General features: G+C 36.3%; 2 protein-coding genes across 5 annotated transcripts; both read right to left on the reverse strand.

The window, feature by feature from the left end:
* Positions 1-9,971: 9,971 nt before the first annotated feature.
* On the reverse strand, positions 9,972-28,199 carry rbm6 (RNA binding motif protein 6). Of its 4 annotated transcripts, none has more exons than XM_059329220.1 (23): positions 28,069-28,199; positions 26,594-26,661; positions 24,200-25,739; positions 24,006-24,095; positions 23,805-23,874; positions 22,899-22,972; positions 19,531-19,605; positions 18,119-18,410; positions 17,292-17,449; positions 17,055-17,155; positions 16,904-16,973; positions 16,178-16,271; positions 16,018-16,073; positions 15,810-15,930; positions 14,976-15,073; positions 13,498-13,845; positions 12,976-13,125; positions 12,268-12,333; positions 11,857-12,081; positions 11,698-11,772; positions 11,513-11,607; positions 10,655-10,706; positions 9,972-10,553 (listed from the first exon to the last, which is right to left on the reverse strand). In XM_059329220.1, the coding sequence occupies exons 2-23, from the start codon at positions 26,638-26,640 to the stop codon at positions 10,461-10,463; spliced, it is 3,990 nt and encodes a 1,329-aa protein (XP_059185203.1). In that variant the 5' UTR covers positions 26,641-26,661; positions 28,069-28,199; the 3' UTR covers positions 9,972-10,460. The 4 variants fall into 4 exon arrangements, with proteins under 4 accessions (XP_059185203.1, XP_059185201.1, XP_059185202.1 ...); XM_059329218.1 differs by having other exon boundaries at positions 16,178-16,274; XM_059329219.1 differs by having other exon boundaries at positions 9,972-10,550; positions 16,178-16,277.
* An 859-nt stretch (positions 28,200-29,058) lies between these two features.
* LOC131969032 (caM kinase-like vesicle-associated protein) lies at positions 29,059-55,177 on the reverse strand. Its single transcript, XM_059330148.1, has 11 exons — positions 55,030-55,177; positions 40,930-41,070; positions 40,122-40,253; positions 37,002-37,076; positions 36,718-36,856; positions 35,038-35,158; positions 33,792-33,867; positions 33,558-33,688; positions 32,331-32,409; positions 32,148-32,235; positions 29,059-30,516 (listed from the first exon to the last, which is right to left on the reverse strand). The coding sequence occupies exons 2-11, from the start codon at positions 41,022-41,024 to the stop codon at positions 30,205-30,207; spliced, it is 1,248 nt and encodes a 415-aa protein (XP_059186131.1). The 5' UTR covers positions 41,025-41,070; positions 55,030-55,177; the 3' UTR covers positions 29,059-30,204.
* Positions 55,178-72,089: the final 16,912 nt, after the last annotated feature.

The raw sequence follows: 72,089 nt of genomic DNA on the forward strand, positions 1-72,089 counted from the left end.
CCTTATTACAGAAACCCCCTCCTGCTAATATTGACTCAGTATATTATTGTTTCTTCCCTCAGCCTTTAGCTCACTCAACCATATATGACATTAAAAATTAAACAGGCCATTCATAATATACAAGGATGAGTGCTTGAACTACGTGGTCATGAGAAATCATATTAGCCGGACAGAACCTGATTCTGAGAAAAAGTTGCATAATCCATTTAATCAATTACTTTGGCAAGTTGTTACTTTTTATGGGTGAAGTAAGGTTTGTAAATTTCTCCTCAACAGCAAATTACCACAGCAAGGTAATTACCGGTATACACTTGTTGGTCCTGGTAGATGCAGCCTTCATCATCCTGGCATGTGAATCTTATCTTTCATGCTGCTGCCTTCAGGAAAATGTCATGCTTCCTTCCCCCAATACAATTGCATAAATACACTACTGGTCAAAAGTTTTAGAACACCCCAACTTTTCCAGAATTTTGTTGCAAATGATGCAGTTTAATGTCTCAGTGTACTCTGAAATTAATGCATATAACAAATAAACAATTGAAGTTAAAAAGGAAATCAGTGAATCAATTTAGAAAGGAAACTGTTGACTCATTGAAGTATCCACCTTAACAGATAGAACAGCTGAACACACTCAATGGAAATCGTATATTCTTCAGAAAGTTCTTCCCAACTCTGTTGCAGAAGTTCCCTTAAGTGTGGAGCAACTTGTAGGTTGTAAGTGATCAAGAAAAGTTGGGACACCTTTAGGAATTGGTAGCAACTTAGCAACTTTCAAGGCTTGATCAACCTCCGTTGCTGCAGAACTGCTTTAAGTTTTTAACCCATTTCTTGTTCCCTGAAAAAGGCCTTTTTGTATAATTCTGAAATGTACATTATTTTTCAGTTTTGGTTAACCTTACCTTTTTTATTTACCTCTGGCAGTTCACCACTTACCTTTGTACCCTTTCTAGCTGTTCATTGAACTTGAAATTGTGGTGTTCTAAAACTTTTGACCGGTAGTGTACACGTTCTAAAATATTTGCGGCATCTGATAGGCTCATACATAGGCCATAAGTATAGCCTACAAACAAAATACTCACATAATTATTTTTTCATGTTTTCAATCTAATATGTCATTGTAGCTACATTCACCACCTCTGTGTTTTAATCTCAGGTGGGAATAGCTCCAGCCCCCCACCACCTGAGTTCGGCAAAACTGTTGAATGTTTTTTTTATGTTTATGTCCACCAGACTCGTCATATCCTCAGATCACACGAGAATCTTGGGATAACAAACAATCTGGCAGCATCAGGTCTGAGGTGTCTTTGCACAAAAATCTGACATTCAAATCGGTCAAACTAGATCAGCTGTGTCAAAACTTTGAAAACAAATCAAAACCTTAAACCTTAAAAGTAAACCTTAAACCTCCAGGGCACAGCACACACACCTGTTATTGGTATTGTGTGTTTTATTGTGTGTGCAATTAGTCTACAATAGTCAGAGTAGTTCAGATGTGCTCCACAAAGCTCTGAAAGCTTTCCAACCTGGTCTCACTGGAATCTGTGAAATAGCCACGGATTTGCTTAACTCAAAATCCGTGGAATAGCCACGGAATCACTCAAATGTCCGTGAAACTGACACGGATTTCGCTACAATGCAAGTTAATGACAGTCATATCCCGTGGCTATTCCAACATACAAAGTGATTATGTACATTCACTGAGTGAATATTTAGAAAATAAAACATATATTTCTCACTAGAAATGTGATCAAAATCCATTTTTATGCAGAAACTAAGTCAAAATATTGATTTTTTCACAAAAAAATGAGAGAACTGTCCGCCATTTTTTTTTCTTCTGACCGCCGGGACCTTGAAAGTCACGTGACTTGGAACAAACCAATAGGAAAAAATATTAACTTGCATTGTAGCGAAATCTGTGTCAGTTTCACGGAAATTTGGGTGATTCCGTGGCTATTCCACGGATTTTGAGTTAAGCGAATCCGTGGCTATTTCACGGATTCCTGTGAGACCAGGTTCAAGCTTTCATACGGAGTGGTTTTTCACAGGGTTTTGCACTGCAATATGTACACTGTTAGTGTTGTTTCGCTGTGAATAGATAGATAGATAGATAGATAGATAGATAGATAGATAGATAGATAGATAGATAGATAGATAGATAGATAGATAGATAGATAGATAGATAGATAGATAGATAGATAGATAGATAGATAGATAGATAGATAGATAGATAGATAGATAGATAGATAGATAGGTAGATAGATAGATAGATAGATAGATAGATTACTATATTCATCCCCGAAGGGAAATTCGGTTGTCACAGCAGTCCGGTATTCAAGTACAATAAAATACAATAGAATAGAATAAAAGAAAAAGAATCATAACTATACCAAAATCATCTGAGTGGTAATTAAATGAGACAATTGTAAATCATACAAAGCTACAGGGATTTTTTTTTTCAGTTTGAGGGAATAGTAGGGAAATATTCTAGCCGTCTGTTTTCTGTATTGATATATGACTATCGCTGCTGTCATTTCTCCATCAGTGCTGGAGTGCAGAGCCATGACATCATTTCCAAATGTTTGAATGTATATAATGTTCTCAGTGACAGTCTGCCAGTGGAATTGGTTCTGCTACGAGCAACGGTCCAAACTCAACGTAAGCTGTGCTCTGAAGTACGTCCCACGCCTGACAATCACAAGGACATTTTCAAGATGATGTTATAGATTAGCAATCAATAACAGACATCATTTTTCAACTTACACTTGAAAGGATAAGCCAGATGGTGAAATTTCTCAGACAAGCATGATTTTCCTACGAGCCTGTGATGGTAAAGTCGCTCTTGTTTGCATGGGGTGACCACAACCACATGCTACTCCTTAGAGGAGTCTTTTTACATGGGATGTGTTTTTTTGATCATTTGTCATAACGGACAAAGAAGAGATTTGTTATAACCACACAACCATCCAACATGTACACACATTGTAAAATAATCCATTTCATCTTTAATGCTACGTGGATTTAATTTCATACGGATAAAAGCTTTGTTACGGGGCTTCTTTGAAAAAAAAAAAAAAAAACTCTGGAAAAACCACACTGTAAAAAAAAGACTTTTGTTTTTATGGTAAAAAAAACCGGCAGCTGTGGTTGCCAGAACTTTACCGTAATAAATACGGTCCAACTTTTTGTAACATTACGGCACTGTTGATTTCCCGTTTAAGATTGCCATTTTATTCCATATTTTACCGTATAAATAGTTTAAAAAATATAAAAAGTTTTTCCATCAAAATTGTTCTGCCATGTAACTGACAAGAAAATACTATATAAATGCTGCATGAATTAAAGATGTTACCATTAAATATTACAGTTTATTTTTGTTGGAGATATGGTGTTTAGTACATTTAACAGAGAGAAAAAATATTTTTACAAAAAATTAATGCAAAAATGATGGTTTGTACTTCATATTTTTTGCTACAAACACGGTGCCAGTGTATTTAGCAGTGGAGTAATGTATTTAAAAAATAAATAAAAATTAAAAAAATAATGTTTTGGCTGATATATACATTCACGGAGTTTCATTGTTACTGAAACTGAATTAACCCGTTTATCATTTTATGGTCTTTTACTGTCATGGTTTAGCAGTTTTTCACCGTAAAAGCTAAAGATATTTTTTGCAGTGCAGCTGGTGTCTGGTGATGTGGCTGGATGTTTAAAAAAAACCCGAAATATATACAGGTCTAATAAGATTTTTGACATATAGAGCATCTTTGTCCATCAGTTTGGTGTCAGACCTCCATTAAAAGCAATTAAATGATGCTTCCTGCTCTTCTTGCCTCTGTGGACTGACAGCACATCTAAACAGACTGTCTTCTTCTGTCTCGTCCCCAGACTGCTGCTAAGAGCCGTCCAGCTAGGATAATTGGCCCCCCTGTCCACCTTTTTCTGACATTGACGCTGGCTGTAAGCTCTCCCTCACACATGCAGGGGATACTAAGACAGCAGCTCTCCATGCCCTGCCTCTCTGTTTGGCCTCTCATCCTCACAGACTAACTGCACATTAATTTTCATTCCATTGACTGTTAGGACTGGGTAATGACGACATCTGTCACTGGGAGCCGGGGCTGTCTTTGGGGTCTTGTGACAGAATGGAGAAAAGAGAAATGGAAATTAGTGACCATTAAATGACAGAAAATAGGCAGAGATATTCATACTGAAATGCAGAGGTGGGTAGCAACGCGCTACATTTACTCCGTTACAAATACTTGAGTAACTTTTTGGATAAATTGTAATTTTAGGAGTAGTTTTTTTGGACCATACTTTTACTTTTACTTGAGTATATATTTGAAGAAGGAACGGTACTTTTACGCCGTTCTATTTGGCTACGTGATGGTAGTTACTTTTTTTTTTTTAAACCTTTTTTTTTTTATTACATGCGAGATCTATTTCTACGTCTTCAGCTTTCAACCAATAAAAAACATAAGAAAATGATCTTGCCAATCAAATGCAGCTACTTGGGTCAGATGACAAGTGTTGTCATGTTGGTCGTAGCAATAGCAACAGTGAACGCGCACTTTTTAACGGCCCGTCACCTGCCTTGACTCACATATGAACTAAAGTGACATCCCATTCTTAATCCATAGGGTTTAATATGATGTCGGTCCACCCTTTGCAACTTATGGCAATATATTGTATCTTTAGTTTGAAGATTGCTGTTTTATATGTTGTTTGCTACTATTTTATACCGTTTGTGTTGCTTTCAAAAATAAATCCGGAGAAAACGCAGTACTTGTCCTCTTGAGTACTTGAGTAGTCTTTTCACTGCATACTTTTTAACTCTTACTTGAGTAATTATTTTTATGAGTACTTTTACTTTTACTTGAGTAATTATAATCTTAAGTAACAGTACTTTTACTTGAGTACATTTTTTGGCTAATCTGCCCACCTCTGCTGAAATGCCCCCCTTCTGCCATTTGTGAGGGAAAAAAATGCCAGCTAGTCCCTCACCTGTGATTTTATTTGAGATGTCTGCTGATATTGTTTCCACTGTGTCACACAATTGCATTTTAAAGGATCTGGATGGTACACTAACCTTAGTACCTGCAAAGACTTTTCATTATCTAATATCAGCCTGTGCTCTCCCCAAGACTGTAATCTGAAATGTGTATGTCTTTCTTCTGTATGATCAAACAGTTTATTTAACTGGAAGTCTAGGTCATGAAATGCAATGTCAATAAAGTACATGAAACCTAAGTCCATGTGAATCATGGTAATAAATACTCTATTTATATGCAAATACACAGCAAGCGTGCCTAAATCTGTTGCTCTGAAAAATGTATTCATTTGATTGATGTCATAGGATATACTGGGCTACATGGAATTTAAATATGTGAACATTTCAACCCACCAGCAGGATACACAAAGGGAGAAAGAAATACTGCAATATGGAACTAATTTAAAAGACCTCACAACATCTAAAGATGTGATCAAACCTTGGATTTTTAGCAGATGTGCAAGCAGTCCATTATGTCAAGGACACATGGAAATACAAAGATCCCCAAAATTTTAAAGACAAATAAAAGGAATAATGGTTTTCCTTTTTTATGGCAGTGGTCCCTCTTATTATATCAGTGCAAAACCTGCACAGTTTTTTAAATATTAACTGAGAAGACTTTTTGGTAACACTTTACAATAACCAACTAAATAATGTTTACAGATGGTTTATAAACCAATTATTAACCATTTACAAAGTGCTTTACATATTTAATCTTTAAATGTTTTCAACCAATTTCTTAAAAGGTATATGAATCATTTTAAAATCATTAACATACTTAATATGGTGTTAAAAATGTTAAAATGAGTGCAACTAAAACTATTGATAAACGATCAATTATAATGTATTGGTTTGTTAATGGTAAAGTAACTATAAACTTACATTAATATACCATCTATTTGTCATTTATGAATGATTAAGTTAGTTAAACATGAATAAATTATGTATTTACCATTCTAAATGGTCTATATACGGTTTATAAATGCTGATTAAACATTAATAAACTATCTGTTCACCATTTATAAATGATGGTTATTGTAAAGTGTTACCGACTTTTTATTTATTTATTACTTATTAAAAGGTAGCATTTGCTTATTCGGTGTAACCTGTTTAGTCTGAAGCATTTAACTGAGCCAACAAATTCTAAAGTTAATAATATGTGGGAAAGGTTGTTGGGAATGTTAATGACTTATTTTTATACTCGTCATATTTCATAATAGTAGGAATTAAGATATAACATTAAATTGACCAAAAAAAAGTTGATGTCTCTAAGGAGTACAGACAAACAGTATAAAGTTAAGATAAACAGAACAAGTTTAAACTCAATACAACATAATGTTTCTCCTCCTTAGGGGAAAGGTGTGATGCAGAGTTGGCAAACAAAGAATGTGATCTAGATACAGAGAGATTAAAACACATACTTGTTCATTTAAAATACAGGTTACTAAGATACTTTTTACAACTGGAAAGCAAAAGGAACGGCAAGTTCATGTGCGAGGGTTTCACTGCACATCTGAACCTGCAGATAATCACTGTGGTTTTGTTTATTGTGCCTCTGTTTAGTTGCCAAGCCACAGAACAAGGTTTACACACAGTTGTGAAGCTTTGTTAGCCTGTTGAACTGTATCCTCAGACAGAGAGACTCTCTATGTTTGTCTATAATGTTTTCTGAACGGGAGGGAGGGTATAAGCTAAGGGCACACGCACAACCAAAAAGAGCTTTTGTATCAGCATTTACGGAGTTAAATTGTGGAATAAGTTAAGTGTGGAAGTACAGAAAAGCCAAAACATAAGACAGTTTAAAAACAAATATAAAGACATCATCTTCACAAAGTACAGACATTTAGAAAAGCCTCTGTAACCTGGACATATGTAGACTGTAATTTTGTAATATGCATGGTAATTGTATTTATGTTTATAATATTTATATATATATAGTAATTTACAATATACATGTATAGGTATTCACAATGTAATATAAATTGTTTATAGTACATGTATACAGTACAGGCCAAAAGTTTGGACACACCTTCTCATTCAATGCGTTTTCTTTATTTTCATGACTATTGACATTGTAAATTCATCAAAACTATGAATGAACACATATGGAATTATGTACTTAACAAAAAAAGTGTGAAATAACTGAAAACATGTCTTGTATTTTAGATTCCTCAAAGTACCCACCCTTTGCTTACTTGCTCACTTTTTTGTTAAGTACATAATTCCACATGTGTTCATTAATACTTTTGATGAATCTACAATGTAAATAGTCATGAAAATAAAGGAAACACATTGAATGAGAAGGCGTGTCCAAACTTTTGGCCTGTACTGTATATATATATAATTATTTATAATATTTGTATGTGACTATATTGATTATTCATATATGTATACTGACCCGTTAAGGGGTAGGACTAGATATGTTTTTTTACTTCTTCCTACCCCCTTTCGAGCTTGCAGAAAGTGTCTTTTTTTTCATTTTTTTTGCTTTTTTGTTTTGTTTTTTATTTATTCATCTATTAATATTTAAACTTTATGTTTACTAAACGTTTTTTTTATTGCCTGGATGTTCGAAATAAAGACAATCAATCAATATACTGTCTGACACTCTCACCAAAATCATGATGCAGAAAGTGTCTGTTTTTTTTTCAATTTTTTTGCTTTTTTGTTTTGTTTTTTATTTATTCATCTATTAATATTTAAACTAGTTTTTTTTTTTTATTGCCTGCATGTTCGAAATAAAGACAATCAATCAATATACTGTCTGTCACTCTCACAAAAATCATGATTCACCTTTTATCCTCTGCTGGTTGGAGAAAGACCCGGTCCTGGATGAGAGGGGGCATGAAAAGCAAAACCAGCTATCTGTTAGTTGCAACCTGGTCTCACAGAAATCCGTGAAATAGCCACGGATTTCGCTTAACTCAAAATCCGTGGAATAGCCACGGAATCACTCAAATTTCCGTGAAACTGACACGGATTTCGCTACAATGCAAGTTAATGACAGTCATATCCCGTGGCTATTGGTTTGTTCCAAGTCACGTGACTTTCAAGGTCCCGGCGGTCAGAACAAAAACATGGCGGACAGTTCTCTCATTTTTAGTGAAAAAAAATCAATATTTTGACTTAGTTTCTGCATAAAAATGGATTTTGATCACATTTGTAGCGAGAAATATATGTTTTATTTTCTAAATATTCACTCAGTGAATGTACATAATCACTTTGTATGTTGGAATAGCCACGGGATATGACTGTCATTAACTTACATTGTAGCGAAATCCGTGTCAGTTTCACGGAAATTTGAGCGAATCCGTGGCTATTCCACGGATTTTGAGTTAAGCGAAATCCACGGATTTCTGTGAGATCATGTTGGTTAGTTGACACATTAAGCCTGAATTTCCTCATTGCCAACGCACAATAGCAGGCATGATTGCTCTTGCACAGATGAAAAGATGTTGGCTCCATGTTTTCCAGTGTCTGCTGTTTGTCATTGACTGCAGCTCCTCAACCTCCCCAGTGTTCTTGTTACTGCTCTCAGAGGAGCTGCTATGTCAGCAGTCTAAACCCACGCAATCCTCTACATTCACTGAACCACAGCCATAGGGAGGGCTGGCTGCTTCCTTCATATCAGTAAAAGGTCAGAGGGGAGGCTTCATGTTCTAACTCCTGCAGTGCACAACTTGCTAACATTAAAGCTGCACCTACTAAGAAGTGAAATCATAACTTTCTGTGCTAGAAAATGTATTCTCTTAAACTGGATAACAGATAAAGCTCCCTCTAGAACACAATGGCATGATGTTATAATAGAATATACATCTCTTGACTATCTGACATGTATGCTGCGTGATAAAGATGACATCTTTCATAGAATATGGCACCCTTTTATGTTATACATAGGTATGAATATTTCAACCATATTTACACGAGGATTTACATAGGACTGGAACATGTGGGGTGCTTAACTGTCATTTATTTTTGTATCTATATAATTTCTGAATCATCTGTCGATGTATATTTTTTTTTCTCTGTCTGTGAGCCGAGTTGTAGTGTAGTATAGCCAAGTGTGAATCTTTTTATTTTATTTTTATATATTCTATTTTATTTGTTTGATTGTTCTTTGTGTTTGTTTGTTTTCCACTGTGTGCTGTGAAAACCAATAAACATATTGTTTAAAAAAAGAAGTGAAATCATGTTAAAGGCAGCAGATGAACAAAAGAAAGTGGGCAAGACCGGTCTTGACTGGAATCTGTGGGGGAAAAATCTCCATCCGCTCATGTATTTTTCTTTAACTTGGTAAATACTAATATTAAATACTAATACTGATGATTTGATTCAGCAGTCTAGCTTTGACTTTCACACAAAACAGAAGATGGTCCCTTGCTGCCACCAAATGGACACGAGGTGCACATACAGGAGAGGCAGGCTCTTGCTAAACATATTCTTAAATAACTGAAAACCCTTTAATATCGCAATGTTAACAAAAGTGGGAAGTAATTTGTGTATCTCAACTTGAAAGTGTAATGGGTTTTTCCTTGGCCCATGCAAGAGCCATCTACCAGGTTTTATAAAAATCATGCACTCACTTTCTCTGTGAGGCTTCAAAAAGCCAAATTTGAGGAAATCTGGGAGAAGTGGAGATTGTACATCGCCCCGAAACGCCCTTCTTTTGTTTAATATTGTGTAACTTTTAAAAAAAAAAAAAGTTTTAATCTGTTTTTTACTACTTACTGTAGATGGAAACACCCCCAAGTTCTGTTCGTTTGTTTATAAAAATCTGAAAATATGGATCACAGTGTCTATTATCAAAACGGTGATGACTGTTGTAATGTGATATTGAAATGTGATTCTAAATAAAGACAAAATGTAAAAAAAAAAAAAATCATGCAGACAAACAGAGGGTAATAAACGCTTGAGAAGCTAAAAGATAAGTCCCATCATATTTTTTTTATTTAAAAAAGTGTGCATACAATAGCATTTCCGACACATGAAAATGAAAATGTAAAAATTGTTCAGTTTTAAAACACAATTTAACTGTGGCCAGTGTGACAAAAAATAAACAAAAAAACTACATGGACACATTTGACAATCCTACTTACAGGCCACACATAGAACATGGGCAAAATACTTAAATCAACAGCATTAATAAACATGTTCCATACATCATCCATTGTTGAAGATGTCAAATAAATCTAGTTTTTAACTGGTTTAGCTCCACTGAAGCCGTGTGAGGAAATTTATACACCACATTATTTTTCACCTCGTTTCAGTGTGAATATCTGTGGTTCTATAGTGTAATAATGTCCAAGAATGCAGAGAAACAGTAAAGACAGTCAAACAGATTTCTCATGCTAAGGTGGACGAGCATGTCATATTAATAATACACATGAAAGAGTGAGGATGTGTTCAGATGAGATCACTCGAGTTCCTTAAACCGTGCAAACATGGCCTTGCGTACCGCTTGTTTGTAGGAGTTATTGTCCCAAACGACAAACTCTTTCTTTTTCTTCTGTCAGAAACAAAAGTGCAATGAAAGTTTTAAAAAAAAAACACATTTAAAAAAAGACATTCAGCAATTCAATTTTCAATAAAATAAAGCTTCACACCTACCTGGACAGGTTCAGTTCCTAAACCAGGTCTGTCACTGACTTTATTATTATCCCTGAACAAGACCAACAGATTAGTCAGAAAAAAAAGCATTCAAGAAATTATATTCATATGATATTAACATGAACATCTTCTAGATTGTTTACACAAGTCTTGTTGAAAGTGTTTAACTTAATATGTGTACATGGTAGGTCAGCTGGGATGCTAATAACAAAACTGGATCACAATACAAATAAAATAAAAGACTTATATTGTATGTAAATGCTAATATTTTGGATCTACTCATCCTCCCTTTATATACCATTTAAACTCCCCCTTTTTGTAATGCATGTGTATTTTGTATAGAACCTTCTTCTGCATTATCTGGTGGAAATTTAAATGTGATATTTACACCAAATTTTATATGGTAAAATTGTAGTTGCCATGAACGACTGTTTTTGTTTTTGTTTACTTTTGAGGCATAATCAATCAAGCACAGAGTAAAGCTGATGAGGGAAAGTAGAAAATGCATAACTTTCTCTTTGTTTGCAATGCAATATATTAACCCATTGAAGCCTGGAAAGCGGATACGTCGTTTTGTAGTATTTGTATAAGCTCTCAAATACTTTTTGAATTTCATTTCTACCTGCTACAGAGGCTGAAAAATCTATTATTTAGTAGAAGCGTTGACACTTCTGTTGAATTTCCAGAAAAACTTCAGGTTTTAGGGGGTTATTTTAAAATCGCCCAGAGGGTTTACAGGCGTTTTAGGCGTCAATGGGTTAATAGCATTAATAAATAATTGATTAAAGTATCATGGTGTGTGAGCTCTATCTGCTTTGTTTTCCATTTTAATCACAGAGTTGGTTGAAGCGCACCTACCTGGAGCTTCCAGCCCAGCTGTTATGATGCTGCTGCTGTTGGTGGTGTTTTCTTCTTTTGGGTTCTGGTGACCTGGTTGGTTCTCTAGAACTCAGCTGTGAACAACAAATTCCAGCTTAAGTAAACAATTTACCAGCTGATAATTTCCTTCTCATATTTTCCCCAATCTGTTTAGTTTCACTTACTTGCTTTTCCTGGTTCTCTAGTGCCTCTAGCTCCTTCTTTGACCTTTTGATCTTAAGATGGATCTCCATATTTTGCTGTTGAGACAATACATTGTGTATTAGAAACTTTATTAATAATCCCATCAGCTGTATGTTCATACAGAGGCTAACAGGTCATACTTTGTGCAAGTCAGAGAGCTGCTGGTGGCGGATCAGAGCGTCCTTGTTGGGAAACTGTCTCCTGCACAGCAGGCAGGCCATCTTCTTCCAGTCTGTCAGCTTATCCTTGTCTTCAGCCTGGCCACCCTGGCTGCTTTTAGCTGCCTCCTCTTTATCTTCTTCCACCTCTTCGTCACTTCCAGCTGCATAGTCTGATGCCAGCAGACCCAGGGAGCCCATTGGACGCTGGAGAAGCAAAGCAAACAAACGTTAAAAACAACAGTAGCAATTTCTCAATCTGGAAGACACCCACACACAAAAATAAAAAGAATACTGGTCTATTCAGTTCTTCAATTTTGAAATGGTGATCTGATTGAAGTAATTAAAGGTACAATATGAGGTAAAACAAATGGGCTGAATGAGGATTCTTACCTTTGACTTTTCATCTTTCTTAGGAGGGGCAAGGGGCTTCTTAAAAAGATCATCTGCACCCGATATCTACGGACATAGACGAAAAATAGGGACAATAAATAACTACAAGACATAATCAAATATAGTAAAAAAAAAAACACATTCATTGTTAACCCATAAGAACCCACGGTGACACCCATGTAACAAACACTTTAAATATTCCAGAACAGGGGTCTCAAACTCAAATTACCTGGGGGCCGCTGGAGGCAGTATCAAAATGACCAAAAAATCTAAATTACTTTAAAAAGACAAAAAAAAGACGGACAAAATGACTTAAAAAGACACAAAATGACCAAAAAAAGACACAAAATTACAACAACAAAAAAAGAGGACACAAAATGACAGAAAAAAACTAAATTACTTAAAAAAGACACAAAAAAGACACAAAATTACTAAAAAAAGAGACACAAAATGACCAAAAAAGGACACAAAATGACAGAAAAAAACTAAATTACTTTAAAAAAAGACACAAAAAAACCACAAAATTACAAAAAAAAAAAAGACACAGAATGACCAAAAAAAAAACCACATCATAAATATGTTCTGCGTGGTTCACTTGGTCTGTGATATATCCCCCATAACTTTCCTTTATGGATAACTGGGTCTGGGTTCTTATGGGTTAAAATCAGTGCATAGAAGAGATGTGGTTGTTGGACAAGAGTCTCTAACCTTCCTCTCAAAGATGGCAAAACCAGCGTCAGCCGACTTGGATTGCCTCCGATCATCGTCCATTCCAGTCTTCAGCACCGGTGATGCAGAACGGACACATTCCTTTTGACGATTTTGAATCTTTGCCCAGCGCTCCATATCTTTCATGATCTGCAAACAGCAACAAATCTGTTAATGATCTCCCCTTTGCACAACTGTTTTCACATTTTGTGCATGAGAGTTACAACTTAAGTGCTACCTTTTTTTTTTTTTTTTAAAAGAAGAAACAAAGAAAAGAACAGTGGATTACTTATTAGGAGCTACAATATGAAAACAAAACACTAAAACACAATTCTAGACAACAAAGACTCAGGAACATATTTACAAATTAGACACTGTACACACAAATAACATACAAAGAATAATATAAAGGATAACCACAACAACAAAAGATGAAAACAACGATACACCAGTACAAAGCCACACGGCGAAAACAGACAGACGACATAAAATAAATAATAATAATAATAAAAAAAGTGCTACCTTGACAGCAGCAAGACTTCTTGGCTTGTCACCATCCTTCTCTTTGTCCTTTTTAGAGTCGTCCTCGTCTTTCTTCTCAGGACCGGCTGAAGAAGAGCCAGGATCTGGAGCAGAGCCGGTGTCAGGAATGGGCACTAATGCTGGAGCTGCTCCGTTGTTGGGAGGCATTAATGCTTTCTTCATTTCCAGAGGAGCATCTGCTGCTGGGTTGGATAGAATGGCCTGGTCTTCAGCGGTCATGGTCAGAGGTTGGCTGGTTGCTGCAGGGTTCCCTCCTGGGACTGGGATGTAGGCCTTTGACGTAGCATCCCAGTACAGGTACTCTTGGGTTTGTGCATTGTAGAAATACTGTACACGAAACATTGAGGGACGAATAGGACAAATGTAATCACAATCAAAACATGATTTTCTAACACTTTGTCTCATTTATTTATTCACCTATATTTCTATTTTATTTATTATTATTACTATTATTATCGTATGTTCTTGAAATGTACCTATTGTGACATTTGATACACTTAAGTGGACATTCGACACTGACATTATATTGTGTATACTTTGTTTTGATAGGTCATAGTCTGTGTCTAATTTTTATTTATTTGCCTTTTATTATTATCTTTATTATTTGTGTATGTATGTTATTTGTCACTCTGAAAATTGACAATAAAAATATTTTGGAAAAAAACAAAACAATTTATGACACCAAGTAATTGATGACACAATTATGGCTAGAGGCTGACCAAACATGCAATTAACTAATTAGTACATACGCAACTTTAACTGCAGTCAGTGTCTGTTTATTTAGAAATCACACACATGCATACAAACACATAGTCTAGACCAGGGGAGGGCAACCTTTACTAACTAAAGAGCCACTGTTGGCCCAAAAAAAAAATAGAAAATTGCGTAATGGAGCCGCAAACCTTTATATTGAGCCTAAAATGAAAATTAACAGCCTTATAAGTCTAAATTAGCCTACCAACATTATTAATAGTCATATTGAGTATTTATTAATATGATTTTCAAAACTAGTCTATCTCAGGGAACTCAAAACTAAACTCAAAGTTGGCAAAACTTAAAGGTTAAGGTGCCGGCCCGGAGACTTTCATAAGCTATGAAGCACATTTTAGTTGACTTAAATGTCAAAACTTTTTTAACATGCTGTAAAAAGGCTATACAATTTTACAATTGAGGAATACAAATAGCTTTTGGTCTACACCATTGATAAATGAACATTTTAATGTAAAAATATGTATATAATTTTTTTTGTCTCAGCCTAGGGGAGCCCCTGCAGGCGGCCTAAAGAGCCACATGAGGCTCTGGAGCCACAGGTTGGCCACCCCTGCTCTAGACTCTTGACATTCGTAAATCTTGGCTAATTGATATACAACATTACAAACGGTTTATGCATAGCTACTCGTTTGCCCACTCATAGGCCTAAAAAAGCAGCGGATCACTGTGTTGACTTGAGTTCTCACCCTAGAGTTGGGGTCGTAGTACAGTGTTGTCTCCGGATCGTAGTAGAAGCCTGATGTGGAATCGTACAGATAGTTGGTCATGTCTGGTATCTCAGAGCCTGGAGAGATTGGAACAAACAGATATAACATATACAGACACTTTTTACTTTGAGGCAATATAAAAACACTGCCACACTGATTTACTACAATGTTGGAACAACACATACAAAAGATTTTTTATTTTTTATTTTATTTAACCTTTATTTAACCAGGGAATATCCCATTGAGATTAAGAACCTCTTTTTCAAGGGAGCCCTGGCCAAAAGGCAGCAAACACAGAATACAGTTACATATTTACATAACATTCAGACCTTAAACAAGTCATGAGAAACAAGTGCATGTTATGGAATTGGCCTCAATAACTCTTAGTTTGGATTTAAAAGTGCTCAAAGAAACAAATTCAGTTAATTTCCATTCTTTCTGGCGCATATTCCATGCATAAGGTGCAGAGTAAACAAATGCCCTTTTACCCAACTCCGTACGAGCAGAAGGGGCAGAAAGCAACAATTGATCTTGTGAACGAAGAGAATAAGATCCTGCATTTGTCACAGTAATAAAGCTGCAAATGTACGAAGGCAGCAGTCCCAATATTGCCTTATAAATGAAAGTATACCAATGACTAGCCCTTCGAGTGGCCAGAGCAGGCCATCCTACCAGAGAGTATAATTCACAATGGTGAGTGGACATCTTGCAGTTAGTAATGAACCTCAAAGAAGCATGATAAACAGTATCAATCATTCTAAGACATTTAGCAGATGAGATTTCTGGATTTGAACGCATTAGTTCATTTCTTACCATAGATGTATGGCTGTGATCCGTCTGTCGGAACTGTCATGCCAGCTGTTTCTGTAGGCACATGGGCTCCACCAGCCTGGTACGATGGGTCCACAGGTGGAGTCTCACTGTAGCCAACTCCCTATGAGCGGAAAAGAAGACGTGCTGTTTACTGCAGCTGTGAGACGAGATATCTTAAAAAGGCTTTGCTTTTTGCTTTGAAACCTACCTGTCCAATGCTGGGGTCTGATGACAGAGCAGGATTGATGCCAGTAGACAAATTACCTGGTGACAGAAATAAAAGGCTAGTTAGGACATTTTAGTTTTTTACTTTAGTAATAATAAATAGTGCCTAGGGTCCAATAAATGACAATGTGAGCCTGTCCCACCTTGCATTCCAGCCGGGACACCAGCAGGTGGCTGCAGAGGCTGCAAGAACTGTGGAGCTGGTGGGTACTGCTGCTGCGGCGGCGGCTGCTGCTGCTGCTGTTGTTGGAAAAGTGCCAGAGGCAAAAAATACAGGTGACTTCCTTGTTTTTTAACCAAATAACACAACAGTTTAATTAAGGCCACAACCAACATGGTCTCACAGAAATCCGTGAAATAGCCACCGATTTCGCTTAACTCAAAATGTGTGGAATAGCCACGGAATCGCTCAAATTTCCGTGAAACTGACACGGATTTCGCTACAATGCAAGTTAATGACGGCCATATCCCGTGGCTATTCCAACATACAAAGTGATTATGTACATTCACTGAGTTAAGATTTAGAAAATAAAACATATATTTCTCGCTAGAAATGTGATCAAAATCCATTTTTATGCAGAAACAAAGTCAAAATATAGATTTTTTCACTAAAAATGAGAGAACTGTCCGGCATGTTTTTTGTTCTGACCGCTGGGACCTTCAAAGTCACGTGACTTGGAACAAACCAATAGGAACAAATATCCATGGAATAGCCACGGGATATGACCGTCATTAACTTGCATTGTAGCGAAATCCGTGTCAGTTTCACGGAAATTTGAGCAATTCCGTGGCTATTCCATGGATTTTGAGTTAAGTGAAATCCGTGGCTATTTCACGGATTTCTGTGAGACCAGGTTGCCACAACTTACCCCCATCATGCTGGGCTCAGGTGGATACCCAAGGATGGAACTGTTTGGTTTATCAAAGTCTCTTCTGAAACTGAAACGGATAGAAACCCCATCAGAAACAAAAGAGATGGGATTTCTCAATTGATATGGCTAATAAATCCTGGTGACTTACTTTTGGTTCTTTAGAGGTTTTGCAACCTCAGCATAAACTCTGACACCATCAATATAAAGGGGTCTGGGTTTAGTGAGGAGCTCAACCAGACGTGTCACTTGCTACAGAAGAAGAAGAAGAAACAGTTGTAAGTGCTGGGAAATCAAAAGCAAACAGTGGACAACGACAGCAAATACAAACTTCTATAACATAAATTAATAATAAACAGCAAACTGTGTGCATTCATATATTAGGTACCTCATGGGAGTCCATGTCAACAAAGCAGAAGCATTTGGCTCCTGGTGGCTTGGCCTTGACTAGACGAACATTTCTTTCATCCAAATATGCAAAGGGGTCCAAGGCTTTCAGGATAGTTTCGACTGTGGTGGTGGGCTTCACATTTTTTATGATCATGGCTGTATAGTGACACAAGGGAAAGTGGACAGGATTATAAATTACAACAGCACATAACAAACTAGGGGTGTGCCATATCGTATCGTTCGCAATAATATCGGTATATTTTTTTTATGGTTAAAAAAAATGCATATCATGATATTGGCAACATTCCTACTTCTTGATGTAGTGGTTAAAGTTGTTTTAATCACACAAAGCTACTTACTCTCTGTTGCTAAACACATGCAGTTTTCAAAATAAGAGCACTGTGTGTTAACAGAATCCACCACAGAACTTACAAGAAGACTGTCAAAATAAGATGCCTTAAATGAAACATACAAGAACTTTTATTCAACTTTACAAAATGTCATTAAAATATGCCCCCCGAAACCCCTAAATGGTTATTTTTATTAATTGCTCATACTCAGATACTTGTATTTGGCAACTGTTGAAATTTGCACTTCACACTACATTTTAGATTTTTATTTATTTATACAGACTAAAAAAAAAAATCATATTTTCTATATCTTTTTAAGTATTTCGTAATAATCAAGATTATCGTTATCGCAAAAATAGCCTGAAATATTGTGATATTCTTTTAGGGCCATATCGCCCAGCCCTATAACAAACATGTCCATGCATTGCCAGTGTTCACGACTACAAGCTATAAAAGACGGAGGACTTCAACATACTTTTACTGTCTTTGAAGACAGAGTCTGATTGGTGTGAAGGGTGATGATGAGGGTTGCGGTTGCCCCAGGACTCTGCCTGCTGCTCTGCTTCTTGCTGTTGGAGCTGTTGGTCGATCTGCTGCTGCCAGGCCTCGGGAGTTAAGTCAGAGCTACGCTGCCACTGGCTGTGGGATGATGGCTCCAAGGGGCCTTTTGGTTTGGACCCATTCAGGTCGGTCTTCGTGTCCTCTAAACGCTCATCTGGTTTGGGCAACTGGGGCTCCTGGAGTTGAGGTACTTTGTGATCTGATTCCTAATTCGCAGAGACCAGAAGAAGTGTCACTTTTAATTACTTTTGAACTGTGACATTGTAAACATTCTGAAATGATACTGTACACTAGCGGTGTGCCATATCGTATCGTTCTCTGTTGCTAAACACATGCAGTTTTCAAAATAAGAGCACTGTGTGTTAACAGAATCCACCACAGAACTTACAAGAAGACTGTCAAAATAAGATGCCTTAAATAAAACATACGAGAACCTTTATTGTCCTTTACAAAATGTCATTAAAATATGCCCCCGGAATCCCTAAATGTTTTTTTAGTCAAGAGTAAATGTTTTTGTATTTGGCAACTGTTGAGATTTGCACTTCACACTACATTTTAGATTTTTAATTATTTATACAGACTAAAAAAAATCATATTTTCTATATCTTTTTAAGTATTGCCTAATATCGTCAAGAATATCGTTATCGCAAAAATAGCCTGCAATATCGTGATATTCACCATAAACTGCTGTTTGCAGAATGTTATTATAGTTTATTGTTGTTATTGTTAAAACGATCCCCATTAGCTGTCACCAAAAGTGGGAGGAGCTAGTCTTCCTGGGGTCCACAAGACAAAACAAAAATCGCTTAACAATTAAACATTGTAGACATCATTATGTACGTCATCAGAAATCATTCCGAATAAGGTATTACATTCATATCTATTACATTAATTCTCACTTTCATACAGTAAATATGTTAATTCACTACTCACAAATTTAAATAGTGCATTCTCAAGTAATAATTAAAAGATACTTTACTATTCAGTTCACGTATATTCAGTGGGCAATTATTCCAATAACTGATTTTGGACATGGTGACATCATCTGACCACCATTAGCTGACCTTGTCACATAAGAATGAACCTGATCACATCTGACAATTTGGTTATATAAGAAAACAGGTTGAAAAGAATAAACAGTGTTTCTAAAAAAATTTGTTGACTAAGCTGTTATGATGCAATAATACTATGGAAGTTTAGAAAAAATACAGGTAATTCAATCTCATAGTGCCTTTGCTCGTAACCCAACTGTTATTTAAATACTGATTTTTGTTTATGGATTTATGATCAACTATAACAGATCGTCATTTCTCTCCCTCCACTCACATGAACACGTCTTTCACACTCGTCCGGCTGAATGTACTTCATGGATGTTGTTCTAGTGCCAACCTTTAGGGATCCCTGAAAGAAGAACAGAATAAAATAAAATGAGCATCATACGACAAAGGTGACTCATCTTAAATTATACCAATGACACCCAACATGCACTGTGGCAGGTTTAGCCCTCCTCGTCTCTGCTGAGGATAAAACGGGCAAACACTTATGGTGGTGAGCAAAGCCCAGATCGAGGAGCATGCATCACACAGGCAGTTTGCCCCCACACTACACTAAATTGTTTAAAAGGGAACTAAAAATTAGCTGTGGCTAAATTATTTTCAATATCGACTAATCTGCTGAGTATAATTATGAATAATCGAGTGATCATTTGGTCAAAAGAAATTTCAGAACAAGGTGAAAGCCCATCACAATTTTCTAAGGCCGAGGGTAACATCTTCAGATTGCTCGTTTTGTCCAAACGGAACACAAAGATATGCAGTTAACGACCAACAAATACAAACAAAAGCAAGAAACCCGCACAACTGGAAAGCAGGACCCTTGACTAAAACAATCAATTAATAAAATATGAGCTGAGAGTTGTCCACAGCGTAATCCAAACGAAAACAGCAGAACTTCATAGTACTCCATGGGAACCATGCTCAGTAGGTGAAGTGTATAAACCAAACTATGCCAACATAGATATGCTTGTGTCTAGATTGTAACCCTAAATTTGTGCAACTCTGGCAAGGTGGTTGAGGTTAGACATCGACTTTGAAAGGTAACAGTCAAGACAGGTCCTCTAGTAGCGGTTCTTGTGAGTTTTCCCAAATCTAGGGTTTTCAGACACAAACTGAGATTACTCCATTTCCAAAACTAGACTGCTTTAGATTGAGAAATGAGCGGTTTCAAACGGAGGCTCGCGGCAGATCTTAATCAACCTTAAAAGATAATCTGGGGTACTGTGCTAACCAGACATATTTCTTGAGTATCTCAAGCTGAATTTAAATCCAGTGTCTAATTCAAGGGAGTACCTCATTTGCACAATGATATGCCAGACCATAAAGCACACGGCAACACCCATGACCCCTCATGATAGCTTTTAATTGATTTGAATCGTTGACATTAAAATTACCGACCATGCAACTACCCGCATCATCTACTTTTTTCTTCTGAGCTATGACCAGCTACACAACATTGGTCAAAGCAACCAAATGCTCAAAAGCAATAGCAAAGCCCAACAATAACCTGTCATACATTTCAGCAACACATCGATAGATCCCAACTACCCTGAGCTAATAGTTTTACAGGCATAATTAAAACACATTAAACAATCCTGGCCAGTGTTGATGACATCATACGTTGTGTCAAGATTCAAAAACAGCTCAGAGCAACTGAAAGAAAGTAGAAATCCTGGTACCCAAAGTTCACTTGTGAGTGAAGAAGTCAAGAGAAAACCATCAAGAGGACTCTTCAGGAAAGTCACATGACTGAAAGTGGCTTGAACTGGTGAAAGGATTTTGCCACAGAAGGACTACAGCAGCCATCTAAAGACAACACGTCTGCAGGCACAGCAGCGGCTTTGTGAGGCTGAAATGCTCATTGTGAAGAAAACCAAACTGACACATAGCTAAACCAAAGTATTAGACAAATTAAAATCTTAACTTGATGATTGCACAAGATGAAAAAAAAAGGGGGATAACCAAAGTGCACAAAGACCAGCAATGTCTGCATCAAAACGCATGATAATCCATCCAACAGTTGTTAAGAACTTTCATTTGAAATTCAAGCTCATGGTGGCACTGTAGGAAAAGGGAACACCTAAGTTATTAGGATGCATCCTCTGGGAACCATGAATACTGGAATCCTATTTGTGCCAATCCATCATGTTGAAATACTTCTCCGGGTACATGAAAGGAAAACAAAAGCTGTTGGAATTCGTCCGCCAGACACAATGAATATCTGTACCAAATTAAACGAAAATCCACACGATCGTAGTCAAGACATTTCACTGAAAAACATAAATATCAACCTCATAATAGCGGCAGACAAAAAGTCAGGGGATCACCAAAATCTGCAGGGCTTCATCCTCTGGGGACTTACTATATATACACAAAACTTCACTCCAATGCACCCCTCAGTGGAGATACTTCAGTCCATCCATAAGCGGTAGAGCAACAGACCAGCTGCAACAATGTGCCACCATTGAGCTGTGGCACTAGCATAGCTACAGAAAACCTAGAAATAATGTAAACCAATACATGGCTGAGAAAATCATAAAAAGTTGTGATCTATAATGCTTTGCCTGTACTAAAATTCCTATTAAAAAAATAAAAAATAAAAAAAAAGTTTCTTCAAGGTTCTTGAAAATTGTGATTTTTTTCTAGCTAACAAAATGTATACTGTATGTAGATTCGTAACCACAGAGTTCTCACTGTGGTCATGTTCATAGCAAAGCTCCAGCAAATTTCACAGGGTTATCTGGCAAAAAAGTTGAACCCAGCTCAACCTGTGCTGGACCACAACACCACATCCTACAGATTACTCTAACAGGACACACAATTATGATACTATTCACTATTTGGTTGTTGGCAATCCTTCCAAGTAAAGATAAGATACCTGCCCCATCAGGCCCCCCCCCCAACACAACCAGCCCCCTGCATTGTTTTAATACAGGGCTGTTTTGATATGAATGCTTTCTAAGGCAAAGTTCAACTCAGCAGTTGCTTCCTTGACACCAGAAACTTCTTCCAAGGTCACACAAACAGGAAACCAATATATTCTTGGACACAAAGACTTAAGTGCTTAAGTTCCTAAGTGCAGCGAGTGGTGATAATTTCCTTTGATCCTCTTGGTTACAAAAGCTAAATAATAACACATGACATGGTGGCTTCATACAGTACCTTCACTGTCATCAATGACTCCTTCAAAAATGCTAAAAAAAACAGTTATATTTTTCCCCTTCTCTGTATTTTCTGGATATATCTTTTTTTTTAGGGTTAAGCAGTTTGGGGCTGAAATTCAAAAATGTAGCACTAGTAGGGCAGATAAACAATGCGATGGAAAACTATGTCTGTGCTCATGCACAGTTGAATGTTATTAAATATATTTTCTAAATTGTTTTAGTGCTTAAGAAGTAACTGAAGTCCTACCATGGTCTTGCGGATAAGTACTTACATTTATATAAAACTAGGAGCAACTGTTGAGGTTTAATAGATAAGCATCTAAAAATGTCAACAAATGCCATCTTCTTCTTAACCAAAGTAAGCTCAGTAACCCCTTCCCAAATTCTCCCCCTCCCCCATCTACTAAATGCCCTCTCAACCCCTCATAATCCTGATGGGAGAGACGGCCTTCGTAGAGTGACGAGGATGGGCCACCTTGTTGGACTCCATGAAGTGGACTGCATCCTCGAGGTTTAAAAACTCCACATAGGCCGTATCGTAGCTGTAACCTGGGGACAGCATTTGAAATACAGATGGGTTTTTGTTAGTCAATGCCAGTAATGACAGTCACCCACTAAAACATGAAAGACAGCAGTTCGAGACATCGGAGTCATTTGAAGCGAATTTTCACACCTTTACTTACGCACATACCTTTCAGGAAAACACATTTAGTTTTTCTTGTTTTTTTATTTAGTCTTCTGATAACTGATGTTATGTCAGTGAAGGCTTGGCTTTATCAAAGCCTTTGCTGGTAGATATTCCATACCAGTGGCAGTGAAGACTGCATTGTGTGCACCATGGAGACAGAAAGTTTACTGTCACATTATCAGATTAAAAAAAACAAACACCTGATATCTTTTGATGCATTTAGCTTTTGAGACATAATGATCTTCACAAAAAGGCCTGGCATCATCTATCACCATGTCTATAGTGATCCACTGAGTATAACCCTCTAAGCAAATGTTAAGATCAGCAGGTTGAAGAAAACAGTAACGAGTCTCCATTTCATGTTAAGTTTCATTCTTTTTTTCAGTACTTAGATAACAGTGACACATTCGGTGAGTCACTTGTCACAGATGTTTTCTGATAGACAATCTCCAAAGCTTCTTGGTACGTCCTCTAGTTGTGATCCGACATCCTCAATTATGAAAAAGGATGGCATAAGAGACCCCTCCCCCCCTTCCTTCTTCACGGAGCGCCACAGACAACCAACAACAAAAGCAACCAACAACGTAAAAGGAAATAATGCGGAGATTCGAATGTCGTAAAAGCGAAATCGTCAAGGGACATGTAAGCGATCGACTGCCCCAAAAAACTCCACAAAGAAACTTTTATTCTTACCTGGCACAACATTTTTGATCTTCATCCCCTGCATTGGCACACCATCACGGATTGCAAAGGCACCAAGAATCTGCAAAAGACATTGTCCAAAACAAGTTATGGCATGGCTGTCCAAGCAAACTAATAGACACAGTCTAGTCAGTCTTTGGCTAATCCAAGTAATGAGTAACACATTAAGCTGCTTTTCCGTGTGGTTATTACCTGCTCCATTGTGGCAGTCTTTGGAATGCCAATGATGGATATTGTATTGGAAACTTTATCCTCCACTGATGCGTTCCTGTAATCCTGATCCTTTTAGGGAAATGTTGATTAAAATTTGAGTTATGAAACATCAAAAGATAATAATTGTTAATGTTTTATAAACAAACACTACACAAAAATAAAATTAGACTTACCTGAGAGCCAGACTCACTAAATTTTGAAGGTGCGATTGGTGGTTTAGACTCTTTGAGGAGTTTCTCTGGTTCTTGTAGCGCCTCGTGCTTGTAATCAAAAGCCCTCCCAGAGCCTGTTCTGTAATCGATGTCCCTGTAGTCTTGGTCTTTCGGCTGTCCTGTGCTACTGCTTTGGAAATCACGTTCTGCTCCCATCTTACCCCTCACAGGTCCTTGATTGTGTGGCATATCTTTTAGCCCTTTAAAGCAATCATTTGGCTCCTGAATCATATGTGAGGGAAGATTCTTCTCTTGATGGAAGGGGGGTCTTTCGTCACGATTCGATTTATTCTGACTATGCTTCAGGTTCCTTTCTCCAAGCCAATGTTTACTCTCATTTTCTCTCCCAAGAGGGCCAGTAAGAGGACTCATTTCCGAACGCGGATGGTCTTGTGGAGGTTTGCTGGCAAGAGGTGGTAGATTCATAGCAGCAAAGTGATCACCGTGAGGAAAGCGGCCGTCTTTCCCCGGGAATTCAACAGGTGGCCTATCTCTTTCCTGGAATGGTGGTGGATCTCTAACATTCACGTCTCTGCCAAAACCCCCAGGGAAGCTAGGTTCGGGTGCAGCTCCCATACCTTTACCCATGTCTACGAAAGAACTCTTGTCCTTTCGCCGGTTCTTCCATTCCTCTGCAAGAGTCATCTCTTCACCACATCGGTAATCCGTCAGAGGGCTGCCACTTGAGTCTTGGTATTCTCTCTCTCTGAGTGCATCTTTTGCACCCATAAACTCTGATCTTTGCGGGCCACCAATATCTGAAGGCATGTCAGATCTTGCCCTGTCCCCTGGAGGGACATCGCTGTTTCCAAATCTTAAGGGAGAGCGATCCCTACCTCTAAATTCAGCTGATGGACCATGACGATTTCTGAAATCCATATCAGAATCAAATCCGCCTCTTGGATTGAAAGGTGGCCCTCCTCTTCTGTCAGTGTCCATCATTCTCCTTTCACGCGGTGGTAGGTCCATATCATAGCCATCGTGGTCACCAGCGGCCATTGGGGGCCTGTCATGCATGTCTCTGAAGCCATCATTTCGCTCCATTCGGTCCATGGGAAAGCTTCTTCTTCCATCCATGTCAGGATTGTTGAACTGTGGCATGTCATAATGAAATGACTCTCTGTCTCTTACATCCATAAATCTGCTGTTTGGTTCCCGTGGTGGCATACCCCTACCTCCCATGTCTACAGTGTTTCTGCCTGGTCCTGGAAAACCAGAGGAATTCATCAAATTGTCTCTGATGGAACCTTCATAGTGTCTTCTAAGACCAAAATCTGGCTCTTCTCCCTGTCGGCAAAAATCTCTATTTGGCTCTCTACCGCGCATATCACGTGGGTCCATATCACGCCCTCTTATGGGTGGCCCATCCATCCTTCTCATGTCCATGGGTGGCAGATCTAGATGTCTTGGGCCCATATGACCCATGTTCATCCCTTCTCTACCTCTATAATCAGGCATGTGACGATCTCTGCCGCCAAACATTTCCCCACGATGATCACCACTGAAATATACATACATCAACACATTAGGCTACTGAGTTGTTTGAAATGCATAAAATATTTTTAAAAATTGGGTGGGAGAGAATGGGTGGTCAATCTGCTAATAAAAACTGTGAACATGGTTGAAAATCACAATGTTCTTGTCCAAATACCTCAATATCAATATTACAACAAAATTGTAGAGTTCAGTATTGATGCTTTCCTAAAATATTTACACAATGGGATTTTTCTACATTTTTAAATGGAATTTTTTAAAAAATCATCATGTAGATATAATGATGAAATAATGATAAAGTTAAATCATAGAACAGTTAGAACAGTCTGATAAGTTTAGAAAATTAGGTCACTTTAATGCAGCCTTTAAAACTAAGAAAAGAGGACACTTATGCCGTATTAAGATATCCAAAATCTAAAACCATAGTCAACCTCATCACAATATCAATATTGAATAGTATTGATATGTTGCTCAGCCTTAACCGTGAGCATAAAGAAGTTTGCCTTACATCAGAGATGTTGCTCTAAATGGGAAAAAAAAAGAAAGAGGGGATCCGCTAAATGCAGAATTCAGAGGAATTATTGAATTATTGAATTGAATTATTCTATGTGCTAAATATGTGCACAGATACAGGCACCCAAACGTTTACAGTTGTTAACACAATAGGGTTTCCAGTATCACATTGCCAAATTAACTTATAACATGATTTACAGCCACTGTGACATCAGATTTAAACTATATTGTCCATCTGCAGAAAATAGGCATACACAGTAGCTACTCGAAAAATAATATTTTGTTTCTTCACTACAAAGTTAAAATGTGTTTTAAACCAATTCCTATTAATGAAAGATGCATGTTTACCGAAAGGGTGGTCCTCCCCGTGGTCCTTGCCCCGGTCCATCCCACATGACTGTAAATCAGTTTCTTATCTGGAAGCAAAGTTAAAATGTCTGCATCATTTTAAGAAGGAACATGAACGCTTCACTTTTGACTTGGCATGCATAACCATCACTGATAACAAATGGACTTTGACTGCACAAACCCAAATTAGAGTGATTAGAAGCCTCTTGGGTGCATGGCCACAACATTGTTATTTGTAAAGCGCAATAGGACAAATCTCACATTAACAAGTACAGAATACGGCGCCCTCTATCCGGATAATAAAACAAAACAAGTATTGGCGACAGAAATATGGAAGAGAAACCTCAGGGAGAGAAACAGAGGAAGTATCCCTCTCTCAGGACGGACATGCAATAAATGACGTGTGTGCAGACCAGACCAACATTAAATAACAACACGGACAATCAACACGACATGATCTATACTAGGGGTGTGCCATATCGTATCGTTCGCAATAATATCGGTATATTTTTTTTATGGTTAAAAAAAATGCATATCATGATATTGGCAACATTCCTACTTCTTGATGTAGTGGTTAAAGTTGTTTTAATCACACAAAGCTACTTACTCTCTGTTGCTAAACACATGTAGCTTTCAAAATAAGAGCACTGTGTGTTAACAGAATCCACCACAGAACTTACAAGAAGACTGTCAAAATAAGATGCCTTAAATGAAACATACAAGAACTTCTATTCGACTTTACAAAATGTCATTAAAATATGCCCCCCGAAACCCCTAAATGGTTATTTTTATCATTTGCTCATACTCAGGTACTTGTATTTGGCAACTGTTGAAATTTGCACTTCACGCTACATTTTAGATTTTTATTTATTTATACAGACTAAAAAAAAATCATATTTTCTATATCTTTTTAAGTATTTCGTAATATCGTCAAGAATATCGTTATCGCAAAAATAGCCTGCAATATTGTGATATTCTATTAGGGCCATATCGCCCAGCCCTAATCTATACCGTAAACAAAAAACATATAGATGTGATGGCTTATATGTTGTGTGCTTTAGTGTGCTATTTCGGTGACGATACTTAAAAGATGGCTGCATCCGTCAAACCAGAGGCTAGTTTGCGGGCTGGTGTGATTGCTAACGGTGGCCCGCAGTGTACTCACTAGGCCTTCCACATCTACGCCACAGCATAAACAAACGGCATTCGTGTTGAAAATGACTGTATGGCAACAAACAAATTATTCGACGGAACGAAAGCATCGTAATGACAACGTTAGCGTGATAAAATGAGCGAGAAAATGTTATTATAAATCGCAATTCATAGTGTGACGCTATCGAGGCTAACTTTGCTAGCATCAGCGATTAGAAGCCGGTTTGTGACTTGCAGCTGAGCGGCATCCTTTATAAGAGCTAACATTACACAGACGGTCTGTTTCGCTAATATCGCGTAGATATTGTTTATTTAAGGCTCACCTCGTTTGATATTCGAGCTCAGTATCGATATTGAAGAGGATTGTGGCCCCAGTCGTCGACGGCTTCAACGAACTGATGACAATTGGAGCGGACGTCCTTCTTCTTCGTCTGTTGCTGCAGCGGAGACGAATTTCCTCTTCTTCTTCGTTGTATCATTGAGAGTACATGCTGACTAGACGCTGTTGGGCGAGTTGCTGACACCTAGCGGTTATTGAATGAAACCGCTGTCATATTTTATGTAAAGAGACGCCAAAAACATTACGCTTTTCAACGCTGGATGCCAATATCACAGGATTACGCCATGAAATGCCACCTCATGACTTGTATTTTAGTTTTAAATAACCAAATCAGTGCAAGGAAGTGATTTATATTATATATTATTTGACAACCAAAGTAAGTGTGACATTTATAAAAAAAAAAAATAATAATAAAAACACTAGGCTATTTGTTTAATTGATAATCAACAAAATATACAAGAAAGCACTTTTTAAAATTTGAGTCCAGGTCTATTTTTTTTAAATAAGTATTTGGTTCAACTTAGCCTTAAATATATTGGATGGTATCATTTTATATAAGCCATTACAGTGGAAAATAATATATTCTACTTAATCTTATATCTTTTTAAGTAATGCATGTCTGGACATATGTCACTTACATAAGCTTATTGCATCATTGATGTCCCATTCTCTTATTAACTGACTTTAACTTATTATGAAATATCTTGGATTTACATCTTCCAAAAGCTATGTTTGCTTTGTTCTGATACGAGCACTCATATCAGTCAAAAAGTGAAAAATCTCCTCATGAAGCAAAATGTATTGGTCACTCTGAAACAGTTCTTTTTAAAATAAAAAAATATAAAATATATATTCTCTACCCCTATTTTTAAGATGACAAAGATTGCTTGGATTTTGTGCAATACAAAAAGTTGAATGAATGGATGAATATTAATGCTGTCAACTTTAGAAAAATGTCACAGTTTCATCAGTATCAGTATGGCTCATTTTATTCATTCACAAGCGTTGTAGCAACCCGTTAGCTCAGCTAAATGTTGCTAAATACACACATAAATAAAAAAATACACATGTATACAATGCAAAAATACATAGTGGTACAGTATATGGACTCAGCTATAAACTCTGAAATTTACTTATTACAAGTGACAACACAACAACAACAGCTAAAACATCACTCCACATACAACGCTCTAAATTTAGTTTTCTGTTTTTTAATCGAAGTGTGAAGGAGGACTGAACACAAGTATCAATACAGCAGCGTAAAACTAAACAGAAGGGCAAAGGAAAACAGCTAAAACATTTCAAAGAAATCTGTAAGTAATTATAATCAAGTTGTTTCTTTTGAAACATTTCAGTACATTACTGCAACAAATATTAAGGCACTTCAACTTAAAAATATGCTTTCTTGCTCCCTTAAAATTATAAGCTGACTGAAGTTGTACTGCACCGAAGAAGAGTGTTAAGTTGAATCCACTAATTTATGATTTTTTTTCCTGATTGTTACAATAACTTGAACAAATATTTTAAAGACAGTCATCTGTGTAAAATTGGTATTTTACCATTATAAAAGCTGTAATTATGTTTTACAATAAATGTATTCCAATCAGTTGCATGGTTTCTGAAAAGTTAACTCAAATACACATGCAATAAACATAATTTAAAATCTTGTTATGGTCAATTAACCAAATCGTTCAACTCATAATTTTAAGTCACAAGACAGGAACTCAGGTTTGTAAGTTCTGAAGCTGAAAACTAGCAATTTTTCGAAAACAGACAATTACACCTATATACAATGAGCTGATGAATAAAGATGGTTTCACTAAATTACACTATGAGTTTTTACAGTTTTCAGGGAAAAGGAAACAACAGAAGAGCTACTTTGCAACTAGCTTTAAAGGGACTTCTACACAAAATAACAAGGGAGAGTGGAGAACACTATTCAATAGACCAATCAATACAGAAGGCAAAAATGATCGAATGCATGATGTCGTGAAATAACTCTGCAAACTGGGGGGTAGTCGAACAGCATAGACATGGTATTATCATGCCAAAGTTATTGGCTCTACTGCACATGTGCTTGTTGGTTGGCAAGGGTCCTCTTCTCGTACTCGTTTGGCGCCTAGTCTCCCTTTCTTTGTGGCAACATTTGGGGAGCGTCGCCGTTGCACCGAGCCTGTGGCTGCTCCTCCTGTCTGGCTGCGCTGGGCAAGGAGAGTGGCGGGATGCTGGCAGTCTGTGTGTCAGGAGCCTTTTCACTAAGAGCAGCCTTTATAGTGGCGGCAACACCGTCGCTGCCGCCAGCTGGAGGAGCAGGAGCGCCGCTGGGCGTGTTGGGGTCGGCTGCTCCGCCTGCAGCAACACCAGAGGCCCCAGAATCCCCCTGCTCAGACGCCCGCAGTCTCTTCATGAGGGTGGTCACACGAACAGCTTTCTGTGGGTGATTAAAACATACGGTGGGTTTAACCCATAAGAACCCAGACCCAGTTATCCATAAAGGAAAGTTATGGGGGACATATCACAGACCAAGTGAACCATGCAGAACATATTTATGATGTGGGGTTTTTTTTGTCATTCTGTGTCTTTTTTTAGTAATTTTGTGGGTTTTTAAGTAATTTAGTGTTTTTCTGTCATTTTGTGTCTCTTTTTGGTCATTTTGTGTCTTTTTAAGTAATTTAGTGTTTTTTCAGTCATTTTGTGTCTTTTTTTGGTCATTTTGTGTCTCTTTTTTAGAAACTTTGTGTCTTTTTTGTGTCTTTTTTAAGGAATTTAGTTTTTTTCTGTCATTTTGTGTCCTTTTTTTTTAGTAGTTTTGTGTCTTTTTTGGGTCATTTTGTGTCTTTTTAAGTCATTTTGTCTGTCTTTTTTGTGTCTTTTTTAAGTAATTTAGATTTTTTTGGTCATTTTGATACTGCCTCCAGCGGCCGCCAGGTAATTTGAGTTAATTTAATTTGATTTAATTGGAATTTGATTTAATTTGAGACCCCTGCTGTAGAATATTTAAAGTGTTTGTTACATGGGTGTCACCGTGGGTTCTTATGGGTTAAATTTAAGTGGCAGCATACTGATGCATGCTGTGAGGAAGGCTTATGACTGATAAGTAAGAAGGTGTACAGACATTTGCTGCTTTTGGTGCTGCTTTTATTTGATAACTAACTTTTGTTTTGTTTTATTTAGTCTCTATTTCTATCTAGAACCACACAAGCAGTGGTGGAAAGTAAGTAAGTACATTTACTCAAGTACTGTACTTATGTACAATTTCAAGGTACTTGTACTTTACTTGAGTATTTCAATTTCATGTAACTTTTTACTTCTACTTCACTACATTTTTAGCCAAATATAGTACTTTTTTACTTCACTACATTGAGCTGACAGCTTTAGTTACTTTACAGGTCTAGATTTAACATAACATATATGATCAATTTAAAGTAATTAGACTTTTTTTAAAAAATTAAATCTTATAACAGTATATTAAGTTATTAAATGAGCCCTATCTTTACAAAATTAGGACACTGCTTACATAAATGCATCAATACTAAAAATCTAATAATATATAAAACAGTCTGACTGGGTCCATTCTGCATTATGAGTACTTTTACTTTTGATACTTTAAGTACATTTTGATGCTGATACTTTTGTACTTTTACTTCAGTAAGTTTTGAATGCAGGACTTTTACTTGTAGTGGAGTTATTTCACAGTGTGGTGTTAGTACTTTTACTTAAGTAAAGGACCTGAATACTTTTCCCACCTCTGCACACAAGCATGAGAAATTGATTATGTTTGTGGTAAATAAGTGAAAGAACCTTAAGGTATGTATGGATAAAATAGTTATTGCACCTAATTATGGTTGTCGTAGTTAAAAGAAGTCAGTACAGTCTGTGCATCAATATTCGTATAATATAAAACAGTCATAATATTAGGATATATTTATCTTTTTTAACTATAGCAAATCCAAAATATTTCCAATAGACATTGAAGTAAAGTCCAACTTTGTCTAACATGTGTTATAGTTAATGATATATGAGGGAAATGCATTGATATATGATATATATGAGAAGAAATACCTTCCACTTGGCTTTGGCAAAGTTCTTTTCTATTTGTGCACAAACGCCATCCTTGATGTTCTTGTCTGAGGCGCCATTTCCAGAAATCCTGAGAGAACGAACAGGAGAACTGTCTTGATGACATGCATTTTATAACAAGCTGGAAGAATTATATTATATTTGATTTTTTAATTTTTTTTTTACCATTCATGGGCAATGGCTTCCTGTGCAGTCAATCGCTGATCTTGGTCCACTTCCATCAAAGATGCCACTAAATTTTTGGCTGTAAAACAAAACAAACTAAGAATTATCGCCTCGCAGTCACACGCCTCCTCCAAGAAGCCAAGATGCAGTTCACATCATGTCTGTCCAGAGTCATATAATAAATTATGTATTAAAGACTTTAAAGACATTTTCTAAAAGTTAAGTTTTATTTTTTGGGTGAAACTTGGATGCTTCACACACATCTTCAATCCAACAGCACAGAAGATCGATATAGTCAACACGGTTTAAGTTGGACACCCAGCATAAGAAAAAAAAAAGTATTACAACAACAACAATGAACTTGCTTCTCCAAATGTCCAACCATAACACACATATTCTGTAACATGAAGAATACAATTAGATTGATGTGCATTTAAATAAACTGACGGAAATGATTGGATTGATGTAATTTACAATATATATGTTATGGAGAGAATTACATTTAAACTAAGAAACCAAACTGAGAAAGTTAATTCTACAGTTTTGGAAATCTGAAAGGGCTCCTACATTTGAAATGTGGTTGAGAGAGCTGGGAAATGTATTACACTTGGAGAAAATCAGGTACATCATATCTACTAAAGAGGATATCTTTTTTAAAATATGGCAACCTTTTCTTGATTTAATGTCTAAAAACTGAATTAGTGTTATTCTATTGCTGTGCCATTTATGTTATACCCTTGTTTTGTTTGTCTAATGTCAAAAACTCAATCAAAAAAACCAAAACATATTGTTCTGTGTAGCTCCACCATTTATCTCTAATTTGTATACATAATTTGTATATATTTTTCTGTTATGAAAACAATAAAAATAAATACACAAAAAAGAAACCAAACTGATATTTTTGAAGAGAACTGGTCAAAATGGCTCAGCTATGTGTTAACTGTAAGACCTGATTTCATATAGATCGCAAAGATAAGATCAAACCCTCTATTAAAATTTAATTTTTAATTACTTCGCTATATTCAAGCAGCATCCTTATATTTTTATGTATGATGTGCTTATGTCGACTCTGCTGTTTTACTTAATGCACAATCCTCCCCTTGTTATGTTATGTTTATGTTTATGTTATGTTGTATGTTCTTGTGCCCACTGGCACTTATGTGTATGTTACTAAGAAAAACGAAATAAACGAATAAAAAGGAAATAAATAAACTGACGGTCTCTTACCAGAATCTGAAATGTCGTCCCAATATGGTGAATCAAATTCATAGTCGCCTGACAAAATCTTCAGGAAAAGATTCTTATCACGATCATCATCTTCATCTGCATCATCATAGAAAGGAGGGTTTCCAGACAAACTATTGAGTTGGCAGAAAGAAAGCATGTTAGGGCATCACACATTTTGATAAAGGCACTTAAATAAACTTCAGAAAATGACTGTTGTATATTCTCAGCACTTACAGTATATACATGGTGACACCGATGGCCCAACAGTCCACAGGTCGTCCATATCTCTGCCTCCCCACCACCTCAGGAGCTGAACAACAATAAAGAAACAAGGTTGGTTGCTCCTTAATACATACTCCTTCTTTAGACACTTTATTTTTACATTACATTTTATTGTATTTTATTGTATTTTTATATTTTATTGTTTGAAGTATGCCTAGGTTGTTCTTTTTATTTAATTGTGTTGTTATTGTCTCTGTGTGTAATGCTGCTGCTACACTGTAATTTCCCAGCTTGGGATAAATAAAGTCTATCTATCTATCTATCTATCTATCTATCTATCTATCTATCTATCTATCTACCTATCTATCTATCTATCTATCTATCATCTATCATCTATCTATCTATCTATCTATCTATCTATCTATCTATCTATCATCTATCATCTATCTATCTATCTATCATCTATCTATCTATCTATCTATCTATCTATCATCTATCTATCTATCTATCTATCTATCTATCTATCTATCTATCTATCTATCTATCTATCATCTATCTATCTATCTATCATCTATCTATCTATCTATCTATCTATCTATCTATCTATCTATCTATCAATCATCTATCTATCTATCTATCTATCTATCTATCTATCTATCTATCTATCCATCTATCATCTATCTATCTATCTATCTATCTATCATCTATCTATCTATCTATCTATCTATCTATCTATCATCTATCTATCTATCTATCTATCTATCTATCTATCATCTATCTATCTATCTATCTATCTATCTATCTATCTATCTATCTATCTATCTATCATCTATCTATCTATCTATCTATCTATCTATCTATCTATCTATCTATCTATCATCTATCTATCTATCTATCTATCTATCTATCTATCTATCTATCATCTATCTATCTATCTATCTATCTATCATCTATCTATCTATCTATCTATCTATCTATCTATCTATCTATCTATCATCTATCTATCTATCTATCTATCTATCTATCTATCTATCTATCTATCTATCTATCTATCTATCTATCATCTATCTATCTATCTATCTATCCATCTATCCATCTATTTATCTATCTATCTATCTATCTATCTGTCTATCTATCTATCTATCTATCTATCTATCTATCTATCTATCTATCTATCTATCTATCTATTATGTTTTTATTGTCCAACTACACACCTACCTATCAATAAAATGTAATTGAATCTATCTATGTCACGTACCAAGATATTCTGGAGTACCACATGGGTCCTTATTGAGTCCACTGTCCAGTTTTGCCAACTGGAAGTCACTGATAACGATTTTGGAGTGCTTCAGACGATTAAAGTACACCAAATTCTCCAGCTGCAGGAGAACACAAATACAGTTTTATCAAACTGGAATGCATTACCAAAGAGCAGTTATATGAATAACTATTATTCATATATACATACATCGGTAACACTTTACAATAACCAACTAAATAATGTTTATAGATGGTTTATAAAACAATTATTAACCATTTACAAAGTGCTATACATATTTAATCTTTAAATGTTTTCAACCAATTTCTTAAAGGTGTATGAATCATTTCATAATCATTAACATACTTAATATGGTGTTAAAAATGTTATAATCAGTGCAACTAAAACTATTAATAAACTATTAATTATAATTTAATTGTTTGTTAATGGTAAAGTAACTATAAACTTACATTAATATACCATATATTTGTCATTTATAAATTATGTAGTTAGTTAAACATTAATAAATAATGTATTTACCATTCTAAAAGGCCTATGAATGGTTTATAAATGATGATTAAACATTAATAAACTATCTGTTTACCATTTATAAATGATGGTTATTGTAAAGTGTTACCCATACATCATATATAATGATTTTGGTTATTATCAAGAACACCATGGAAAATGTCTAGATATCAGCTCTTATATTAAACTCTTATGAGCTTTTTTTGTTGTTATTTGTCCAAACAAATGTATCTTTAGTTGTAAGACGCAATAAAATGAACAAGAAATTGATAAAAAAGGGTGATCTAATATTTTTTTTCCATAACTGTATATACAGTACTAGTCAAAAGTTTGGACAAACCTTCTCATTCAATGGCTTTTCTTTCTTTTTATTATATTTTCTTCATTGTAGATTAATATTTAAGACATCAAATCTATGATGGAACACATGTGGAATTATGTAGTTAACAAAAACGTGTTAAACACACCTGAATAAGTTTTGTATATTTTATATTCTTCAAAATAGCCACCTATTGCTGTGGAATTTCTTGCCTTCCTAATGTGTTTAAGACCATCGAAGGAAAAGGTGACTACTTTGAAGAATCTAAAATATAAAACATATTCAGTTTTTTTTTAAACACTTTTTTTTACTACATAATTCCATATGTGCTCCATCATAGCTCTGGTGTCTTTAATATTAATCTACAATGTTAAAAAATAAGAAAAAAATATATATACAGTACAGGCCAAAAGTTTGGACACACCTTCTTATTCAATGCGTTTCCTTTATTTTCATGACTATTTACATTGTAAATTCATCAAAACTATTAATGAACACATGTGGAATTATGTACTTAACAAAAAAGTGTGAAATAACTGAAAACATGTCATATATTCTAGTAAGCAAAGGGTGGTTACTTTGAGGAATCTAAAATACAAGACATGTTTTCAGTTATTTCACACTTTTTTTGTTAAGTACATAATTCCATATGTGTTCATTCATAGTTTTGATGCCTTCAGTGAGAATCTACAATGTAAATAGTCATGAAAATAAAGAAAAAACGCATTGAATGAGATGGGTGTGTCCAAACTTTTGGCCTGTACTGTATGAATAACTGAATAAGTGTGGTGAAATGCTACTATTTTTCACTAGGTGTCAGCAGTGTAATATACCTTAAGATTTCTGTGGACGATTTTCAGAGAGTGCAGGTAAGCTACAGCCTCCAACACCTGCCTCATCACATTGCTGGTGTCCCTTTCGGAGTAGTATCCTTGATCTAAGATCCAGTCAAACACCTCTCTGCCTGTGGCGCTGAAGAGACGGGACATTCGAATGGAATGCATGTCACTTGTTGAATAACATGTTGAATAAAACATCATTTTGAGTCGAGATGAGGAAGCACAGTGCACACCAGTCTGTGCCGACAGTTCTCTCAAGTGCCTCTAATAATACTCACAGCTCCAGAAAAATGAAGTACTCTTTCTTGGTTTCAAAAGTGTCCACCAGCTGGAGGATGTTATGATGTTTTACCCTTTGAAAAGCAGCAAAAAGGGGGAAGAGAGGACGAGGAGGGGGAGGAGAATGGAGGGATGTAAGTGGGGTTTAAAATGAGACAGAAATAGAGTCAAAGACGAGTACAAGCTACTGAGCTATAGAGTCTTATGTCAAACATTCAAACTCAAAATCTATAGATGCATTTCCATTAGGTACTTTTCCCTGTAGTGAGCCACTATTTTATTTTTATTTTTATTTTTATTTTTTTATATTGTTTATTATTTATTATTACAGATTATATAATATATTTTATATACTGTACTATTATTATTATTATTATTATTATTATTGTTATTATTATTATATACCGTCTAGTCACCATAGCATTGTTGCCATCATGTCACCAGTTTAATTACCTTCATCTTGTCAACCATCCTACCAACTGATCTTCTTTTTTAACTTCTTAAGTGTCCTTGTTCTATTCTGTGTTTTTTTTCTATTGTTGTTTTTATTTATGCTACCCCAGTATTTATTCTATTGTATTTTATTGTACTTGAATACCGGACTGCTGTGACAACCGAATTTCCCTTCGGGGATGAATAAAGTAATCAATCAATCAATCAATCAATCAATCAATCAATCAATCTATCTATCTATCTATCTATCTATCTATCTATCTATCTATCTATCTATCTATCTATCTATCTATCTATCTATCTATCTATCTATCTATCTCTCTCTCTCTCTCTCTCTCTCTCTCTCTCTCTCTCTCTCTCTCTCTCTCTCTCTCTCTCTCTCTCTCTCTCTCTCTCTATCTATCTATCTATCTATCTATCTATCTATCTATCTATCTATCCATCTATCTATCTATCTATGGGTGTGGCTTGGGCCAGAGGAGCCCAAGATCCATCCAACTTTACTGGTTAGCTGCTCAGGAAGTGGCTCAGAAAGTATCTGCCTCGGGTGGGTACTTTTCTGAGCCACTACTAACTAGTCGACGCTGATTGAATACGGTTGAGGCGGCGACTTTGTGCGTGCGTGATTCATTTGCAGACTGGTGCAAACTAGATGATGAGGGGTTAACAGCTCCTGTTCGGCTGACTGCAGCTGGGAGAGACTGCTGTGGGAGGACTGGGCCGCTTGTGAATGCTTTGGGACATCACCTGCTACTTGTTAACCCATAAGAACCCATGGTGACACGGGTGTAACAAACACTTAAATCTTCTAGAATCTCCCATATTCAGCTTTATCTTTCACATTAACTCATTAAATCCCTCAGTGACGTATATTCAACACCCTGGTGTGGTGGTCATGTGACAAGAAGTGACTTGTGGCCAAAATGTGGCTGTGACTGGAAACAGAAATGTGAAAAAGTAGCTCATTTCAAAAAGCGTATTTTTTGTTACGAGGCTAAGTTTAAACCCATTTAACAATTCTAATCTGTTAATAGGGTGTTCTTTATTGCATTTAACTTCTTCTGACCATATTTCCTGAACAAATTAAAGTCACAATTTTTATATATGTTGTGGTGATACAAACAAAAAGGCGAATTTGTGTCTCTGTAAGTAGAAAATGTGTCTAGTTTTTTTATTTTAAAATAAGAAATATCATAAACATAAATACCATAAACGCCCAATGTCACATCACAGATCTTTGACATTTAGGGGTACTTGGTCTGTGGTATATCCCCCATAATTTTCCTTTAAGGATTACTGGGTCTGGGTTCTTATGGCTTAAGGAGAGTAGGAACGACAGTTTCCAACAGTCTCCAATAACACCAGAAAAAGTCGCTAGATTTGTCGCTAGTTGTTTAAAAAAAAAAGAGACTATATATATATATATATATAACTATAAATATAGCAACAAAGTTATCAACACTGCTTGCCGCGTTGGTCTGTTGTCACATATTCGAACTCCGTTGTTAGCCAGTACAAAAGTACCTGTATGGGAACAGAGACCGAGGGGAACTAACTAGTGGGCGGAGCCAAAACACAGCTTTCCAAAAAGTACTCAAAAAGTACTCAGTGGAAACACGCCTTATGGCACTTTACTTGTATGCTTGTATATGCAGAAATGAAATCATCTGAAATAGTCACAAGATTTGAGATAAACTAGGAAATTTCAGCTTGGAATTGTAAATGAGCTCTGAGGGGATATATAGGACTGCAGTATAGAAAGACATGAAGTTTATGTTCAGTGAGGGCAGAGAAAAGACAAAATAAAAGCCCCTCAAATGACGAAATGGAAAGAAAAGAGTAACTGGAGTTGTAGATTAGTGTGACCAGCACCTTTTTTACTGGCACAGGTGATACAAATATAGAAAATATTTTTTCTATATCAAAAAACAAGGCTGTAGTTTTTTTTAGTAAGAATTATACAAACAGGAGCATACAGTGTATTTATCAAGGACTATTTCCACCTGTCGATGAGAGTATTGCAGCAGGGCAGTATACATTATGTATCAAAATAAACAGTTTGTGGTAATAAAGAAACATGTCATCCAGTGCAATGGTTCAATAGTTGTTGGTCAACAGTGGAATCAGCTTCTGGTGCTATAGAGAAGCAATTTTGCTCAAGTGTGGAGTATACAAAAATTGCTTTGCTGGGGTTATTTCATATAGACTATTTATTTATTGAATAACCAGAAGACATGGGATATTGTGATATATATATATATACATATATATATATATATATATATATATATATATATATATATATATATATATATATATATATATATATATATGTATATATAGATATATAGATATACAGATATATATAGATAGATATATATACAGATATATATAGATATATATATATATATGTATATATATGTATTGTTATCATCATATAAAATTGGTTTAGGTTCTTTTATTGACTTTGTTCACATTTAGAAAAACCTTGTCTATTGCTCTAAGAATATAGACAGGCAAAACTTTTTACACCATACTTTTCTATGTCTTTGGCTCGACCTAAAGAAATAATTTGCTGATCCATTTGCAACGTTACTTTGTCTCAGAGCCAGGGCAGCGCCTCAGATATGTAGACTCTATAATGAGGAGCTTAAAGCTTCACTTACATCTTTAAGATCATTATCTCATTCTTGGCCGCTTTCCTCACTTTCCTTCCATCCTTTTTGTGGAACTTTTTACAGGTGTACATTTTCAAGGTGTTCCTGTCCTTTGCCCGGAATATCTCACAGAACTCCTCCCTGTTAGAAAAGAGGATAGAAGAGGCGTACATCATATTTTGGGTAGATTACTTGAAAGCTGATGTAGTTGATGAAACATACACTACTGGTCTAAAGTTTTAGAACACACCAACTTTTCCAGAATTTAATTGAAAATGATGCAGTTTAATGTCTCAGTGTACTCTGAAATTAATGCACATTTGCAATATTTAAAATTCTTTATTGAGCATGATAGTGTTTTGAAAGTAAAAAAAAAAATTTCAAATTCACATTTTATGTGAAATTTTACATATTTAGACTAAAGGACCAAAAAAAGACACAAAATGACAAAAACAAGACACCAAAAGCCACAAAATGACTTAAAAAAAAGACACAAAATGACCAAAAAAAGACACAAAATGACTTACAAAGACATGAAAAGAATTAAAAAATGGACAAAATAGCCCAAGACTCCATAGAGTTAAGTTGTTAACCTATTTCTTGTTCCCTGAAAAAGGCCTACTTGTATAATTCTGAAATGTACATTATTTTTCAGTTTTGGTTAAGCTTACCTTTTTTTATTTACCTCTGGCAGTTCACCACTTACCTTTGTACCCTTTCAAGCTGTTCATTTGACTTGAACTGCTTGAATTTCAATGAAAAACTGGAAAAATTGGGGTGTTCTAAAACTTTTGACCGGTAGTGTAGATGTACTCACGACTTGACGATTTGTCCGAGGTCATATTTGTCGGCCACCTCTGAGGGATTGCTGTAATCCTTCTTCTCCCCGAGTGTCAGACAACCAAATGGCATGGCAGCTCGTGCCCTATAGCCAGGGAATGTCCTGCCACAACACAACCTGCAGACAACATGCAACTGGTTAGATCAGGGGTGGTCAACCTGTGGCTCCAGAGCCTCATGTGGCTCTTTAGGCCGCCTGCTGGGGCTCCCCGTGGCTGAGACAAAAAAAATACATATAAATTTAATCAAGCAATGGTGTAGACCAAAAAGTATTTGTATTCTTCAATTGTAAAAAAAAAAAAAAAAAAAGTATATTAATCTTAAATATTTAAAAAGTTTTGACATTTAAGTCAACTAAAATGTGCTTCATAGCAAACGAAAGTCTCCGGCCCGGCGCCTTAACCTTTAAGTTTGCCAACTTTGAGTTTAGTTTTGAGTTCCCTGAGATAGACTAGTTTTCAAAATCGTATTAATAAATGCATAATTTGACTATTAATAATGTTGGTAGGCTAATTTAGACTTATTAGGCTGTTTAATTTTCTCATTTTTTGCTCAATATAAGATTTGTGGCTCCATTCCGCGATTTTCTCTTTTTTTCTGGCCAACAGTGGCTCTTTAGTTAGTAAAGGTTGCCCTCCCCTGGGTTAGATCCTCCTGAATAATAAAGCATCATTGTTTTTTTTATTTTAAAGATATTTTTTTGGCCATTTTCAAGGCTTTATTGATAGTGAGAAACAGAGGGGAAGACATGCGAGAAAGGGCTCCGAGTCGGATTCGAACCCGGGTCGCCCGCTCACGAGGACGGTGCCTCTATGGTACGCGCTCTACCAGGTGTGCTACCAGGGCGCCATAAAGCATCATTTTGATTGGCCTTAAACTGGAGATCTGGACACAAGTGAGCATCTGAATCCAAAGGCCTATCCCTGGAGCTGCAGCTTCATTACTGAATGACATAAAACAATATTACTGTAAATGTATTGTAGCAAAAAAAAAAAAAAGTGCAGCACAAATTACAGATAAACTGTTTCATTAATGGCAATAATAGATGTGGAGGAAACTGTTGCTCAGTGTGGGCACTTAACACAAAATGAAGGCAGTAAATTAATGCACACACATTTATAGGAGGCAGTTTGGGCACATGATTATTTCTTTCTCTGAAACTTTTTCGTTCATACATCTGAGAAGTGTAATTGAGCTTGTGGGAGCAAATGATTTCAAATTACCACAAGGGCAAAACAACATAAAAATGAAATGTTCAAATAACATAATCATCCTCAGTGAACTGCTGGGCTTGGTTCTCTCCACTCTGCAGTGAGTCAGCTCTGTACTGCAGCAGCAGCAGCAGCAGCAGCAGCTGTGGCATTATTCATCTGTCTGCTTTCTACAGAAAATAATATTCAGATGGACTTGACCCTGTGCTGTTGCTGCAACTTTTGTCTCCGTTTTTACATTTCCAACTACTCTTGAAAGTTGAGAATGCTATTAACTCCATCTGTGGGCTCTGGTGGAACAAGTGTGTTGTGTTTTAATTTTGGCTATAGCGAGCCAGGGGAAGATGAAGTTGTAACTACCCACAGTTGTACTGACACGCACGCTGTACTTCAGAGCAACTCTCAGTTTAAACATTCGCTTTGCTACATCCAAAGGCGTCACTCTGTGTTGAAAAGCGGGGGAGACATAAGGGCTAGGATGAAAAATCATTTTTAAGCGTTTTTTTAACGGATGTGATTTAAGGCAGCGTAACGAGGGGATCAGTATGAGGTCAGAGTAGATAAAACTGCATACAGTGCATCAAAAGTGAATATGACAATACTCTGCATAAAACTCACAACAACCTCGATCACACAAGTCATTTATATGCTTTACATCCAGCCTGCAATTGATCATACATGCACTTTTTTTGCCCATTTTCAAATCAGTAGGCTCGGGCGGATTTTTATTAATTGATTTATTTTGAGCTTGCTTTACATTTATTTCTTTAATATTTACATTGCTCTGCATGTTTTCTTATTTTGCTAATTAAACTTTCTCATTTTCTGATAATATTAGATTAAATTAGATTATATTTTATTGATCCCACAACGGAGAAATTCACTTGTCACAGCAACAAAAACAGAAGCAAAATGAAATATAAATTACAGGGGGGAAAAAGTGGTAGTTTGAATGAAAAATATAAATACAGATCAAGATTATATGAAAGCTATGGTGAGTAGTGTAATGATAAGTGCTAACAAAGGTGTGGTGGTGATGTGAATATAAATACAATTTTCTATCACAGTGTATGAATTTTCAGATATCATTTAGTTTCAATATAGTCACATTTGCAATTAATCTCTTGATCTCATTGATGCAAAAATCACAGCAAAATCAAATATTTCCATAAAGCAGAGCTGCTTATTGATTTGCAACCACTTAAACTTAAACAACAGTGGAAAGATCTGCAAAGGGATATATGTATATCAAAATCTTAATGGTATGGGAAAAAAAATCTCTGATGGTAGACAAATGTATATAATCTCCCAGTATACAGTATATTATATACATATATCAACCAACCATACTAAATGTTAGGTTAAATAAATAAATAAAAACACTCTGCTGACCGAGGGAACACAGCTGACTGCTGCTGTATATCTGCGAACATAAAACACTGCAGGATAAATCACTGCATTTAACATTTCACTAACTGGATCCTAATGAGTCCCTTTGTGGACGGTGGAACACTGTATACACTTCTGACTAGTGAGGATGGAGGAACACGAAGAAACAAAGAAAATATTTAACACATTTTTATGCCAATTTCACAGCCTCAATAAATAAATAAATAACTTAATAAATAATATAACCTTGCTGCTTATTTTAACCGTTAGAACTGCATGGACACAGGGCGATGTTACACTGGTTATTGAGCTTAAGGAATTAGCACCTATAGTGTTTTGAATTAAAGGCCTTCTTCATTAAAAAACTTTCCAACATACATTTATAGTAAAATATGCAGTGGAGCTTTATGTTGCAGTTAACTACAAAAGTTTCTATGTAAATGTAGAACTTTAAATGAGGGTGACCTGAATCGCTGCAGCTGCACAACAGAATACTATACAGGCCCACCACTACCAGCTAAAAATGACTGGTGAAACAGGATACTTGTATGGAAAAGAGACCCAGTTTTTTGGCAGGCCTTCCAGTAGAAATGGCAGCCAGCACAGGAGAGTGGGAGTAGAGAAATTCTGACTGAGGTGCTGTCTGGAGCCTCAGTCAAGACCCTATCAGAGGCAGTGATTTCTAGCAGCTTTAGCACCCGGTAGTATCTGTAGTACAACAAAGAGAGGTCTTAAAAATACAAAGAAATGGCGTTTAAAGACCATGCAAGTTAACGGGATGGGCTTTATTACTGTCTGTTACTTGGAAGCAACAAAGCCGAAGGTTTCATGCAGAAGATCTCATGCTCTGTGAATCCAGAGAGAGCCCTTTAGTTGAAGGCAGTAGGCAGCAGTGTTTGCAGTGTGCTACTGTCCACAAGGGGACTCATTACTCTGTGATCCAGTCTCCTCAGATCTCTGCTGTGGAGCTCATAAACACTGTTACCTTATGTAAATTGCTTGGTTATTATAACTTAAGAGGGTCTGTTTCCACTCATGTTCCTCATTTTAGCCTCTTTTTCTATAATAACTTAATGGAGCTTATCTGTCTTTGATCCATATACTGCAGGGAGAAAAATAATAATTGACCAAGTTTTGGATGCATTTGCATATAGTGCTATCAGTGTTGGGAGGGTTACTTTTAAAACATATTTCCCAACAGATTACTGAATACTTGCTGCTTTTCTATGCAACTATAGCTTGGTTCTCAAGGACAGGCATGTCACACATCCTCTTCTGCCAGAAACATTACACAAGTGAAACACGATTTGTACTTTTTTTTTGGTACGTTTATGGTAATATTTCCCTCTATAAGAAGTGCTCATCCCAGGTATAACAAGATCTCCTACCTGCCCCTTATGTTACATAAACTTCTCAGTGTGGGCCCGAATGTACTGATCTTCACTGCAGTTATTACTATTTGGGTAACAGCCAGAGAGAGAGTTTTAAGAAGTGACAACCACAGTGGTTTTAACTGAACATTTTCCACTACATACAGTATTTACTAAAATTCAAAAGTCGTGCTAATAATATTTTAGTTAATTTATACATGGAGGCATTTAAATAAAATGCAACCAATGCAGTGTACACAGGACTTAAAGCTGTAGCTAATTTGCAGACTTTTTCCCTGATTAGGCTTTTAAGAAATCAAACAGGCTACAGCAATTAAAACAGGCATGAAAATAATAAAACACACACACACACACACACACACACACACACACACACACAAGGCAGATGCAGTACTATTACAGAGGTAACATACTGTTTAATACAAAATACTATTTATTTTCTATTTCCTATTAATGCTACAGTCACAAATGACAAAATAGAAACAAAAAGGTGTTTTATATAACTTGGGTTATGTAAACTAGTAAATAATAAAATATTTAACATATTAACTGTACTGCATGTCACTGCACACAACTACCAGTGTTTCTAAGTCACTACCATCTTCACCAAAAAAAATGTCTTTATAAGTTGTCCATGCAAGCAGCTTATTTATGACCCATATTTATGCTTGTTGTTAGGTGGGGACCTCGAGTGGACACTATAATAAAGACAAGAGCAAAAGAGGAAGTCAAGTTTTATCGTATAAAGAGCGAGAAAGTCCACAGAGGGAAGAGTTCAGTGTGGTGGGATGGGTCAAACAGGCTCAGGACTTTCATCCAGGAGAATATGTTGACCAATGTTGACTTAGTCACATAATTTAAGGTTGTCATGTACTTATTTTAACCCAAATTTTGATGTTTTTTCAACACCGTGATCATTTGACATGTGACCACACTGAAATCAGAGCTTTCTCACACACATGCCCAATCAGGAGCAAAGCCTCTGATTGGCTGATCAGACATGGACTAATTTGTGGTTAACTGCTAAACCACAGGGCTATGTTGTTTTTTCTCTGCAGTGAGAAAATCGTCACAGCCCCTAACCTAATCAAACACATATTGTTGCCAGAGATAACCGAGCAGTTCTGTTTCACAACACTAACTGGTGACATGTTTAAAACTGTGACCCTATGATAATGTCACAATGGTAAAACGAAGGGCCATGTAGAACCTGATAATGTAATAAATTCCCGTTAATGTAATAACCCCGTTAATGTAATACAAATCTGCACTTGAGTCCAGTGAAAATGTAATAAAACCTGATAATGTAATAACTCCCCGATAATGTAATAAAGTGCATTTCCCATTAATGTAATACTTTATTACATTATTGGTTAAAAGTGTATGACATTATTGGGAAATGCACTTTATTACATTATCGGGAAGTTATTACATTATCAGGTTTTATTACATTTTCACTGGACTCAAGTGCAGATTTTTATTACATTAACGGGAATTTATTACATTATCAGGTTCTACAGGCCATTTATTAGAACATGTTGCACTTCATGTAGTGTAAAGTCGACCACTCTCATATGAAGCCAGACTCGCTTTATTCTTGTTAAAATGCATTTGGTTGTCATCGTTGAGCAGCCAAAGGGATCAAGTCTCCTCTATTTAGCCATTATCTTTATAAGTTCATCCCAGACAGTGATTTTACTCCGGGCTGTATTTTTTTCCAGTAGTTTGCACACAAGTAAAGAACACATTTCCCATGGGTGAGTAAAGAGGGTCGGAGAATGTGGCCAACTACTCAAACACAGAGGCCATGTCTTTAATGTGCGCTCCAGCCAAAACAATAATGTATTCCAGTTCACCACTGGCCTGAACCACATGCAGAGTACAATAGCAAGCCCCTCTGTCCTAAAGAGGAGGGCTGCCAGTCCACCATTAGTCTGGAGTGTGATGAGCCTTATATGCTTCGGCTAAATTACATCCTCTGCATGAATCCTGCAAGAACAATACCCACACTCATCATTAGGGATTTCTGGCTCTCACCTAAATTCACACAACTGTGCTGTCTGCGTATCAGAATTATTTCTTTTCATAATGCACTCCTGTGCCACGGTGTTCATTCGTACACAGGGATGCACACCAGAACAAGTACTTCTCCTCATTTCCTTTTGGTCATGACTTCCAAAAAATGTTTTTTTTGCAAGGTGTATTCAAGCAACAGATTTGTGGTACACTGTAAAAAAGGTTTGTAGAAATAACAGTAAAACACTGTCAAATACATCAGAAATAGGGCATAAAATGAAAAATTGTATATCACTGTATTAGACGCTTTTAATTACCGTAAATCAAAGAATAGCACGAAACTTTTACTTTTTTTCTGTCATAAACTGGAAGAAACACACAGGTTTTAGGTAAAATATAACATTTTCATGCAAAATTTGTGGAGAAATACCATGATGTGTGAATTAATGACACAATTATCCTAAAAAATAACAGGATTATTCAGACTAAATCACAGTTTTTGCTGATATTTACATTTAAATTTAGAATAGAAAACCCACTCACTGTCATTTTTATGGTGAAGTTCTGGCAACCACAGCTGCCGGTATTTTTCCGTAAATTAAACAGATTATTTTTTACAGTGTACCTTTTGAAACGCCTTGAACCAAATGTATCAAGCCATGTGAGCAATATTTCATCTCGCCTTGAATCAGCCTCGTTGGTACTTTTGTGGCCTTGGTCTCTCAAAATAACCGTACCAAAAAATAGCCACCACACAAAGACAAACAATACCATCCATTCCAAGGAGAGTCAGGGGGCGAGGCTGACGCAAAACCATTTAATGCAATCATTACACCTTGCAGTGAATCACAGATCCCTTCACCTTTTCTTGGAAGCTTGACTCACTGTGCCACGGTGCACCAAACACCAAACAGTAAGTATGATAAGTCAGACAGAATTTTGTGTGCACTTGTTTTTCCCACCTTTCAAAGCGATCTTGGAGATAAAAGGATGTTCTCCTTCACCAGAAGAAGAAAAAAAAGATAGACGGCACTTGACTATTGCTGAATCAGGGCTCTTTTATCTTTGCCTTTTGAAAGATCTGAATGAAGTGTTCTTCATTAATGGGAATGTAAATGCTGTTTCAAACTCAGACTGTCGCAGAGCTCGGCATTGAGAGAACTTAACTGTGGACACCCTTGGGGAATAATGACAAAGCAGAGCTGTTGCATTTGATAAACAGATATCAAATCTGTGTCCAATTAATTTTCCAGTAGCATAAAGTAGGTAAAGGTAAAAACCTCTTCAACTGAGATTCTTTAGTTTTCAAGGAAAACGGACAAAAATAAACAACTTACATCATTTCTACCATATTGTACTATTATAAAGAGTATTTTGTTTTGCCAACATTTTTTTTATTTCTCTAGTAATTTGTTATCATGATTAGCCACGGTGGCTCAAACAGATCAAGACAGAGAAAAGCCGATTATGAGACAAAGGGCCCCTGGGCGCAGATATGCAAAAGGCCCCACCACGTCTCCCACACAGCAGCAAGAGACACTGACGTCATAGTTTAGCGTCTCTTTTGTAGTTGTAATGCATCTCTCTGTATGTTTTTGGTGTTTTTCTGTGAGCATTTCGTGCCTCTCTATAGTTGTTCTTTCTCAGTTTGTAATTAATTTGGTCTGTGTGGTATTTTTATGCAGAGCAAGACCAATACATCTGCCAGTATTTGCCAACATATACATACTTTACCAGTATGAAAACTTGGTAACACTTTACAATAACCAACTAAATAATGTTTATAGATGGTTTATAAACCAATTATTAACATTAACAAAGTGCTAAACATATTTAATCTTAAAAACATTTCAACCAATTAACCTTTAAGTTATATGAATCATTTCAAAACTCATTATTATGCTTAATATGGTGTTAAAAATGTTAAAATGAGTGCAACTAAAACTATTAATAAACTATTAATTATAATTTCATTGTTTGTTAATGGTAAAGTAACTATAAACTTACATTAATATACCATCTATTTGCCATTTATAAATGATGTAGTAAGTTAAACATTAATAAATTATGCATTTACAATTCTAAATGGCCTATATACGGTTTATAAATGATGATTAAACATTAACAAACTATCTGTTTACCATTTATAAATGATGGTTATTGTAAAGTGTTACCGAAAACTTTAGTTCCAGAACATACAATGCAGAAAACAAAAGCTGAGGTGATTTAAAAATGATCATCCAGAGCACTGAACAAATGAAATTGTTTCCTTTATGCCCTACAGATTGGTGAAAAGCGAAGGTGAACTGGTGAGGGACTACTGTTCAAACATGGTAATGTAGTTGACAACGTTATTCACTGTATGTACAATGCTTAATAATGTATAAGAATATTAAATATTCTTTAAGAATGTTATGTTTAATAAGGCAGCTTCTGAGTACTTTTGAAGAAGCATATCAGGGAAAAATTGGTGCACAATACACATAGAACAGGCCTTTTTTGAATTCCAGATCAAAAATTCAATATATGAGCGGTCATATCAGTAATCGAGGAATTTTACACTCGGATCAGTATCAGTATCGGCCTCAGAAATCCCGTATCAGCCAGGCTCTAGTTTTTGTTTGCTGTCATTTAAGTCCTGATTTGTACATAATAATAACTTTATTTATATAGCACCTTTCAAAAATGAGTGACAAGGTGCTGTACAACAGAAACATATCTCTCTGGACCTGTGCCCAGTAGGCCCAATCAGTAATCCCCCCATGAGTCAGGGCAGGAACTCCTGAGGGCGGGGTACTTAGCTAACTGCCACCTAGAATAGAGTTTTAATCAGCTTTTCCAGACTCTTCTGGGTCTGTTTGTGGGTGTTATGATAAAACCAGCTTACAATTACTTTAAGCAAAATGATCACTTATCCCAGCAGAGAGGCGGGCAGTGACAGGCCCAATGATACACACTATGAATGGCAACAAGTACTGTAAATCGGGAAAAAACACGAGTTGGGATTATATACGTAGTCACACTCACTAAACAAAAGAAGAAACTAAGATTAAAGCACTCCTTGTGTAAGTATTTTTCCTTTTGATTTGTCTTGTTTTACTGTCAGGCTGTAGTCAAAGTTATTAATTAAAAATATGGTAACACTTTACAATAACCATCATTTATAAATGGTAAACAGATTGTTTATTAATGTTTAATCATCATTTATAAGCCGCATATAGGCCATTTAGAATGGTAAATAGAAAATGTATTAATGTTTATAAATGCCAAATAGAAGGTATATTAATGTAAGTTGATAGTTACTTTACCATAAACAAACAATTACATTATAATTATTAGTTCATTAATAGTTTTGCACTCATTATAACATTTTTAACACCATATTAAGTATGTAAATGATTACAAAATGATTCTTATACCTTTAAGAAATTGTTTGAAAAAACATTTAAAGATTAAATATGTATAGAATTTTGTAAATGGTTAATAATTGGTTTATAAACCATCTATAAACATCACTTAGATGGTTATTGTAAAGTGTTACCAAAAATATTAATGGAAAATGGTTGCAAAATGTTGGGTTAGCACTGTAAATAATGCCAAGAATTGAATTATTGTGTAATTTTTTGGGGCTATATACATTAAAGTACTGAAGGGACATACAAGAGTCATAAAGCTCTCATCTCATCTTGCTTCTGAGAAAATACAGCACACAAATCTGGATCCCATTAACAACTGGACTCTGATTAACCACAATAAAAACAGCAACCATGACAATTAACAATGCATAAACAATTATTATGCGTTTCAATATTACTTTACGCTGCTGAGAAATGATGTCAGTCTTTTGTTTATTCATCTGTTAAGGATGAAATCTCAGCTGACATCTTTAGACAGCCACCACAGGTCTGATTCTGAATAAAAACAAAGGATGGATGATACATCTTCACACTATGTTCCAGCTGTTGCAGACTGACACTTAGGGGAAATGGTATAATTTTAAATAAAACATGTTTCACTTTCACACCTCTCAGACACCGTTGGCTCACTAAGCTATGTTCTGCACGTCGGCCCGATTTTGACAAAATTAAGAACAAAAACATGCATTTTGGGACACATTTTGGTGGTTAAAACGAACAGCAGAAAAAAGTCTGATATGGTTCCAAAACCCAGTTCCAATCTCATATGTCCAACACTGGAGTTCACACTAAACAACATAATGAGGGTATAATTAGAGGTAAAAACTGCAGTAAAACAGCTGTTGCAGATTGACTCTGCTTGGCTAAAATGAGGCATTATAACTAGACTAGACTAACTAGACTAACTCTCAGACACTCATACTCTTTGCTGAAAGGGTTTATGCATTTTGGCTCTCTGTTCTGGAATGCAATAACATACCAAATGGCCTCGCAGAGCTGCTATATTTAAATCTCACATAATAAAAGTCTTAACTTAGAACTGGGTGACACATTGCCATATTTTAATCCCTGCATGAAATGATTAATTTCATGTTTAACATAAGTTAAAGATATATGAAATGTCATTTTAGTCATTAATGAAGAAATATGCAGATGAAATAAATGTATAGACCTATGAAAAAGAGGGTATAACATAAATCTTGAGGCTATATATGTATATATACACACACACACACACACACACACACATATGTATATATGTGTAACTATATAATTGTGAAATCATGACATAAAAGTCCCAAAAGAACAGCCTTTTAATATAAAAGCCTACATATATATATTTAATTATTAAACTATACTGACTTATTTCTATTGATATTTATTTATATATGAATTGCCTCCTTTATATATTCCAGGATTTATATCATACGCTTATTTATTTATTATTTATTTAATTAATTATGTATTTTAGATTGACTGTCTTGCATTACATTGAATTGCAGGGCCATAAAAAAACAATAAAATCTTTAATTCAGTTTCCAAACAAGTATCAATTCAACGTCCAATTAACATGAATAAAGAAGAAAGCAGTGGAGCTGGATAACAATGAGAAGCTCTGTGATCCAGCTCCACTGCTTCCTAACTTTTAAACACCGTAACGGATATGCCTGCTGAGTCGTGCTGAGCTACAGAGATAAAAAGTGGATGATGATGTTCCCTGAAGTAGCTGCTCATTTTTATGGATATTGTTTACTGTTGCCTTGTTACAGTTTGTTGTAGGTCCTACTACACTGTAAAAAATAATCTGTTTAATTTAGCTTTGGTTGCCAGAACTTCACCGTAAAAAAATGACAGTGAGTGGGTTTTCTACTGTAAATTTAAATGTAAATATCAGCAAAAACTGTCATTTAGACTGAATATTCCTGTTATTTTTAGGGTAATTTTGTCATTCATTCAAACATCATGGTATTTCTCCATGAACTTTATATGAAAATATTATATTTTTTACAGCAAAACTATGTGTTTTCTACAGTTTATGACAGCAAAAGTAAAAGTTTTGTGCTATTCTTTGATTTACGGTAATTAAAAGTGTCAATTGTGGCAATTTGACAGTTTTACTGTAATTTCTACAAACATTTTTTACAGTGTAGCACACTTTGTAAGTGTCCAAGAGGAAGCATGTAACTGTGTGTGTGTGTGTGTGTGTGTGTGTGTGTGTGTGTGTAGGTGGATATTTATGAAGTATCAACTGAAATCCCCGGAGCACCTTCTGAATGCAGTTCTGGGGCACTGAGAACACAGAGTCACATCGTCCATCTCAATAAAAAATTCTCCCATAGACTGAATGAAGATACGGGAAATTTGCTTTTTTTATTTTCTACCTAGCAAGGGGTTTGTTGTCTTCTTTTGTGATAAAATATTCAATGTGTCGCTATTTCAGAACCCAGGTTTGTTGGTCAAAGCCACGTCAGGCGGTGGCCGCGGGCCAGAGGGAGCCGTGGATTTGGCCACAGCCGAGCCTCTTCAAAAGGAGCTGCTCGGTGACAGGGGGCAGATGGTGGTGGAGATATTTGAGCCAGATTTTAAAGCCTGTAATGCCTCATTTATGGCCTAAATGTCGCTCTCGCTAGCTGTGAACACAAAGAACACATTCACACTTTCTTTCAATTTTCAAGGACATTACATCAGACTCGAACAGACGCGGAGAAATGTGTTTGTTTTTCTCAAAGTCCAGAGTGAGGGGAACATTTTGATGAGTGTGAATCAGCCCTCCTCGGTGCTCCACTCTGCTATGCATTGAGTCGACCATTCATCTCTTCTCCCAGCATCTGACCAGTTTCTTCTGATGTTGTTTTGTTGCCATGGTCACCAAGTGCTACAGTATGCACCATACCAGTAGGTACCGTCTGTGCAGAACAGCTCTCTGCGTACTCATCGACATCACTGCCCAGTTACTCTGCCACTGCATGTGGCCCCAACTCCATTTACTGACCTGAACTTGAACACTATCTACAAAACAAAATCCAGAATATTAACCAAATACACAATAACAAATATGCATCTTATTTACATACATTTTACCATGTCAGGCTGAAAACATTGTGAATCACAGTTATATGACTTTTACTTCATTGGCTGAATGCCCAGTGACACACACAACACAACCCAGGTAACACGTTCAATTCAGTGTGAAGCCCGTTACATAAACAAAAGGCCGAATCTCTATTCACCCAAGCCTTCAAAACACTCTATTCAATGATGAGTCTTTCAGAACAAACCATCAAGGCTAAGAGGAGAAAAAATAGACACCTGTGAAAAAACGTTTGTGGCAGAATTTCTGAAAAAGTAGAGGAACCTGCAGCAGCTTACTGTGCACCATTCTATTTTGTTTTATGTCTAAAGGTTGTTTTTTTCTTTGAAATACCTTAGATCTTGTTTAATCTTTAAATTTCTGTAATTTACAAATCGCTTTAATAGAATCTGAAATAAAAAGGCTGCAGCAGCCAGAAGTACTGCAACAGTAAAGAACATAAAATACAAGAATATGAACAAAGAACTATAAAAAAAATGCTATAAAAACATATAATAATTATGCACAATATAACATGAGTTGAAGCTGTACAGTTTAGTGCATCATCTTGTCTATAAATCTCCTACAGTGCTTTCTGCTCCTAAACCCCTTAAGTGTTTTCTGCTCTTACTGAGCTCCAACACAAGATCTTTTCTCATGGCAAGTCTGTTTCCTGTGCCAAACCAACTGGCAGTGCAGCAGGGGTTCCCAAACTTTTTTCTTTTTTTTTTGCACAATAGCTTACTGATGCCCTGCGATTGATCCAAGTACATTTTTCCAATGCTAAAAATGAAATCTACACAACACTGGAGCCCTTGCAAGGAAGGAGTGTTGGAGGTCCACACACACACACACACCTGTTTGTGCCTCTCTTTTTCGGTTTCTTCAGCACAGAGGACAGGCACCCTCACTATCCTGAAGTGTCAGAGCACCCGCTCTCCTTCTGGGGTGTATAAAGTGGCGGCTGCGCTTTGGCAAAGTAAGTGGTTATTGCAATCTCAAGCTCTTTGGGTGTGAAATGATGACAAATAATGACAAGGAGATAGGGACACCGCGAGACTGTGAGTGAGACTGTGAAACTCAAGAGGTGCTGCAGTCTGAGTGCATGAACAGCATGCCTTATGTAAATCTCAAGCAAGTCTTTATGAACTATATAGCTCATATTGTGAATGAACTTGAGCGGAATTATGTGCAAACTTTGCCATTAACAGCAAAACAGGTTTTTGTTTACCGATAGCAGCCTGGAAATATATTATACTGACAACCTGCAGCTCAGCAGCCTGACACTTTAAATATACAGTTTTTGCGCATCATCCAGGTTACACTGATGTTGCAGAAAACTCTCCTGCAGGTTTTTTTTTTTTTTCATTAAATCGCGTGAGCACGTCTGATATTTCACCCGAAAATATTTTATCGCTGCAAAAGTTTTCGAAACCAACAATGCGTCCTCCGTTTTAAGCAACCTGCTCAAGATGAGAGTTACTGATAAATAAACCTCGGAGAACATTCCTCGACATTCTTCACTTCTCGCGTTTTTGTGTTTTGCAACCTAAACCAAAGATTACGCAAATTGCGTGCACTTACCTTCAATGAAGTGAACTGATAATAATCAATAATCCAATCCTCTGCCTAATCTTTTAGTATTTTCCTGTTTCCTGCTTCACTTTTCCTTCCACTGCTTTTTACAGCCAGCGTGCTCGCAGAGAGATTTAAGATCCTCGAGCATCCAACAAGTCAGCCTGAGAGTATTACGTGAACGTGTGATGGTAACAGCGGGCTATGATGCAGGAAGGAGGGGAAGCGTGTGTGCGTGAGCGCGCGCGAGCGATGCACGGTGCACCACTATGTTGTGTGTGCGTGCACCAGTGCAGCAAATGTTTTGGTAACATTCTCGTCATTTTTAAGGCATTAAAAAAAATGTTTTTCTTAAAGTCCCTCCGGAAGTTGGTGCCAGTCAATTAATGAGACCATCTGATCCAAGAATCAGAACAGTCTTCTATCTATCTCTCAGAAAAACAACTTGTTTTTTGCAGATCTTTTTCTAAATAACACTATGATCATGGGTTTGTTTGCTTACTGGTTTTCAGTTTCAGTTGCCTTGTTTTCCTTTCATGATATATATTTTCAAACTTTTATTTATTTAGAGAAAGCAAGACAGACACACCTTGTTTTTATCAACTTGTGCTTTAATGCAAGACAAATTATTGCATATTTTATAATGAAAAATCGATGACCAGATACAGTTGCACGATGGGGGCAGGAAGGTAGAGGACACTGCCCTTACACAGTCTGATGGACCTTACATAATGCAGGTAAGTGATTATAATAATGTAGGTAGCTGCTGCTGGTCCTTCCTGTGACTCAAAAGACACACTTAGCAGTCACAACCCACAAATCATGTTAATAAACAAGCACTCTTCAGATTTCTCTGCACAGAACTGGAAGACACTGCCCTGCTCTTAACTGATGCAGAGCATTTTAAAAGTATGAAACACCAACATATGGAGAGGCAAAAATCCCATCAGTGACACAAAGTTTGAGTGAATCAAGAGATCACAAAATCCCACACCTGCTTCACTGTGTAAGTGTCAGCAGTGCTATGAGCTCCTGTATTTAGCTCTGATGTGCATTTTTTAACATACTGTTCATGGTGAATTTAAAGGGATAGTTAGAATTTTTTTTGAACCAGGGTTATTTTTATACTGTATATTCATATTTATTCTGCACTGGAATTCTATTCTACTCCTTAATACATACTCCTTCTTTAGACACTTTATTTTTTATTATATTTTTATTGTATTTTTATATTTTATTGCTTGAAGTATGCCTAGGTTGTTCTTTTTATTTATTGTGTTGTCATTGTCTATGTGTGTAATGCTGCTGCTACACTGTAATTTCTCAGCTTGGGATAAATAAAGTATATCTATCTATCTATCTATCTATCTATCTATCTATCTATCTATCTATCTATCTATCTATCTATCTATCTATCTATCTATCTATCTATTATGTAATGTAAAGTAATACCAGATTTCATGTGATCCAGCTCAGATACATGGGCTGTATCTCTTCTTCAGAGCTGATGTGCAACATAAAAATTAACCTGTGGGGGGAAAAACGGAGCCTCAAAGGAGGTAATGAAGTGAAGCAAAAAAACAACATTAACACCCTAATTTAAAGCACTCCTGGCGCAGGTGCCACCCTCAACCTCTCCACTGAGCAGCTATGTGTGGTTTAATCATATATGTGATGACCAAACATATGTCCATGTGTTTAATGTGAGTTAATTCTGTTCCAACATTTATGTACATTTTTGGAAGTAGAAAATATGGATTTTTTTTTTATTTTTTTTATTTAACCTTTTTTAACCAGGGAATATCCCATTGAGATTAAAAACCTCTTTTTCAAGGGAGCCCCGGCCAAGAGGCAGCAAACACAGAATACAGTTACATATTTACATTACAGACCTTAAACGCATCATGAGAAACAAGTGCATGTTATGGAATTGGCCTCAATAACTCTTAGTTTGGATTTAAAAGTGCTCAAAGAAACAAATTCAGTTAATTTCCATTCTTTCTGGCGCATATTCCATGTATAAGGTGCAGAGTAAACAAATGCCCTTTTACCCAACTTCGTACGAGCAGAAGGGACAGAAAGCAACAATTGATCTTGTACCTTAGATGTCAACATTTTGCCAAAGTTACCTGGCTTCCACAGAAATCTTCCATTTTCAGAGAGAGTGTGCAACTGAGCAATTTCAATACAGAGAAGTGGTCTGACCATCGGCAGCACGTTGCAATTATGTACAGGTATACAGAGGATCTGCAGGGATTTTAGCTGGTAGGCAGACTCTGTAGCATTGGCTTATGTAACATGAGTGTCTCCATCCTAAAATGAGTAATGCCGCTAAAAGGCCATTGGGATAACAGGAGAGAGAGTGGTGGAGCATCTTTAACCTGCTCCCCACCTACCCACAAAACCACCTACTCTCTCTTTTCTGACTCCCGGTATCATATCGCTCTCCAGAACTCTGGTTGTCTTAGCAATACAAGTTGTGCTGTATCACAAATCTGAGTCCTGGATTCCCTTACATCACTGTCATTATTTTAGAGCGGGAGGTTTATAATCCTCCTCCAATCCTTCGCTGCGGGAGGGAGTCAATCACGGCTGTCTAACTTTAAGTCGGAAAAAAAGTGTCTTTGAGGCATCAGCCAGAGATGGAAAACCTGAATTTTAATGGGGAAAGTGAAATTTAAAATTGTTTAAAAGGTAAAAGTACGCTTGGAAATACAAATATAACCCCAGTGACACAGTTGCAAAAGCAGAATTAAAGCATTCATTCCCCAAAAGACAGTTAGAAAGTCAGAAGTTTGTTTCAAAAATAGTGCTCAGGCACACCCCAGATTTGTATATTCTTCAGATAAAAAGGTGAGGCATCTCCATTTTTTGAGACAGATCCTTGCCAGGGGCATAAATATGTCTAAGACAAGTCATAAATGATAGACATGACATGACAGCATTAAGAAGTCACTCTCCACAGTCTTATCTGAACTGCAGGTCACCTCATCAGCACATATCATGTATATATTGAAGGCTTTTTCTTTGACATTCTGAGAAATATGGCTTAATGCCACACTTGTGTTTATGTTTTAATAAATGCATGTCTACGTGCTTGAGACAACAGCTAAATTGCCGTTGACGTGAATGATTTTGGTGCGCTGTCACCATAGTAACAGCCTCTTCGGGGACATAGATATTGCAGTGTTTGGTGTCATTTGAAAGCGGAAGCTATAATAAAAGTAATTTTGCACTAACAAATCTCACAGCAAGGATCCCTAAAGCAACGTTGAGGATCATATTCACATCTTTGAGGCTCCGAGGGTATTTATAATATGATGATTATTGGTAAATTTAGATTTAAATGCTCAAAGTTTGGTGGCTGGAGTAATTATAGAAGATTTAATGAGTCTTGTAGACTAACTTTGCGCCCCTATAGGTTTTTTCTCTGACCTTTGACTCAGACTACACTCTGCCTTTATTATTACTTTCGGGAATGTTTTGTTGCCATTTATTAGGCACAGTTCTAATTCAGTTAATGTGTTTATCTCAATAGTTTAAGCACCATTAGACCTTTAAAAAGCGGTACAAACACATGGTTTTCACAAGGTACAGGGAGGAAAAAGGGCTTTAACAACCGGGTGTTTTCATAAATGATAAATTATTCATGTATTTGTTTATGTAATCTATTTATTTTCAATTTTGTAAATATGTATTATTTAAATATGTATGTTTAGGGGGGAAAAAAGTGTTAATTGAGTAGTGGAGAAGGGGTAGGTTTAAATAAGCATATGCTTCATCCTACTCCTTTTCGGACATGTTGCGTTCACATTACAGCATTTGTTTTGACTATTGCTTTTTTTTTTTTTTTTGATTATTCTCATTGGATGTATTTGTTTTTGTGTTTACTTTGTTGTGTTACTCGCACATGTTCGAAATAAAAGCTGAACTGAACTGAACTGAACTGAACCTACTCACTGTACACTGTAAAAAAAAAATCTGTTTAATTTACGGTAAAATACTGGCAGCTGTGGTTGCCAGAACTTCACTGTAAAAATTACAGTGAGTGGGTTTTCTACTGTAATTTAGACTGAATAGTCTCTTTATTTTCAGGGTAATTGTGTCCTTGTGACAATATGGTATTTCTCCAGTAATTTTACATGATATTTTTTATATTATTTACAGTGAAACTGTATTTTCAAAAGTTTTTTACTATTCCTTGATTTACGGTAATTAAAAGTGTCTATTATGGTGATATGCAATTTCTTATTTTACGCCCTATTTCTGATGCAATTTGACAGTGTTTTACTGTAATTTCTACAAATATTTTTTACAGTGTAGCTGTTTAGGAGATGCATTACTAAAGATCCCTATAAGTCATCAGTTATTAGCCATCGATCAGTTTATATTTTACCAGATGTATTTCAATGGAGATTAAAATATCTCATTTAAAAACGAGCCCCTGCTCTGTGCCTCCAAACAAAACCAGTGCCTCTCCACTACCCCATGCAGTATATTCTTCTCATGCGATTTTTATCAGTTGTAATTATCCACAAGAAAGCTTTTCAGTTTGTCATACAGTAGAAGCAGACGCAGAAGTGGAATCTGCGTCACAAAGCTCGCAGGCAGTACCTCACTGTGCTTCTCAGAAACTACTCAATGCTCTGCTCATCCTTACGTTACCATGGCTGCATCTAGTTAATCCAGCATTTGTAAGTCTATGAATGGACTCGAGTGACTCCCCTGCTTCACTGTTTTCAACATGTCTGTCTTCTCGCACGTATCTGAAATCCCTTACAGTCTCTCCATGGAGGAGTTTAAAATAGAGAATGTGGGCTCTGTTTATATCACATCAGATTTCTTTGCCGTTTCACAGGGTTTTTTCATTGTTAAAAAAAAAAAGCAAAGTGATAAAAATACCAAGATTTATTAAAGCTTTATTTTTAGGTGTGTAGCCTATTTCATCATTAATTCATGCTATAAATATATATATGAAAACACAGACACTGCCCACTGGAGCAACAGAGGATAAGGTTTTTGGTAAAATTGGGACTGTGTGTCATAACACTCACACACCGTCTCAGATTGAGACGTGACATGAATTGATCCTGGTGCAGATTGTCTTTGTTGCAGAAACAGTTGATTGTATCTCTGAAAAGACAAATTTATAAGTTATCAGTCAAACAATGTTTCTCAATCTTTGTCATTGTTTGCAGAGAATTCGATTTAGTTTCTTTGTTTACAGTGAAGAATTGGCCCTGAAATCCTACTCTGACCAAAATATGTTTTTGTACTAAAGCTTGTAAAAGATGAGTCAACTTATAGTTCAACTTAGTTGTCATAGAAACCAAAACCAATCGTCATGGGGTCTGTGATGGAAACCTTTGAAGGGCTGAAGGCATGCTTCTCACAAGCATCATAGGAGACCTTGACAGCTACGGCAGTTTCTGAGGATGTTCAAAATGTTTCAATTATGCAGTGTTAGCAATGTTAAAATAATAGCCAAAAGAGTACATTAATATATAAAAAAATGGCTGTAAAAATTCTTCATGGACAAAATGTTTGAAAGTATTTTTTGTTCTGAATGAAATCATGACTAGACAGCCTCAGTATTTATGCAAAAGCAATTCTTTTAGAGATTCTGTCAATGTGCAGACAAGTTTCAATGTCTTTCAAGGGTTTATACATCATGCAGCATTTTGCATTAATTCATTTTGCATAAATATAAATAAATAAAGAATGCTTTTATTTTAGAATTTTGTCAGTTTTGTGTGTTTTCTGTGGCAGAGTTTTGGCAAGTTTTGCTGCTTGCTTGAGTTGTTTCACTAAATGTTTTGGGTTTTTTTCAAATTCAGTATACTGTAATATATGTTATTTTGTAAATTACACTTTACTGCAAAATCCAGTTAAAGGGTCAGTCCACCCAAATTGCAAAAAGAGTATTGGGCTCATAATAGCATGCAGACAGTTTTTATTTATTTGCCCATTCATCTACAACAAAGGAGGTGAATGCTTCCACTGTTTAATAAACTAAAAAACAATTGAAAAAGAGAATAAAAATTAACATTCACAAGTATCTTTCCAGAAAAATAAAATGTTGCTCTGTATGACTCAAATCCTCAAACTTTTCAATGACACTTTCTACAAAAGAAATAGTTTCCACTAACCCTTTGGAGGTTGGTGCTGATTTGTCTGCTTTTAAATACTTTTTTTTTTACCCTGCCATGTTGGTATCATCTTTTTCAGCACAACCTCACCTTTATGACCTGAAAATTAATTTTTTACTTTGACTTACTGAATCAACATTTTGAACACAAGAAACACACACACAAAGAACCCAACATTAAATCTGACGAAATGAAAATGAAAATCATGAAAATTATGTGTTTTTTTTACTTTCAAAAGAAAATCATGCTCAATGAAGAATCTTAAATGTTGCAAATGTAATGAGGATAAAATCTAGTACTATTTTTTTGCACTAAACATATTTGACCTTATCTCCGGTTTTACTTGGCCTATCATTATCAAACAAAAACTGGCGCCTGGAGATCAACCAGTACTTTATGAAGAAGTCATGTGCTGGAGCTTTTGTGAACGCTAGAGGGTTAAAAAAAGCAACATCGTGTTGTGTAGACTATCCAGACTAATAACACTGACACTCTTCCTGGAAAGACATCCACACTGTAAAAAATGTCTGTAGATTTTACGGTGAAAAACTGCTAAACAGTAAAAGACCGTGAAATGATAAATGAGTTAATTCAGTTTCAGTAACAATGAAACACCATAAATGTATATATCAGCCAAAACAGTATTTTTTACAATTTTGTTTTTTGAAAAGTATATTACTCCACTGTAAAATACACTGTAATATGTATTTAATGTAATATATATACAAGTCATCACTGTAATTTTTGCATTTATCTTTTGTAAAAAAAATAATAATAAATGCATGCGGCATTTATAAAGTATTTTCTTTTCAATTATATGGCATAAGAGGGACGTCTGGAATGCCCTGCTTAGCCTGCTGCCCCCGCGACCCGGCCCCGGATAAGCGGAAGAAAATGGATGGATGGATGGATATATGGCATAACAGTATTTCTTTTGATGGAAAAACCTTTTATTTATACAGTAAAAAATGGAATAAAATGGCAATCTTAAACATGAAATCAACAGTGCTAATATATTTTTACTGTAATATTTTAAAAAGTTCAACCATTTTTATTACGGTAAAGTTCTGGCAACCACAGCTGCTGGTTTTTTACCGTAAAAACAACAGTTGTTTTTTTACAGTGCATATCGGAATCACTGTCATTATTGGAATTGTGGCAGGAAATTCAGCAAGCAAATGAAACCGAAACTATTCAAAATGCAGAGTTCTGAGTTATGTGTAGATGTTTTTCTTGTATTTTTTTCTCCCTTTGAGAGTAAATCTTGTTGACAGTTGGAGAAGTTGTGGATTTTGACTGTTTTTTCTCTTCCATACAGGGAGAGAGGCACAGTGTCACAGATGATACCCTCACACTTCAAGCAGAACATTTGGTGCTCTTTGAGGTTACCATAGCTACCACAACACAGCAAGACCGGATGTCCATAATGTTGATCAGCTTGTTACGGGTGTTGCATCTAGGATTTCTGTGTCAGAACATGAAGTCCAAAACAACCCATTTCATGGTGAAGAGAAAGGAGATAAGTGGTGAAATAGCTTGTGCAACCAGAGTCCCCAACTTTTTTATTTAAAGCCAGCGAAAAGAGCAGATTTCAGTGGTAACAAACTAGTTTGGTACATTTCTTTATTGGCTCCTACTCTTGGGACAAAGCAGCAACAATAAATAAATTAACGTTCTTTAAAGGTTTCATATCCTTGTAATTACTGTGGTCTCTCTGCTCATGTGGAAAGGCAATTTATCTCTGAGTTCTCTTGTGCTAATTCAGAGTTTATGAGGGCTGCCTTTGGGTCTGCACCGGCACTTAACCACTTTCATAAACAGTGGGACTCTTTTTCCTAATTGCTGCAGGTTACCACTGATGCAGAACTATTACGTTTCATACACTGTGTTGTATCCACAGTTATTTAGAATGGGTTTAACAGATTAGACTTATGCAAAAATAGAGATGGATTTTTTTTCTGAAACATCATGACTTAGTTAAAGGTGTAATGAGTAGGGTTAAAAAACAACAACAACAAAAACAATGAGAAGCAAAAAAAAATCCCTCTCAATCTTCACTTATGATCCACTAGAAGTGTTTGACGGTGTCGGTACCTTTTTTTTAACCTGGTCTCACAGGAATCCGTGAAATAGCCACGGATTTCGCTTAACTCAAAATCCGTGGAATAGCCACGGAATCACTCAAATTTCCGTGAAACTGACACAGATTTTGCTACAATGCAAGTTAATGACAGTCATATCCCGTGGCTATTCCATGGATATTTTTTCCTGTTGGTTTGTGTCCAAGTCACGTGACTTTCAAGGTCCCGGCGGTCAGAACAAAAAACATGGCGGACAGTTCTCTCATTTTTAGTGAAAAAATCTATATTTTGACTTAGTTTCTGCATAAAAATGGATTTTGATCACATTTCTAGCGAGAAATATATGTTTTATTTTCTAAATATTCACTCAGTGAATGTACATAATCACTTTGTATGTTGGAATAGCCACGGGATATGACTGTCATTAACTTGCATTGTAGCGAAATCCGTGTCAGTTTCACGGAAATTTGAGTGATTCCGTGGCTATTCCACGGATTTTGAGTTAAGCAAATCCGTGGCTATTTCACGGATTCCTGTGAGACCATGTTGCTTTTTTTTTATTTTGCTGTTCAGGACATTTCTGGAACACTGTGTGTGTAGCATCCAGCCAATGTCTGCTACAAATACCAACGGCCGTGTGTAAGGACAGCTGTTCTGTTGGACCACCTTGCTTCTGAGACACAGTCTGTGAAATTGCACTACTTTTTTTCATTTTTTATGTCTAATAAGTGGTGGAGTGGTCATTCGATATGCAAAAGAAGTTAAAGGGCTTTTTTTTATCCATTTATGGCCAACAGAGTGTGGAAATGCACATTCGCACGGCTCCTCAACGATTGAGATGTATTAAAAAAGAATCAAATCCTACTCAGTGTGCCTTTACTTTTAAAACAAAATGTAAGGTTATTTTGTATAGAGAGAATTCAATGTAGTTTTTACTAATCTATACATTACACTTTTGTTGATGATCATGCTGTAAAAAATGGTCAAGCATTCATATTATTTAAGCAGATGAGTAATTTAAAGATTCACCCCGTAGAGTAGTCATGAATGAGTAAATTAACTTCAGAGACTAAAAACATTTTTTGTACCAGGCTGTTAATATGTATTTCTATTGTAAAGGTGAGTATTTTAGCATGGTGCTCAACGGGAAACTCAACTGTTTCGCTTCTGGAGGCAGCCTCAAGTGGTCATTTCAGGAACTACATGTTGTCCTGCTTTTGTTTTGTTGTTTGTTTTGTTTGTTGTTTTTGTTTTTGCTTTGTCTCGTGCGCTGTCTGACTGGAGACTGCAAACTGAATTGCCCTATTTGGGATGAATAAAGTTGTTTGAATTGAATTGAATTGAATTGAATTGAATTGAATTGAATTGAATTGAATACAGTTTTTTGCACTTTATATTTTTTGCATTGGCTTTATTTTCTTTTTTTGCCTGGGATGTTGCTGCTTGGTTTTATATTAAATAAGGCCTACTTATATACGGTGATGATTAACATAATTCTACTTTTGGTGACATGGTTTAATGGTCAGTATGCACTCACTTGTCTTTAATCAATAAAGCATTTCTTAAAGTGCCTCTCCTAGGTATTTTTACATACCGATACAAAATAACAAATCATTCGATTACATATGTTACTTGCAGGGACTGGGCTGGTACTGATTCTCATGAGAAATGTGGGTCGCTATTTTATCTCCATAAGGAGGACGAGCAAAATATGTAATTCAGTGAGTTCATGAAATAAAAATACGTGGTGATTGTACTCACAGTAAAGCATTCACTTTGAGGCATATACAGTATAATAATCCATTAATTAATCATGGGAAGAAATATGACCCAGTGTTACTCAATTCATGAATGGCTGTTATTTTCGGGGAGTGTGCGTGTTGCTCTTCCAAACTCATTTTATTCAATACCCTGACACAGACACACATATGTGAAAATTATGAATAGATTATAAAACATATATAAAGCAAAGCAGTTTGCTAATTTTTTCAACCATATCTCTATGCCTTCCTACACACCGCTGGTATCAAATGGTGGTTGTCATAGCAACAGGCTCACAAGCCACAACAGGGCTTTTGGAAGACAAACACAGATCAGCATAACAGAAAATCTCTCTTATCCACCTTGTCTGTCTACAGACCTGTCTTAACCCCTTAACGAAAGCTTACCTGATTGTTTTTCACTCTTCTCATTACATGACACAATGACACGCCACAGGCAACTTAATGACTTGTTGTCACAGGAAGACAGACAATAATAATATAGCTTCATGTGGCATAAAAGGGATGGGTGGCACGGAGGATCAGTGGTTTCCAACACCTTGAGACGAGCCTGTGTTAGAACCAGCTGGGACCTGTCTGTGTGGAGGCGGCATGTTCTCTCTTTTCGTGTCTCAGTGGGTTTCCTTGGGGTGCTCCGGTGTCCCACAAGTCTGCAGGTCAGAGGAATAAGTTTGGGCATCTTACAAAAGACACATAAAGACAACCTGGTCTCACAGGAATCCGTGAAATAGCAACGGATTCGTTTAACTCAAAATCCGTGGAATAGCCACGGAATCACTCAAATTTCCGTGAAACTGACACGGATTTCGCTACAATGCAAGTTAATGACAGTCATATCCCGTGGCAATTCCATGGATATTTTTTCCTATTGGTTTGTGTCCAAGTCACGTGACTTTCAAGGTCCCGGCGTTTTTTAAGTCCTTTTGTGTCTTTTTTGGGACATTTTGTGTCTTTTTGTGGTAATCGTTTGTCATTTTGTGGTCATTTTGTGTCTTTTTTTAGTCATTTTGTGTCTTTTTTGAGTCATCTGTGTCTTTTTTGAGTCATTTTGTGTCTTTTTTTTGGTCATTTTGTGTCTTTTTTTGAACCTGGTCTCACAGGAATCCGTGAAATAGCCACGGATTTGCTTAACTCAAAATCTGTGGAATAGCCACGGAATCACTCAAATTTCCATGAAACTGACACGGATTTCGCTACAATGCAAGTTAATGACAGTCATATCCCGTGGCTATATTTCAACATACAAAGTGATTATGTACATTCACTGAGTGAATATTTAGAAAATAAAACATATATTTCTCGCTAGAAATGTGATCAAAATCCATTTTTATGCAGAAACTAAGTCAAAATATAGATTTTTTCACTAAAAATGAGAGAACTGTCCGCCATGTTTTTTGTTCTGACCGCCGGGACCTTGAAAGTCACGTGACTTGGAACAAACCAATAGGAAAAAATATTGAATATTAATAGTGAATATTGAACTTAAATGAATGCATGTTTAGAAACATTCTGTTGGTAAATGGTAAATGTTTTAGTCTCTGTGTGGCCCTCAACCATCAACCCTGCCTGAACCAAGTCAGTGTGAACGCACTTCCGCAATCAAAACAACAAGTGTAAGTACGGAAAAATGCAAAATGAGACAGAGTAGCCTTTTTCATGCTGAGTTTCCGTGCCATAACGAGCTCTGCGGGCATTTCACCTTACATTGTAAAACCCAGTGTTGCTTGTTTGTTGTTATAACTAATTCTTCCTTTTCAATACAACAAAGATTTGTGCAAAAAGTCATTTTAACTTAAAATATTGAGTCAAATATCAATATTCATTAGAGTTAACTCTGTTGTCTTTGTTGTCTTGACATGAAATTCTTTCGCAGCATCGACACTCAAATATTTAAGTTGACACAACAAGTTGGGTTTTACAGTGTAGGACATTCTGCAACGGCGTAATATTGGCGTCCATTCACATTGTAATCCAGCATTACGGAACAAAGTAGAAGAGACGGTAGTCCCGCGCAACAAAGCAGAGGCAGTACGAATGACGGCAGCGTTGAGTGCATTCAAAACAATGACAGTGGAAGAACTGCACTGCTGGTTCTCACTGTACAGATTCTACTTGTTCTGCATTTTGCTGAATATGATTCAATTAGTGTTGGACTCAAGTGAGAGGCATGTTTCTGGTGATACGGTCCGCTTCCTTTCTTATTACCCGGACGATGGTCCCACAAGTAACTTTCACATTGCTCCCGTCTTGAACAGTCTTGCCAATGTAAGACCTCTGTTACTACCTCCGGAGGCGCTACACAGCCCCCCATTACTCCTCTGGGACGTTGAGATTTAAGGCCAAAAGTCACAGAGGCATAAATATCATGGCTTGAAACGGCAGTCTGAAAGAGACAAGCCATGGCCTCTAGTGATTGGTTAGGGCAGGGGTCCCCAAACTTTTTTTGGTGGGGGCCACATCAGCTTTTCTTTCTGTGATGGGGGGCCGGGGTCAGTCTATAACAGGAAATGATATGGGCCAAAGTGACCACCAGTGTTATTGTGTAAATATAACGATCATTTGTTGGCCTTGGCACCACCTGTTGGTTTGCAAAAAAGTAATAAAAAGTCTTCACTTGTTTATCTGAAGTACCACAGATATTCCTTTTATTTTGTAGAAAATAAAAACACAAGCTGATGCCAGTTAACAATGAGGTGATGTGATTTTGTAACAGGTACAGGTGAAAATAGATTCTGCATTCAGAATCTACTTTCCGTTCCCACATTTTGTTGACCGACTCTTTTCCGTTAGCTTGCCTTGCCCGCGCAAACTTGACGCTGGCAGGCATCACGTTGATCGGAATATACCATTGTGTGAGGGGGTGAAAATTAGCTACTACAGTAAATAATTCACAACTAAGGTCAATTTTAATTAGAACGTCTACCTTAATCATTACATGTGGATATTTTATAAATAAATATATAATAAATGCAATTTTTCAAAAACAGGCCATGTTTAGAGGGATTGTTTGGGATAGTTAAGTGGGCCACTCCAATTGCTTTGGCGGGCCGGAAGTGGTAGTTTGGGGACCCCTGGGTTAGGGGATCTGCCTCCCCTAAAGTCAATGTGATAACCATCAAAAATAACCAAATTACCAGATCTTATAGTTGTAGGTGGTCCCCTGTGGAATTATTGAGAAGGTTTTGTGTTTAAACATAGTGGGTGTTTATCTATTATCTTCATCTTCCAAACTGTCTCTACACATATATGGTTATAATAATGGTCCAAAATGATACAACATTGCTTTTTTTTTTAAAATGTACAGTACAGGCCAAAAGTTTGGACACACCTTCTCATTCAATGTTTTTCCTTTATTTTCATGACTATTGACATTGTAAATTCATCAAAACTATTAATGAACACATGTGGAATTATGTACTTAACAAAAAAGTGTGAAATAACTGAAAACATGTCTTATATTCTAGTAAGCAAAGGGTGGTTACTTTGAGGAATCTAAAATACAAGACATGTTTTCAGTTATTTCACACTTTTTTTGTTAAGTACATAATTCCATATGTGTTCATTCATAGTTTTGATGCCTTCAGTGAGAATCTACAATGTAAATAGTCATGAAAATAAAGAAAAATGCATTGAATGAGAAGGTGTGTCCAAACTTTTGGCCTGTACTGTATTTAAAAACAAATTGTTTCTTGGGGGAGGACCCCCCCAAACCCTCCACCAAATAATGTGCAGCTGCGTCTTCTATAAACCTTACAAAAAATGCTGTTGTGTATTCAAGGTTGCTGATTTTTCAAATGGCAGCCAAGAGGATTTGTACAACCTTGATGAGAAACAGTAATGATTGAATGCATGACAGTGCTGTCCTCCTCCCAACTGCATAAGCTGCATCTGGTGGTTGAAGTGTAGCCTGACTGGCTCTCTTGCAGACAGTGGATACCAAATATTGCCTCATTTAACACAACCGACTCGAGTTTCTGGGACTCGATAGCAAGCAGAAGCCATCACTGTGCCATAAGTATGACTCACCTGGATTTTATCCTGTCATCCAAAAATACCAAGAGCTAAATCAGTATCCATAAACAACCAAACTGAATGGATGAGGAGAAAGAATACCTTGTACTGCCAGCACATGGTGCATCATGTGAACAAAGTCATTCATCAGACCAACCACTATGTAATCCAAAAATCATTAGCCACACCAGCTACCAAAACAAAAAAAGGAACACAGAAGCTGGGATTAAAAAACACGAACAGAAGGGTGAATTCATTCCCTCCTCAGGATGCCATTACTTTATGTTATCTTTACATAGCAAACAGCTGTTTGCTGCTATATTACTGTTGTGAATGTCATGCATAAAACACCTTTAATCTTTTATGTATCCAAAAAGAAAATGCACTGGAGTACTGAAGCATAAACAGTTTTAAAAGTGCTATACAGTACATCGGTTAGAGTTTTCTAGTTTTCTATGTGAATGCACATTTTTGTGGTTACATGTGCAGTTGGTACAACATCATAGTGTGAAAAATTAATAAGCATGAGTGTTGATGAAATCCTTTTCATTAATAATGCAGAAGCAGCTCTGTAAGTCTGTACATGAAAAAACAGCAATGATGACCATGAGAGGGTCAGCCTATATTGAGTCTAGTCTGAATATATTTGCATCACATTTAATTGCATTAGTGGAGTCATAGAATATCCAGCATGTAGTGCATATAGAATTAATATGTTCAGCAACAAACTGTGCATTTCTAAACTATAAAGTATCCTGGCATACTGATTACAAGATGGATGATGAAAAACTGAGAACAAGTACAGTTAGCTATGTGCCTGGCGTGGCCTTGTACCTCTAAAGCACTTTCATTGCTCTGCAAATTTGTGTTTGCCTTTCAATATAATCCCATCTGTGGAGACATTCACTCAGCGAGCAGAGATGGGAACAAACATAACACTTCTCTCCATCTGTGACCTCCCAGCTCTTCATCCTCCCTCTGAATGCAGTGCAACAATGGAGAAGAGCAGAGGAGAGGGAGGAAGATTGCCTCGCTATTCAGGTATCTACTGATGGTACGCAAGCTCAAGGATAGCAGCTTCAATTCACAGAACAAAAGTGTGAGACTTGCACTTGCAAGATATTTTGCACAGGAAGTTAGGGTTGTCAGATGGAAAGGATTCAGACCAATTCTTCAGTGATTAAAACTAAGATTTTATAAGAATACAAAGTTATATGTGCTAGAGGAAGTTGGATTTTCACTCGCGATAAATCACCAAAGGTAATGTTAATAGTGATTATGTAGAGCCCCGGTAGGTGACGTCAATCACTCAAACTCCATATTGGCAGGATAGCTAGCAGTGCCACTGACTGCTGCTAGTTTCATCTCCTGCTGGATTTATACAGCATAGTTTATAATTGTTGAGCACTGGGATGCCAGAACAATTGGAGACAAGTGAAATGGAGAGCACTTGATTGGATTCCTAAAATCCTAAAAAGAGGCTAGATGGATTCGCCTACTTTAAAAAAACGAGCTAGACCACAGAGGCCCAGTCCTCGTAAGCGGGCGGCCCAGGTTCGAATCCGGCTCGGAGCCCTTTCCCGCATGTCTCCCCCTTTCACTCTCAATATCTCTCCTGTCAATAAAAGCTACAAAATGCCCCAAAAAATATCTTGAGAAAAAAAAAAAAAAAAGGATAAAAAAACGAGCTAGAAGGAAACTGAGCTACAGGACCTCTGCAAGATTCTTATTGTGCTGTGACCACTTCATATCAGGTTCTGAATACAAACTTACTAATGCTAATATTTTGATTATTTAACATCCGTCCTAACATAACTACAGTATTGCTGAGTGGGGTTACGGATTAAAAAGAGACCCTGCGACTTTTAGCCAGATGTGCCCGAGGTTGTCATAGCAGTTAGTGAAAACAATGTTTTACGCATTTTAGGGATTTGAGAGTGATTGTGAGCTTTTTGCTTTCTGATAAACTCCTAAGGGTAAATGCTGTGATTTACAACTGTCGTATATACGGCAATTTAGACTCAGTCAGTTGAAAGTCACCAGATAACATGGTCACTTGTTAGTCTGTAACACCTGTTAATGCTACGGTTGACTGAAGCGACACTTACCTTTCCAGGGAAAATGGATTTTCGTTTCGTTTCGTATCTGTTTATTTCGGTCAATACATGTCATCAAAACAAACCAGAAAAAACAAAAACAAAACATTGATCAAAGTAAACAACATGTAAACAGAGATTTTAGCCAGTGGACTTCCTCCAAATATAGTATTCAAAAATTCAGATTTCATTCAAGGCTTCTGTCAGCTTTCAAAGACTCTCTGGTGTAGGACGAGAAAAAGTTGATCAGGTCATTGAAAATGTCTGCAGATCTGCAACATCGTCTGTTTCAGTTGGTTGAAGAGTCGTGACAATCACCCCGGGTGCATTTTAGACATCAGTAATGTTTAATCCTACAAGCTTTTCATTGAAGCATCCCGTGTCCTTTGACTTAAAGTGTGTGGTGAGCTCTGACAGCTTAAAATTAACGCTAGCGCCATTAATTTAAGCTCAGTTTTCCGGGAAATTGTAAACAAAACGAGTCACGTGACGTCCGGTGCCCTGTAAGAGATTTTTATATATGCATATTTGGTAACACTTTACAATAACCATCTAAGTGATGTTTATAGATGGTTTATAAACCAATTATTAACCATTTACAAAATTCTATACATATTTAATCTTTAAATGTTTTCAAACAATTTCTTAAAGGTATATGAATCATTTTGTAATCATTTACATACCTAATATGGTGTTAAAATTGTTATAATGAGTGCAAAACTATTAATAAAATAATAATTATAATGTAATTGTTTGTTTATGATAAAGTAACTATCAACTTACATTAATATACCTTCTATTTGGCATTTATAAATTATAGTTCAACATTAATACATTTTCTATTTACCATTCTAAATGGCCTATATACGGTTTATAAATGGTGATTAAACATTAATAAACTATCTGCTTACCATCTATAAATGATGGTTATTGTAAAGTGTTACTGCATAT

This window comes from Centropristis striata, chromosome 3, assembly GCF_030273125.1.
Source record: "Centropristis striata isolate RG_2023a ecotype Rhode Island chromosome 3, C.striata_1.0, whole genome shotgun sequence".
Classification (NCBI taxonomy): domain Eukaryota; kingdom Metazoa; phylum Chordata; class Actinopteri; order Perciformes; family Serranidae; genus Centropristis; species Centropristis striata.

Bases quoted from the DNA above. Each gene is read 5' to 3' on its own strand.
- LOC131969032 (XM_059330148.1), bottom strand. From the start codon at position 41,024: ATGCCATTTGGTTGTCTGACACTCGGGGAGAAGAAGGATTACAGCAAT. The intron at 36,857-37,001 runs GTGAGTATTATT...CCGTCTCTTCAG, and splicing joins TACTTCATTTTTCTGGAGCT to CGCCACAGGCAGAGAGGTGT. The intron at 35,159-36,717 runs GTATATTACACT...GTTCTCCTGCAG, and splicing joins TCGTCCACAGAAATCTTAAG to CTGGAGAATTTGGTGTACTT.
- rbm6 (XM_059329217.1), bottom strand. From the start codon at position 26,640: ATGTGGGATGGACCGGGGCAAGGACCACGGGGAGGACCACCCTTTCG. The intron at 12,082-12,267 runs GTAAGAATCCTC...TTGCTTCTCCAG, and splicing joins AGAAAGATGAAAAGTCAAAG to CGTCCAATGGGCTCCCTGGG. The intron at 10,707-11,512 runs GTAGGTGCGCTT...GGTCTTGTTCAG, and splicing joins AGCTGGGCTGGAAGCTCCAG to GGATAATAATAAAGTCAGTG.